This window comes from Pteropus vampyrus, unplaced genomic scaffold, assembly GCF_000151845.1.
Source record: "Pteropus vampyrus isolate Shadow unplaced genomic scaffold, Pvam_2.0 Scaffold2, whole genome shotgun sequence".
Taxonomy (NCBI): domain Eukaryota; kingdom Metazoa; phylum Chordata; class Mammalia; order Chiroptera; family Pteropodidae; genus Pteropus; species Pteropus vampyrus.
The window spans coordinates 11,379,074-11,439,499 of record NW_011888783.1 but is presented as its reverse complement, the minus strand read 5'-3'; the positions used below and the strand labels follow the sequence as shown (position 1 = coordinate 11,439,499).

The 60,426-nt window shown below is 34.1% G+C and overlaps 1 protein-coding gene and 1 pseudogene across 2 annotated transcripts; one reads left to right on the top strand and one right to left on the bottom strand.

Moving 5' to 3' along the window:
• Positions 1–6,822: 6,822 nt before the first annotated feature.
• Positions 6,823–56,507, bottom strand: CWC22 (CWC22 spliceosome associated protein homolog). 2 transcript variants are annotated; one of them, XM_023529059.1, is made up of 21 exons: positions 56,421–56,507; positions 43,415–43,552; positions 41,685–41,820; positions 39,239–39,306; positions 37,810–37,920; positions 35,356–35,601; positions 32,243–32,371; positions 30,575–30,743; positions 30,131–30,184; positions 28,053–28,188; positions 27,754–27,960; positions 27,597–27,659; positions 23,729–23,830; positions 22,294–22,375; positions 19,351–19,411; positions 15,851–15,928; positions 15,006–15,158; positions 13,256–13,383; positions 11,703–11,804; positions 11,390–11,610; positions 6,823–8,297 (listed from the first exon to the last, which is right to left on the bottom strand). In XM_023529059.1, the coding sequence occupies exons 3-21, from the start codon at positions 41,766–41,768 to the stop codon at positions 7,711–7,713; spliced, it is 2,781 nt and encodes a 926-aa protein (XP_023384827.1). In that variant the 5' UTR covers positions 41,769–41,820; positions 43,415–43,552; positions 56,421–56,507; the 3' UTR covers positions 6,823–7,710. The 2 variants fall into 2 exon arrangements, with proteins under 2 accessions (XP_023384827.1, XP_011354972.1); XM_011356670.2 differs by lacking the exons at positions 41,685–41,820; positions 56,421–56,507 and adding an exon at positions 56,260–56,316.
• Positions 46,355–46,473, top strand: LOC111739397 (annotated as a pseudogene).
• Positions 56,508–60,426: the final 3,919 nt, after the last annotated feature.

Below are 60,426 nucleotides of genomic sequence, written 5' to 3'. Positions count from 1 at the left end.
GAGTCTCTGCATGTATTTGTGTATAATGGAATTTTCAGACTACATTTATATTGTGTAAGGAGATTAAAAATGCTCTCAGTATTCTGTTCAGTATTTCCTATTGTAAATGATTGGGAGAATACATTAGTTATTAAGGTAATGTGCTCAAGTATCTTTGTGGTTTTAAGGAGGTATTACAACTCCCCAAATAGCTGCAGTTAGTCCTTCTCACTGGTAACATGAAACCAAGTTTCGTTCGTAAATTGAATTGTTGCATCTGTGTAATACATTTCAAAGCCTGAGAAGAGTGCTTTAGGAAAAATGAGGTTCTGTTATTTATAAAAATAGAATATTCATAATAAAATTAACCTCATTTAAAATTAACCTCATTTAAAATCACTAGTAATAAAATTAACCTAATTTAAAATCAGTGATTTAGATGTATCCATAAAGTATTAAGAGCCACCTGAAGGACCTTTGTTGTATTTTTTTACGGGCCATCTTAATTGGGTCTATATTTATTTCCATTTACAGTCTAAAGGAAGGGCTGCAAGGAAAATATGTAAGCAAAAGTATAGTAAGGTGGGAATAGCTGTACTTACCACCCAATAGAAATCGCCCTGAATGAATATGGATGCTTTTTGTACAAGTGGTACAAATCCAAATTAAAGTAACTAAGTAGAAAAGGGGATTCGCCATGCTTTGGTTAAGCAAGACAGGGTGCTGTGTAAGGCATAGGATTCATAAGGGTTCCCAATTCATACCAGATACATGTTCCAGGATTTGTTCCTAGAGAGAAGCAAATTTGCAGCAGATTCAATCCCATTTGCCCAATCTTTTAGGTCTTGTAATGCATAAAATCACTCATTAAATGACTAGTTAATTCACTTTCACAACACTTTGACTGTCACTGAAGTGTTTGATCAAAAATTAAGGTGACTGGATATTGAATAATCTAATTCTCTAACACAGGATTGAAAATAATACAGTAGTCTCAGATGGTTGTTTTCAATTTCTAAAAATGTGTTGGATATAATAAACAGCTACAGTAAGAAACTATAACATATATGGGGCAATTATATTAACAGGCTAATATGCTTCCATTTGAAGAAAGTCTACCTCTTAAAATGTCAACCAGACTGTCTTTCCTAGACTGAGATATCAGAAAATTTAGTCAAAAAAAAAAAAAAAGAAAAAAGAAAAAGAAAAAAAGAAAAAAGAAAAACAGTTGGGATACTGCTGTCCACCACTCCATTAAATGCTGGGTTTCCTTACTTAAAACAAATCTTGCTCTCACAAAAACAAGAGCAGTGTAAGTAGACATTGCTTTATAAGAGTGGACACAGTGCTGTTCCCAGATCATTGTGGTCCACTAAAGAGTATTTCCTAAGTGCTAGATCAATTGTAGAGGTATTCATCTGGGGACGATATTGCCTCCAAGGGCATATTTGGCAATGTCCAGAGACATTTTTGATGTTCAGGACTGCAAGATCGGTGATACTGGCATCTAACAGATAAGGCCAGGGATGCTGCTATTCTACGATATGTATGACAAGCCTCTGCAATGAAGAGTCAACTGACCCAAAAATGTCAATACTGCAAGGTGTAAACAGAAAGGCAATATTTAAGACACAATTCCTGCCCCTGATAAATGTATAATGTACTCAGGGGTCTAAGATAAAAAATAAAAATGAGTTCACAGTATAATATGTAAGTGCGAGTACAAGGTCTTTACCATATGCTCCTTGAATGGCATCAAGTGCTATAGAAGGAAAAGCCATTGTTGGTGTCAACATCAGAGCAACCTTCATGTTAGTTGCAAGGTGGAAGTGGATTGAATCTTGAAAGATTTTCATAGGCAAGCAAAAGACATTTCATGTGGAGGGCAAGGGGGAGGCAGAAAGCCAAAGATGAGAAAGAGCAGTTTATAGGGACTTTTCCAGTCTAGCTACAGCAGAGTTTGTGTGGTAAGCAACTTTTTAGAAAAAAATGCTTCACCTGTTATGAGGTACAATGTGGACAATGGAGTCCTGGCTTAGCTGGGTAGACACCTGCATGAGAGCTGTAAAATTAAATCTCTTACCTTAACAGTTGTTGCTGTAAAGATTAGGTACGCTAAAATGCCTGCTACATAGTAGTGCTCAAAGGATGACAGCTCCTAGAACAAACATATTGAACTTTAAAGAAACTAGAGTAATGGGCTGGGAATTTATATTTTTCCTATAGGCAAGAATCATTAGATTTTCATGTGTAAAGCAGTGACAGGATGAAAATAATGCTTCACATTAATCTGAACCTAGGTGGATGGTACACAGGTATTTACTGCACTATTCTTTTGGCTTCTCTGAATAGCTAAGATTTTTCAAAGTGCTATAGGTTTTTATTTTTTAAACTTTATTGTTTTCCCCTTAAAGAATTTAGGCTCAATTAAAAACAAGGCCCATTTGCTCTTTGCTGTCCTCTGAACAGTACCTGGTAGACAGATGATCAATGAATAATTGTCAAAGTCCGGGCACTAAGTATAGGGGCCAGAACAATGGTGGGAACAGTTGGGGTGGGAAGATAGAGACGTATGCCAGAGATTCCCAAAAGCGACATTGATAGAATTTGGTGATTTGTGGGTAGGGGAACAGCTTTGGAAACTCAAAACTGATGGGAGATTGGTAGACTCAATTGTAGTTAAGTTAGAAAAGATGCAGATTTGAGGAAAAATGAATTATATTTTGGATACATTAAGTGTAGAACTGAAACGACAAGTTTTACAGCAATTTAGCTAGAGGAAATTGATGAGGTTACAAAGTAAAGCTTCTCAAGAAAGATGAAGGGTCTTATTCTCCTACTATTATAAAGAGCAGAAACTTTGTAATGTACAAAGCAATGATCTTTGTATAATCGCATCACTTCGACATTAAGTAATAGCTTTTGAGGTTCTAGAGTGGAGCCATTAACTAGTTACTCAAAAGCTTATTTACCTGTAGAGACTTTGTTTGGAGTGTATAATTTTGGACTGCTTTAAAAAAAACCAAACACAAAACGCTATCAACATTTAAAAGTCAGAAAATACATAAAAATTCTGATTCTTTAATTCTCTTGAAAACCGGGCAGATTTGTCAACCTTTGGCCTTTTCTATAGGCACAATTGGATGGAGATGAGAAACTGCTGGCGCCTTTAAATGACTCCAATTCACTACCCAATTCTACTTGTCTCACTTGTGTTATCTACCTGGGCCCTGTAGGTATCTGAGTTTGCAATTTCTGGTCTAGTGGTACTACATTTACTTTAATGACAATAACAATCAAAACAGTAACAGTAATAATAGCACGCTGAGCACTTAGTTCCAGGCCCAGTTCTAAGCAAGCCACAGAGATCATTCACTATTTGAGGGAGTTACTATTATGTACCATCTTATAGATGAGAGAACTGAGACAGAGGTTAAAGGATCGCTCCCAAAGTCAACAGCTAGCAACTGGGATAGAAGAGATAAAAACTCAGTCAGACTTAAGTGTGCAGTTAGCCAGAGTACTCAAATTAAATGGCAATAAATTATTCTATAGGAACCTGAGTCTTTTTCTAAAAGTAAGCACCTCCACTTTAGCCACAAAGACTTGTGTTCTTTTCTGCACACCCCTGTGCAACTATGAGTAGCTAAGTTTCTTCTTTCTTCTTTTACCTATGCAAACCTGGCCTGAGGTGAACTCGAGTTTCACCTCTCCATAAAGCATGGCCTTTGGGTGATAGGGAGGGTAGTGGTAAAGACTAGTCCTCACTTATGTTCTAATTAGAGATATGCAATGTACTCAAAGGTTTTTAAGAGCATTTGAAAAGAAACATGTGGGTGGGTATAAATGGAAATTGTAGAATATATCCAAGGCTGAGGGGACACAAAAGATCAGAACGTGGAGAGCCAGGAAAACCATTAGGAAGCGGTTTAGATAGGGTTTGAAAGTATGTGCATGAAGGTGTGAACCTTAAGTGAATAGAGGTTGCCTAAAGGTCACACTGGGCATCTGGGCTCTCTCCTAAAGTGTCAGTGGGCATTAAAGTTTGCTTAATCGAAGAAACATTTAGTGAAATAAATATGGAACAGAATGAAGAAATTTAGAAGACCAGAAAGAATATTTGACTACATTGAAAAAGGTAAATACTGGGGGGAGGGGGGAAGCATCAGGATTCTAAAGAAACCTTGATGCGTAAAAGCATTAAATTATGAGGCAGACATGAATTAGGAAAAATAATACATCAGTCAAATCAAAATGAAAATGGCATAAACAAAGTTTTAAAGAATCAAAAATTTACTTAATTATCAGAGATAACCCAAATTCCTCCCCCCCCGGCCCCGCCCCTATTTCTGACAAAACATTTGGGAAATGTGAAATAAGAGATACAAGATTTGGTTTCCTTGAGCTAAAAGAATATATACATCTGGGACAGTATATAATAGAAGTGGAGAATTACAGTATCACACTTTGATTCCAGAAACATTTGTTTTCTGTTTATTAGCTATTTTAATACTACTTTTTTTTTTTTTTAATGCTATTACAGATGGGATGAAACAAGTAATCATGAGTCAGTTAATGAGACTGAATTTTCTTCTAAGTCTCTGCTGCATACTGGGAAAAAAACTAATATTTATTGCCCACTTTGTGCTACATACTACTCCAGGTCTTTGCATTATTTCATTTAATCATCACTACAACAGTGTAAAGTAGGCACAATTAATACTTTAAAAATGAATGTAAATGTCAGAGAGGTGAAAAATTTCACACAAGTTCACAAGGGGCTGGTACTCAAATACTTCTCTCAAGCTTCTTTCTATCCTCCAGCTGTGCTTTGGAATGAAGTTGATTTGAATGTAAACTCGATCCTGATGCTTCTCAGCTTTGTGGTCTGAGCCAAATAAACCTCTCTGGACTTCAGTCTCTTCTGTAATATGGGAAGACAATGACACATTTCAAAGGGCTGTTTTGTAAAAATTAAATGTTCATTCATTCATCTATCAGAATGATGGGCCACAGAACAAGGGAAGTAAAGAAATGGGGGGAAAGGAGGGTGGGTAACTAATTAAAACAGTCAACAGACCTAAAGTTTTGATGAAGAGAAGGGTCCTAGAAAGCAGTACTAAGGTAGGTGAACTGGATGGGCAGTTGCCAAAGTGTGACGCTTATGGGAGAGCTTTCAGGGGGTGGTTATAAATTTTGCAGTGAACATAAAGGGGATGACCTTGGAAGTTAAGTAACTAGAGTCGAGATGTAGGAGGGATGGAGAAACCTTGGAGGCATGAAGCTGAGAAATTGAAAAACAGTGAGCAATGTATGTAAAATATCTAGAACTCAGTCAATCTCTAAGAAAAAAAAAAACTTAGAAATAGCAAACATAGGCAATATTTCTTGTCTGTATATCAAAAAAATGAAAGTGAAAAATGTGCCTCACTGGCAGACAGTGCACGTGAACACAACTTTTGATGAAGGCAGAATGTTCCGCACTCTAGTTCCTATTCACTGTGTCCTGATATGAGTCACTTACATTCAATACTTCTGCTTGAAGGTAGTTAGGTGTTGACTGCTTTTGTCGAGTCAATAAAATAGTGAGGAGCAAAAAAGTCCAAATAAGTAGAACAGAAAACATTAACAACAATTTCCAGGCAATATTTACCATAAGTCTATACCTCAGCAATTCCTTCTGCCTTGGTTCCCTCCACAGCAATACATACGGCTCAAGCCCTCACTTCTCTCAATTACCTGGGTAAACATCACCTTATCAGAGTTCTTCTCTGATCTTCCAATGTAAAATTATCCCCTACTGCCAATATCACACATTCTCTCCTTCTACTGCTTTACTTTTCTTCATGGCATTTATCACCACTGGATGTATTATGCACTTATTTTGTTTACTGTCTTTCACCACTCTCCCTCCCAACTATAATGCAAGCCCCATAAGAATTGAGATTGTTTTGTTCATTGTTTCATCTCCAGTTCCTAGAATAGGCCTGGGCGCATAGTAGAAGCTAAATATTATTTACATTTTAAAAAGCCTACTTTAATAACTCTTTAAGGTCTTATGTACTCAATAAAAAGGTTTCCCATTTTTACATTTAGAAAAAAGTTAAGAATTAAGGCAGCGGTCCTCAACTTTTTTTGGCACCTGGGACCGGTACTCCTACGAGAATCTAACGCCTGATGATCTGAGGTGGAGCTGAGATGGTGATGCTAGTGCTGGGGAGTGGCTGTAAGTACAGATGAAGCTTTGCAGGCTCACCAGCCCGCTGCTCACACTTCCTGCTGTGTGGCCCACTTCCTAACAGGCCATGGACCCCAGAGCTGGGGACTCCCGAATTAAGGTTAAAGTGAAGAAAATAAACTAAAATTTCTAGTCCACTGTTTTTTTCCTTTTTACCACCCCTTATGATCAGTGTTCAGTTATAAAAATAAATTAATTTATTTCATTTATTTCCTTAAATACAATTTGTTGAGTTTTATAGTTCTGTGAAATGCACTATGTCCCTGACAGCCCCTTCTAATAACTCATTACCTTCTAACCACCACAGCAGGAGAACATGCTAAAAAGAATTTTTCCAAGATGCCACATTCAATTAATACTTATTTTAGGTAGCAGGGGGATAGGAAAGGACATTTCTTTATTTACATGGACTTTATTGTTACTTATACTCAAGTTTTTAATCAATAAAAATAGAAAGCATTTTGAATTAGAGTATGCCTAAAAGCCAAACATTAAGATGGTGGTCTGATTATTCTTGAATCCAGATATTGGCTAAAATGGATCGTGAACAAGCACAAGTTGCCTATTTACTAAGAAGGGTTAAATGTCTGCCGGCAAATCTAAAATTTCAGAGGCAATATTTTATTTCAAAAGTAATAAATAATATGGTCACAATAATTGGTGAGAGTTACAATGATGGAAACTTAAAATTCTTATAAAAAATTGGATTTCACAGGTAGGCTGTTCACATTTCTCATGATTGTATGTTTCCCAATACCTATTAAGCCAAATTAAAAATTAAATATACATTAATTCACCAATAATGATGTAACTTCAAGGCTGAGAAAAAGCACTAATCACAAAAAAAATTTCAATTAAACGTTGATCTAGCAGTCCAGAGAAATGTTATCAATGAGAGAAGTTCTAATTATAGATAATATAGCTGTGTATCTGTTTAAAGACTAATATGCACCAAACTTCATCAAAACACTTGTGAAAAAAAATTTTACATACCTCTTTTAAGACATAATATGAAACTTGAAATAATTCCTCTACTTTAAAAAAGATGACTCCTAAAAAAAGTTCACAGCATCTCATTTACAAAGCAAAAATGTTAAACTGAAATTGTTCATTTTGGTCTTCAGTTACAAGTAACAAACCAGTAATAATTCATTATAATAATTTTATGAACAATTGGAAACATTACCAGAAAAAAAATTTTGTCAATGAAAAAAATATCACTGATTCAATGAGCATTTGATCATTTTATTAACAAAATATAAGCAAGAATTACACCCCTCTCTGGTGAAACTTTTCTCATCAAATAATTTTATGTGGAGGGCCTTGAGATGTATCAATTATATAAAACATGTTAAAGTGAAAACATTTTTTAAATGTACAAATACAAACCAGTACTTTATACAAGAAATTTCTATAAAGTTCGTTAATCAACGTAAAAAATAATTTGTTTTGAATGAATATAAGGCATGTTCAGTTTCTGTGATTTTGCAGAATTATTTTTTTTGCTTTGTTGGAGACTTTTCTCTTCGCCGGTCTTGAATTCTCTTTGATTCTCTGGATTGTTCAGAGTATCTGCTAGATTTTTCCCATCGTCTCTCGGCACCATTCTGATACCTATCTTCATCACTTCTAGAGCCTGAATGTTTTCTATTCTTTTCTCTTGACTTTGACCTATCTTTTCTTCTAAAATTTTCACTGTCCTTATTTCGTTGTCTGTGCTCATTTTCAGAAAAAGAATTTCTTCTCTCTCCTCTCTTCTTTTTGGGATCGCTATACTTATTTTCCAAATCTAGATGCATTTCTTGGTCTCTGTCATTTGTGACTCTACTGTAACTATTTCGTTCAGAAGGAACACCTCTGTCTGAAGTGTATTTTGTCATGGGATCTCTCCAATTTGGATCTCTTGAATTTTTATCTCTGTGTTTTTCTAACCTTCTTTCTCTTTCAGTCCTTGTTTCTTGGTGTCTTTGCTCTGGTCTTCTTTCTTCTTGTTTCCTATCATTTGTTTGCTGTTTCCTGATCAATTTATCTACTTCTTTACTTCTGGTGTTCCCTTGTCCCTTTTTCCTTATATCTTTAGCTGCAAAAATGAAATATAATTAATTAACTTTAACTTAATTTCTTAATTTAACAATCACATTTACAGATACATTGTACATTTACTAATTCAGATAAACTGGATGAAAACCTAAATTGACTGAATGAAAAGTCTGATGACAGAAGATTTCACAATATGTCATTTTTAAGATTATAAAATATATCAACATTAGTTACCAAAGTACTGTTTTGAGCCTTAAGACTTAAAACGGTGAACAGGAACTTTAAATTACTATAGCGAATGTAAAATTTTTTACGAAGTGCCTAAAATGGTGCATTTCCACTGACAAATTTTACTCAAAAACAGAAATTCCAGTCCATGTGCATTATGTCATACAAAATATTGTGTCAGATCTGGTACATAATCAAAATATAACAATCACACACACCAGCAACATCACTTCCTAAAGGTGAGAGGGGAGTTGGGATGACTGGGTTTGCTTAACAGCATGGAGATATATATATATATATAAATAAACATATATAAACATATATATATGTATTTCAAAAAAAATTAGGGAAGCAATTAACTGAACAAGTAGGAGAAGTATGTTAAGATACATAATAATAGGCTTTATGAGAGCCACTAAGGCTTGATTTCTGAGAAAACTCTTCTAAAAAGGCCGTAAACAATTTAATTTTACTGATATAATTACAAATATGTTAAATAATTACCATGAAATAACATACCATTTTAAGCTACAAGACAAATTTAATCACTTTATTTGTTAGTTTAGGTATGTACGTATATCAAAGGTGCCTAGATGACCAACATTTCTGTTGAATTCCTACATGTACTGAAAGAAGGAAATAGGGTAGAAAACTACCTACCCTCATCCTATCTCCACCCAAATCTCACTGTACCAACCTGTACTTCTTCTGCTAAATGCCTACCCTTGGCCCAGTCAGTTGGTTTGCCACTAAGGACTTATTTCTCTGGTTCCTATCAAGCTCAGCCGAGCTGCAGCTACCTAAGCAGAAACCATCTGGCTCTGTGCTAAATCAATGTCTCTCTGACCCTACTCTACACCATTCTCAGTGCTTTGTTGACACTAAAACACAAGCCATGTAATAATATGCAGTCTCCTTACTCTCTGGTGTCTGCTTTACAATTTTCTAATTTGGGGGCAACTCATACTGCTTTTATGCTATTTAATATTTTATGAATAAAACTGAAAGCTATCTACTGAAATTGTATAATGAAGCAAATTAATTTTGAATCAGGAAGCTTTCTTATTGCTGCAATTCATGCTGTGTTATCATCTGTTCTCAAAACGGATATCATGAAATAGCAAATTCTTTAGAATTAAAAGAGGTGAATGTTAAATGAACAAAAGTTTGTATATTTCAATTCAAGAAGATTTCCTGTGAGCAAACTGAATCTTGCTTTAATAATATAAAACACTGAGAGTCCAAAATTCTGGCTGGCATAAGCCAAGGAATAAGAGTGAAAAGACCAGGCTTCCAACCTAAGGGTGTAGAGAAAAGTGCTCCTTCTATAATATGCATTAAAAAGGAAGACATGACATGCATTTTACACAATTAGACTTACACAATTAGACTATATTTTATTTAAAAAAAGAGAGAGAGAAAGAAAAAAGAAAAAAAAAAGACTAGAAGGGCCAAGATTCAAGAGAAGGCAGAACCACAGAGAGGTAAGCAGACACTGCAGCCACCCCCTCCCTGCGAGCATCTGCTGACTCGGGGCTGCCACTGAGGGATAGAGACCAGCAGAGCTCAGGCAGTCTTACAAGGCTAGAGAGACAGAATGGGATTAGTTTTTTGTAATAAGTATATGTATATATATATCTTTGACAAGAGATACATATCCAGAATACATTAAAAAACCCCTAGAAATAAATAGGACAAGTTAATTTTAAAAATGGGCAAAACTTGAATAGCTACTTAAGAAAATTTCAAATGGCCAATAATCTATAAAATGGTGTTCAACTTTATTAGTGATCAAGAAAATGCAAATTAAAACTGCAATGCAATACCTTTACACATTGACCAGAATGGCTAAAATGAAAAAAATGATCAATTAGAGTGCTAGTGAAGATAGGAGCCACGGGAACTCTCATGCATGGCTGAAAGGGGCGTAAACTAAAATAACCACTTGGAAAACTGTTTGGCAGTATCTACTAAAGCTAAATATACACACAACCTACAACCTAGTGATTCCACTTCTAGGTACATACTCAATAGAAATATATATATGTACATACATACATACAGACAGACATATATGTGTATAGTCACCAAAAGATATGTACAAGATATTCATAGGAACACTAATTATACATCTAAATTGCCACTGAATAAAAAGGATGTCAAATATACTGTGGTATACTCATGTAGCGGAAAACTATACAGCAAGAAGAATGAATGACTATTAACTAAAGGCAATAATATGAATGGATCTAACAAAATAATTTTGAAAGATAAGCTAGATATAAAAGAGTTCATAATATATAATTATAAAATTAAAAATAGGTAAAACTAACTTATGGAATGACAAATCACAAAGTGGCTGCCATGAGGCAGTGGATGGGAGGAGTGGCAGTATCTGGGAGAGGAAACAAGGACATCTGGGGTAGTGGTAATTCTTGTTCTGCGTGCTAGCTACATGGATGTGTTGTTCTCTTTATGAAAATTTATACAGCTGTATACTTCTGAGGTATGCACTGAATGTGTGATACATGTCAATAACTAACATAAAGTATCACTATTAAAAGTAAAAACTAAAATTTCTTTAAAATATCAACATCAAGAAAGCTCCTGTAAACTAGGTTATAGATATTATGAATGGTATTTCAGGTATCATTGAAATAAATATTTGCCAATGAAATATCTTCATTTCTATGAAGTTTTCCAAAAGTTAATCTTAGCATTGTAAATGTTTTAATTCACTTCAGACTGCAACAGTAATAGGTGATCATGTATATTAACTGTCGCTTTTAAACAATTACACTCTAAAATAAATAAAAAATCAAATTATTATTTCCCTCATTGTAAACATCGCCAGCAATATACTTGTTAGAAAAGAGCATGATCGATTATAAAGAGTTTCGATACCTGAGGCAGAGCTCTGACTGCTGGTAGATGAAGAATCACTCTCTTCGCTGGAAGATTCCGAACTGCTGCCACTGCTGTCCGAATCAGAGGCAGAGGAGTCAGACTCTGAAGAGGAGGACACGGAAGAGGAAGAAGAGGGGGAGGATTTATTTGGTTCAACATCTGGTTTCTGTGCCACAATGACCTTTGGTGTATTTTTGAGATGCTCACGTAATTCATCCCTAAATCAAAAATATAATGTTAGATTTTGCTTTGAAGGCAACTGTGAGATAATTTTGTAAGTTGAAAATAAAAGTCTGACAATAATCCTTACGTTAAACCTCCAAGACCTATAGAAGTAAAAAAGTTGATGGCAAACCGAGTGTTTCTGGGATTATCTCGGGGTAACAACCCTTCGAAGAATGGCTGTAGGGTTCTAAAAAAGAAAAAAAATGAATGAAAGAGAATGAATGGCTTAAAGATAAAAAAAGCAAAGTTCTTATAAAATTATTTTTCAGATTTTCTATGTATTAAGTCAATAAAATACAACCAAGTAAATGATTTATATAATTTATTAGGTTAGGCTACCTGCTATCTAAATGAAATGGGTAGGGTCATCATAATTTATTAAACTTGATTTCTATAATTATACAACAGAAGTTAAAAAAAAAGTTTTATATACATCTCATACACACTCAAAGGATGTATATGTAAACAATATATATGAACATATTTATCTATGTACATATGCATATATATGGTATATGAATATATATACAGGAAAGTAAAAAATACTCCAGAGGAGGGAGGAAAAGCAGTTAACAAAAATGAGAAATCATGAACAAAGACTGCATAAAATTATTTCTAGGGAGGGGAAAGAACAAAAAGCATTCACTATATAATGTGGTTTTGGACATGTGGTTTTTAGTGTCATGAAAAATTGTTCCATAGAAAAAGGTAACAAATAAGAAGAATGATTGAGTTTGCAGGATAAAATGAAATAGAGGTAAGGAGGCATAAATGAGCCAGTCCTGCTTAACAAGCTGGACAGTGTTGGTGTGGCTGAAGTGCTACTTACTGGAGAGAGCTCATTAAAGTTGAAAGAAACCCATTAAGTATATAAAGCCATGGGAAGTGGATGGAATAGAACAGACAGGGCATGTAGAACCTAAGACAGACTTTTGGTGATCACTGGAGAGAGGCAAGCTGAGGAAAAGACAGAGACTGAGAAGAGTAAGGCAGAGTGAGAAGAAAGTGAGAAGCCACAGTGAGCAATCGGTCAACTGCATAAGTGAGGCCAAGAAGTCAAAGAGCATGAGGACTGAGAAAGACTACTTGATTTGGCAGGCAGTCACCAAGACATTTGAAAGGATGATTTCAGTAGTGTGAATGGAATAGAAGCCAATGTGAGTGGCAACGGGAGATGTGAATAAATAGGAAATAAGAAAGCTGGAATAGAGATTACACAACAGTCCTAGAACAAGATCCTAGCTCAGTGTAATAATTTGAACAATTACATTACATATATCTGTATATATTCAAAACCGTCCATTGATAATAAAAAGCTAATTATCGTTCTAAGGTTCAAAATTAAGGTAAAAATGAAGATAAAACTGGAGAAGTCCAATGAGCATGCAAAAGTAATTTTCTGTGTTTTAACTAAATTAAAAGAGGCATCAATTCTGTGTTTTCTCTACTAAACTAAAAACCATCATCAAAAACTGCATGTTTTCCTGGGCCACGGAACATGGGATTCATTGTAGTAACTAACAAAGAAAGTCCTAGGGGCTTAACTCTTGTTTTTACAACTAAGGGTGGGCATGTCATTATAGTGAAAGAAAACATCTGAGGACAGTAAGAATAAAGAGTGCTTAATGATAAACTTACTCATCCTTTAATCTTGCATTAAGTTTAGGAAGACCCATGTATTCACATAGTTCTTGGAAAAATATTTTAACAAAAATTCTACTGGAGGACGTAGTGGTTTCTTCACTCAGCTTTATACATTCAAGAACCTGAAAATAAAATGAAAAAAGACAATTTAATTTTCTTCAAAAGATAAGACAAACTGACCATTATTTATAATTCTAAGTTGAAATTATGACTTAGTTTCATCTTCAATCAGAATTATCTATGAATATTTTCCCTGTTCTGATATGTATTATTTCTTGGCAAAATTTAAGACTAGTTCTCTCTGTGCTGATTTTCAAAATGTTAAGATGCTACAGAAATAAGAGTGCATTCTCTTTCTTGAGTAATGTGCTTTTTATAGCAGAAATAGAGTCTGTCTTGAGTATATAATGCTAAAGTAAAGATTACTAGTTCCTAAACTTCACTCATCAAAATGTGGGTGTATGCGGGTTTGGGGCAAAATGCCACTTAGAACATTAGGCTATAGTTCTGTATAGCACATATAATATACAATAAGGGTAGAGACAGAAAGAATATAGCTTGTTCTGAATACTAAGATTGAGGCTTTAAAAGTGAAACTCATGGAGACATGTTTTAGGGCAAATAAAAATAAAAGTAACCTCCAGTTGTTGAGTTAAATGTTCGAGGAGCCCATTTGCTTCAATTGTTTAAAACTTTAATTTCGTTTTCTCAGAGAGAGGAAAACAGAAGTAAAAAAATATGATCTGGCTCCTAGGTTAGCTTACAAAATGCCTATTATTGTGGCTGGACATACTTAGTACTTAAAATATTACAAAAATCTAGCCAATGTTATAGGCTCAATGATGTTGCTTCATTCTATCATTAAGTTATGGTATTCTACAATGTGATCCTCTTCTTTCTTTCCTCCTAAATGCAATTTCTTTCTTTCTTTTTAAATATCCCTTCAGCAACTTTACTCCTCTTATAACCTATCACTTTTTATTTTGTATTACTGCTATGAGCATATCTTACCTCTTCTCAAACAGTAAGCTTCTGGAAAGCAGGGACCGTATATAATTCACCTTGGATCCCCTGTATCTCTCTCAGTGACTGAGTATATAGTTGGTGGCTAAATAAATGATTGTTGAATGAACAGTAGTTTTACAATAAATGCCAGCTTAATGAATGCATTTCCAATTCCAATCCAGTGCACATCTCCTCATCGAGAATATCTTTCCTTGTTCTAAGTATGACTACAAGAATTCCTCCCCATCACTTACCCGAATTCTGCTAAAAAGAACACATCCTGCTAGGACAATCATTTCTCTCATGTCCTAACTAGAGGAAGCACTGACAGTTAGTCTCTCAGAAAACAAACAGTAACTCAGAGATGCATGAGCACCAAACAATTGGTGTATATTAATGAGTGTGCACAGGTGTTTGTAAACAAAAGAGAAAAATCTATATTATTTTTCCTGAAAATACTCATAGCCATCAGTATTAAAAAGTACTTTGATGTTTGGACTTTTAGTATTATCCAGAATGGTATTTTTTAAACTCACATGTTATTTACCTAGCTTTTGATCCCATGTTACATGAATATAACCTCAAAAATAGTCATTATAGTAAAAGTCATTATAGTAAAAACATTTCATTTTAAAGTACATTTCCTACATAGGAAAAGTATGGTCACATTACCTTAATACAAATTTGAGAATAACAGGAGATTAGAAAGGAAGTATAAACACTGACCCCATCTACTTACACTCCATGGAAGTGAATCAGTGTACAGAAGGTGAGCAAACATCTTAGCAACATTTCTCAATTTGTTTGTTTCCAAGCGATGGATGGTATCATATTGTTCTTTGAATATACTTTCAAAGGATTCCATGTATTCTTTCTTTAGCATGCAAAATCGCTAATAAATTAAAAAGATGAATGCCAATACCATTAAAAATTGAATATCAATACCATGATGAGCATATTAAATCCTTCTAAATTTACTGAATCAAAAATTAATAAATATTTTGCATATCATATCAATCTTTTTGTGATATATTATGGGATGCTCAAAAAATAAGTTAATATATATTATCCTTAGCTACCTGGGATTTATATGCTACAATAAAATTATACCGATCATAATTATACAAATTATACAAAATTATATAAATCACAGACACATACATTTGAATACTATACAAATACACTTCTCTGTGGGTCGAATTTGGATTTTAAAAATTATTTTAGCTCATGCTCTATTTGTGCTGCCTGAACATACGCCTGACTTCAGAAGCTGCATTCAGATTTTGAAAAGATAGCATTTAACTGTTCTCTTTGGGAAATTTTAACAAAGCATGTATAATTTCAGAAAGTTCTGGAAAAGTGATATGCAATAGTAAGGGGCTACAAAAATGAAGTGGGAAAGGCAGAAGGAGCAGAGAGTGAGAAACCACTCTGGGGAGAGGAAGAACAATTTTCTTTTAGCAAAGATATGTTATTATATTAGACCAGACCACAAAGCAGAGACATTAATTCGCAATATTTATGTTAAGAATTCCCTTTGTGATTCCATTAAAATCCAACAAGAAAAATGAGGCTGGAACTCACCCCAGCTAATAAGCCAAAAAATTTTTCATATGTCCTTTGTTGGGCACAGCAGTCAAGTATCATGTTGCAGAGTTCTTTCTATTTGAAAAAAAAATAACAGTAATGGTTCAAAATACAATGACTCCATGCTGTATGATATTTATCAATACGCTAGAGACAGCTTGAATTTTTAAATAAGGTTTTAAAAACACAAAACTTCCACAATTTTGTAAACTTTAGTTATTAATACAAAATTAAAAACTCAATTTATGCGAAGCCTAATTTTTAAAAGCCTTTGGTCTGGCTGACAGTTTCCATATATTGCTTATGCTAATTAGACTGATTATAAAATTCTAAATTCATATAAGTATGAACCACTTTAAGAAAACCTAGCATATGAAACAGATACATCAAGAAGAGACTGAATATACTGTATTCTAAAATAAATCTATACAGAATTCTTTTAAACACAAATCAATACATCTAACAATTCACTTATACACCTTCCAAAGATTTAAACTCAATTAATATATTTAGTTAGTATGAAAAGGCAGAACATGATGAATCTTTACAGAAGCATATAGGCACAGCTTTCAATGTTAACTTAAATGACCCTCTGATTGATAACACACACACACACACACACACACACACACACACACACACACACACACAAAAGAACAAGGAAAAAAACCCTCTGTGAATGAGTTTTCTAGCCTCACGTTATGCATATAGATATGCCTATAGCTGGATCTATACAAATAAATAAAATCCTTCCACAACTGCTAGAATATATTGTCCAATCAGCTATTTATGTGTCTTGAAAACTCCTAAGTGAAAATTCTGTTAAACTAATAAATGCAAGAATAAAACCAGGATCAGGAAATATCATCACCATAAATGATTTATAATTAAAAAATATTATTTGTTAATTCTTAAAATAATCCTAATAAAATATGTGTTGATCGCAGTAGCAATTTCATAGATGAAGGAACTCAGGCAACATGGACAAATCAATGGAGACAAAATGAAAAAGACATAAATTCATTCTTTAACCACTGCTGCAGACTTGACTAAGTATCTTTTTTCTATAAAATACTTATCGAAAAGTTTAAAAATTTTTTCCAAATATAGTAACTATTTGATTTCTACAAATAAAAAGCCTATAAAATTACCATATATACTCGCAGTTCATTTTTACTTTTATTTAATTTACCCTTATATTTTCAATTAAGGATTTTGACATTTTTATCATATTTAATAACACAAGCTGTAACCTAAGTAAATATTGTAAATACTTTTAAAAATTAGGTCAATGTGTATTTACTGAATATCTGTATGTGCAAAGGAGAGGAAGGGGACACTGGAGAAGCACAGAACAGACACTCTAAAACTATGCTGTCCAGAATGGTAGCCTGTAGTGACATGTAGCTATTTAAACTGAAATTATTTAATATTATATAGTTAAAACTTTAGTTCCTCAGTCACAGTGGCCATATTTTAAGTACTTAAAAGCCATATGTGACTAGTGACTACTGTACTGGACAGAGCAGAATATGAATATTTCCATCACTGCAGAAAGTTCTATTGAACAGCACTGTTCTAGAAGCTGATAAAACAATCTACTCAAAGGATTTACTTCACAATGCAGGATTATTTTTAGATGTCCTTATACTGCTAGATTATTATTTTTTTAAGACTAGTCACAAGTTACCTCAATTAAATGTTTATAAATGTATAAGTTCTGAAAAGAAGCACTTTGTCGAGATTTAATATAGTATCAAAACTTAAAATGAGGCTTTTCTGATTTCTATCTATATTAATTTGATATATTAAAATGTATTTTCAGCTTCTCTACCAATGCTGTATTGTACAATAACGTAAGAGGTAATCAGGTTGCGAACAGTATAACATGCTAATATGCTGATAGCATTGCTAATAAAGTCAGCAATACCTACAGAACAAATTACTTTCTTCCCTAGACTAAATGCAATTACAAGAGTTATTCCCCATGGCTTATAATAATTAAATATTTTAACATTTTAATTAAATATTATAGCAGTTTTAGGACAGTCTTTTGAGTGCATGAAAATAGATGCACTAAACACTTTTGAAATGTTATTGAACAACTATCCTCTGGATTAATATTAATAAAAATTACAATGACTTAATTATATTCCTTAAATAATGTGACAAGATCATACAGCAGCAATTTCAGTTTCAATTATAATTTTAAAGGATAGTTCACTAATTTATTTCCTTCCAATGACATCGAGTGTACCTAGAGCACAAACAGGTACACTATTATTAATATACTAGTAAACAGACTTTAAGAGGAAGAAAATAATTTCTAAGTTTGAAAATAATTTCATAGTATGGAATTTCTTCTCAAAATTCCATACTATGGCATTTCAAGCATAAATCTACATTCTAAAACAAAGGTTGGCAAACATTTTCTGTAAAAGGCCAGAGAGTAAATATTTTAGGATTTAGAAGCCATATGGTTGTCTCTGTTACAACTAGTCAATTCTGCAGCTGGAGGGCAAAAAAGCAACCGTACACACCAATGGGCATGACTGTATTTCAATGAAACTTTATTTACGAAAAAGGGTAGTGGGCCTAGGCCACAATCCCTGTAACAGGTCATGTTTAAAGCTGTAAGACAAAGGACTTACACCTAATATTAACAGTTCAGATAGTCAAGATCTTTTAGAAGAATTAGAAATGAGAAAGCCTATATTAGACAGTGGCATCTGTGCTGGGTTAGCACATATAAGGCAGGGTGTGAAAAAAGAAGCCTGAAAAGCCTTGGCTCGGGTTCCAAAGATCTAAAATCTTGATGGGCAGTGAGCAACACACACGAGAACACAACTAGAAAAAAATAATCTATTCAATCTAGTCTTTATTATCCATGGCATAGAACCATAGAGTTCTATGATATTTTGCATAGTGAAGTATACTGAGTTTTAAGATTATGAGTCCGATAAGCTAGGAGGGGGCTAGTATGTATTTTATGGAATGCTAAATCCCTGACACTTTGCAGAGTGCCTAACTTATAGCATACACTGACTATACTTTGTTGAATTAGTTAATGAATGAAAAAAAGATACAGGTTCTTCTACATCTAATTAAAGCAATGTAATAACATAAATGATGATGTTTATAATTTTTACCACAAAAGAATACTTTAGTACATAAAGTAGATAGACCAGGTAATTCACTGAAGAACAAATTTCCTACTGTATTTAAGCCATAATTTGATTTATAGGCAACCACTAAGAAATTTATGTAAAGTGTGGTGATTCAGAGAGACTTCCTTCTTTCTTACATCCCATTCGAGCACTTGATTTAATTCATGGAAATGAGAAGCATATATGAAACACACCAGAACTCCTAAATTTTGAGTTATTTTAAATTTTAGAAAATCCACATTTAAATAATAAATATTATAGTTATTGTTTTAATTCATGAAAATTTTTATAACCAATATATTTCCTAGTAGAAAAAAAGTATTAACTTACTGTTTGGCTTTCAGGAAACTCCATTTTCAGCAATTTGTGAGCGCATTCTTCAAAATCTAAACTGTAAAGATAAAATGGTCACAATAGATTAAAAAACTTGCAGCATAGTTAAACTGTAGTATTCTTTTATATACAAGAATCTTACTTTAATAGTTGTTTTAAATATTTATTATAATTTCATATTATTATACTGTGTATATAAAAAAGACATAGCTCTTAACTCTACAAAGAATGAAGTACTTATACATATTATTATATGGATGAACCTTAAATTATGCTAAGTGAAAAGGTCAGACACAAAAGAGCACACACAATACGCCATTTATATAAAATGTTCAGAAGAGGCAAATCCAGAGACACAGAAAGTAGACTTAATTTTTATACAGTTAGTTATTTCTACTTCTCTCTGATCCAAGTCAGGAAGAGGTAAAAGATGCTCCAAGAGCCCAGCATGACATCTAGTGCTTAATCACCATTTATTACAAGTTATCTTGATTCATATCCAAACACAAGGCTTCAACATTAAAAAAAAAAAAACTAAGTATAAAAATAGCAATTAACCAAACTGACTTACAAGGAAAAAGTTTTGCTTTTTTACAATATTTATATAAATTGCATTTAAAATATCTTCAATGTTTCACCTAAGAGAATTATCAAACAATGTGAACTTGACTCAGGAATAATGCTAATATATCTGTACTTTCTGTAGAATGTGCTAACCTTCATTCTTTTGTTAACAGTAGTATAAAATAATCATCCACTGAAATATAAAGATTACAAATTTAGTTTAATAAGTTCATCTGTATTCCTCAGCTTCTGTTAATTACTGGATTTCATAAGCGCAACAGGGTAATAACTCAGGATGATACAATCTAATAAAATTAAAAAATTATAATAAAATTTTAAAAATTTATTTCGGGAAAAAACTTTATACCAGGTAGTATTAAGCAATATCTAGCATTAAAATATTAAACTATAGTTGATAAACTTCAATAATACAGCAATACCAAAATGTATTTAAAAAGATCTGACATTTTATTTTCTAAAGCATTATTTCTAAAATCTGCCTATTTATCCAGTTAAGATAACACCTCTGGCATGGTACTATATAGGTTATGTAGTTTTTTCCCCACTTAACATTATATCAGATCACTTGTCTACATCAATAACAATGTTCCATTAACCTAATTTTCCATAGTGGCATAAATTGGACATTTTGATTATTTGTGTTGAACAATAAAATTGTCTCCTGTTTTTTCTTTTTGCATTGAAATATTCTGTATATAATTCTCTGCCAATATGTGTGTTTTTTTTTTTAAAGAAATATAATAATGAAAAAAGCAGGTCAAATGGAATGGGCACTGAGCCCTTAAATTCATGTTACCAAAATGCTTGCCATAGTCTATTAATAAGTGTATCTCAGTGAAATAATCATTAGTACTGAGTACTGTTGCTTTAATAAAATTAACCACTTCAGCTATTTTAATGACTGATAGCACTTATTTGTCTAGAGTGATATGTCTGATAACTAATACATTTTTTGTTTTATAATCCATTACATGAACCTCCCAACCATATCCTTTAAATACATTTCTATCAAAGTCTTTGTGTTTCTTTCCTAAAATATATATGAGCTTTTAAAGTATACTAACCTTTGTCATATATAAATTTTTTACTAGGCATTTAGAGGCTCAGAACTCTACAAATACCAACACATAAGGCAGAAGCTACTGCTACTACAATTGGTGCCATTATATAATAATGGCTTGTCACTTGTCTCTTAATGCTTTAATTTTTCAAGTCTTTTGTGTGATTCAGAGATCATTAAGGTTAGGTCAATTTTTTAAAAAGTTGCTTTTAAGCAATTATTAAAAGAGCTCCATGGTAAGTCTTCAAAGTTAATGTTTACAGCAATATTAAAACAATGAATCTGCTGTTTATTAACTCATTACTGTTGAATTTCTTAAAAAGGAAAAATGAAAGGTCAAACTAGGAATAGTTATCCTAACAAAAATTTTTCATCTTCAAGTTTTCATGAAAAAAATCGAATAGTTTTTTCTCTCATGTGAAAGGCAAAGCAATAGGATAAACTAAAAAATTTCTGACCAATATCTGCTGTTTAACATTTCTTTTGGAAGATGAACCTAAGCCAAAAAGTTTTCAGACAGACTGAAAACAAGATGACTCCTCTACTGATGAATCATTATTGCTATTACATCATACTAAATGGAAATATACAAAAACTAGTAACAAAGCAAAAAAAGCCAAACAAGGAAACATTCCTCCTCCAGTATAAAATGTAAACACCGTGCCCACTAAATCGGTAAGTTGATTTACATATAAAATAATAGAATCACTAAGCATTTAACATTTTTATTTATTTTTCTTCAAAACTCGACTCACAGCCTTCAAAGGGAATAGGTTTTGTTTTCATGAGATGATAGTTCTTGCTTAATATTATCTCAAAGGGTTCTAAAAACTTTCCTAAGCCTAATTTCTATTTCTATCTGCACAACAAATTAATGTCTGAAAGTTAACATAACTGTACTTCACTACTTAGAACCAGAATTAAAAAACAAATTAGAAAAAATATATACTAAATTTCTATTACAAATTAAAAACTGTACTAGCTCTGTAATATAGAGCTGTTTTCAAGATTTCATTAATGATATCTAACTATAAGAAATATAGCTAAAAAAAGAAAAAAGAACCATTTAATTATGTTAACACAGACCTTTCAAATTTAAGTAAAGACAATTTGCTATTAAAGCAAAGAACCAGCAATAGGAATCTATCAGCTTGGGTTTGGAATAGAGATAGAGAGGCAGGTAGTTTGAGAATTCCTGAAATGGTATCAATTTTCCTGTCATCAGATTCTACAAATACCTATCTCCTTGCCCATTTGCTATCAAAAATAAGAATCAACTGAACAAATAATCTTACCTTGACTGAATAGCAAGATAAATTGTACGACGAAATGAGACTAGATTAATTTCGGTCTTGTCATGAATAGTCACTTTTTGTCCTGAAATTAAACATAACAAAATTAGGAAATTATAAAAATAAATGTGAAGAACTGAAAATTTCTATATAATAATTTTCTAAATACACTTAGAATCTATGACTTTAATAATAACGATATTCTTTTCTACAGTGTAAATTAGTATTTGTAGAATTCTAAGTAACTATTTCAAATCTTTTGCCATATCTAAGAGTATTTAATAAGTTAGTATATATAATATAGCTCAAAGAAGTCCTGAACCAAGCCAGATTTTGTGTCACTTGCTCATTTAGATACTATAAAATGCTGCACTCATGCTGTTGTTTGATAAACCATTATTTCTAGAGTTCCAAACAGTATCTTGATAATTTGGAAGAACTATAACTTATAGGTAGAAAAACAGTTTCAGAGAACACTGGATTATCATGACAGGTTAATGGGTCCAATATAAATATGTGTATTTGTCAAAATTGTCTCATATCTAATACATGAAACTTTTCCTTACAAATATTTAATCAGTTTTTTGAACAGTATTTTCACATAAAACAAAGAAATTCTAAAGTAAAATGTAGCACATAGTTAGAAGACGTTTTAAAGGAAGACATTGGAAAAAAATTAAGCTTATTTTTATAAAATATATTATAAAGAGCAATTATACTCTAAGACAGAACTAAAATACATTATGCCCTAAAAGGGAAAGATATACCTTTAATAATTTCAAATATATAAGACAGAACTAAAATACATTCTGCCCTAAAAGGGAAAAATATACTTTTAATAATTCTGAATATGTAATACAAGTAAGTAGCAACCACTGTATACATGTTCTGATGTTTGAACTGAAACTCAACCAAAGCACTTAGCTAATTTTTCTGTAAAATATAATGTAATCAAAGTTGAGGAGGAAGAACATCATGCCTGCTCCTGTACAAATATAGCTTTTGGCCTCCCTACTCTATTTCGCCAAAATGAACAGCAAATATCTAGTCATTCTCATCTGTCACATTAATGCCAGGGTTACATAAATTACACATACTCAACATGAATGTACCTTTTTCACAGTTTATAATCAAAGGCATAAAATGTCAAATTAAAATTATGCTGATGTCAAAAATGAATTTCCTTGTTTAATACTTTTAGAGCAAAGATTTTCAACCTTGGCAATACTGACATTTTGGGCTGGATAATACTTTGTTGTCGGGGACAGTTTGGTGACTTGTAAGATGTTAACAGCATTCCTACCCTTCACCCACTAGATCCCAGTAGCAATCCGCCCAATGCCCACAGACTGAGAACCACTGTTTTAAAGAATTACACTGGAATTAATTTAATTTCAGAGTATTTACAGTATTATTTTAAAATAAGCCATACTTTTACCTTCTTCATCTTCTTCTCCCTCTTCCTCTTCTTCCTCCTCCTCTTCACTACTTCCAGCGTCTTGGTCTGTGTTTGAGTCACTATCTCCTTCATCAAGAATTTCTAAAAGAACAAAGTAAGTTTAGGAAAATATTAACAATCAAGTGATACACACACAACTCATTCTGAGAAGATAATTCTCAGTTCACTGAAATCCATAATGGTGTAACAGTCTGTCAACCAACAAGATCACACAGGCCTTGTGTTATTGCCTAGGTGGTCAGGGAGCATTATAATTAACTAGATTAGAGAGAGCCATATGTATCATTCTTCTGCCAGACAGAAAGTGACCATGAAACAAGGAATGAAATGGAGAAAGTAGATGAAAATTTTCCAAAAGAGCAAAAGCAGTGGAAAAATAAACTTGGAATACAAACTAGCATATTAGAGTCAAAATATTCTTAGTTCATCATCAAAAAGAAAGCAGTCTATTACAAAAAGCCAAGGCTAGATATAGAAAACAAGAATTTAGGAGGCTAAGAATTAAGAACATTTTATGAAAGACAAAGAAAAGAGAAGAAATAATTACGTAATTTAGCATTCACTTAAACAAATACCAAAAAAATTTTTAAATACCAATACCAATGAAATTTTTATTAAAACATACATCTATTCAATAGAACATTATAACCAATCCAAAGACTTGCTATATTTAAAACAGAAGCCAAAATTTAAAAGCCTTTAAGAAAATTAGTTAAATGAGCACTTCATTGGATTATTACTTCTTAAAATGCAACTCCCATTCAGAGACTAAATAAGGATAGTCATCATGTTAATATAATCAAATAATAAAACCTGAAATTATATTTTGTCCAATGGTATGTGCTCCATTAACCTGGCCAACACTTCACTTTTTCATTTCTATTATAACCAAAGAGTTTTACTAAAAAGTTTTGGGGCCAATTCACTTTCAGGAAATTCTAATTTCTTTATCTATACAAAGCAGTACAAATCGGGAGCCACATACAATATTTAATGTTAGCAGAGAACTTCATGTTATGAAGAATAAATCATTTTAGAAAAACAGAGTTGTCATTCAGCCCTTATCTGACATACAAACCTCCTCAAGAATATTTCTAACACATGTGACTTCACGAAATAATCTGAAGTGTCTAGTTTATTATTACATAACATGGTTTAGACAGACTTTTAAAAGAGGAAACTATTTAGTATTCAGTACTTGGAAGACAGGCATTCCTGCTGTTTTCCCAAATGCCATAAGACCTAAAACACAAGAACACCTGAGTCACTCTAAGGTGCTAATTACTAAAGCTGTGCCCACTTCCTGCTGTGGCCATTTTTTTAATGCCAGGTCTAGAAGAATATTTAATGGAAGAATGAAGGTCAAATGAATTGTCTAGTCGTTTACATCATCCTGTCCTCATCTGTCTACAATCTACTTATTAAAATCACTTAGGCAGTGACAATTGGGTTTTATTGAATGGATAAAGCAGTAGTTTCTTTTCTTTTCTTTTTTTTTCCAGTAGAAAAGACAAGTTTTATTAAAAGGGAAAGTACACTTCCGGAAGTGGAAGTGGGCCTGAGCAAGAGAATCGTGGCTCAAAAGGCCTAAAGCAGTGGTTTCAAAGTATGGTCTGTGAGTTCCTGGGGGGATCGCTGACACTTGTCAGGTGATCTGTAAGGTTTAAACTATTTTCATAATAATACTAAGACGTGACCTGCCTTTTCACTGTGCTGACATCTGCAATGATGGTCCAAAAGAATGGAAGTTAAAACTGCTGCAACCTGAGCACAAATCAAAGCATCAAACTGCAGTAGCAGTCATGTTCTTCACTGCCACATGCTTGTGGTAGGGGGAAAAAGCCATTTTCACTTAAGAATGTCCTTAAAGGAGCAGAAAATTATTAATTTTAGTAAATCTCAACCCTTGAGATCTGAGTAATAAAACATGAAGTTCATATACAGGACTTCTGTTAAAGACAGATAAACAATGATGATGGTTATGTCAAGGAAAAACACTGCAATCATTTGAGTTCCAAGATGAATCAGCTATTTTTTTTCATTTTTATTTGAAAAAATGGTTGACAACCTACAGTTATTAGATATTTGGCACAAATCTACTCAAATATATATAAAGTAAGACTGTTGCATAACTAACTTTATTTGCCACCATGATAAAATTAGAGTTTTCAAGAGAAAATTAGAATTTTGGAAAACTTGTATCCATCCTTGTATGATAGCTTCCTAATACTTAGTCTTTTCTGACAAGAAGGTGGTAATGTTAATAAATGTGATTTCTTGATATTATGTTAATGTGTTAATTTAATTTCTTTATTACTCCAATCAAAACAATCTATTGTGACAGATTGAAATCAGAAACAATGAGAATCCAACTGTTTCCTATTAAGCCAGTCATTAAACTGTACAAAATATATAAAACATGTCATTCTTCTAAATTTGTTTTATAGTTACTCATAAAAATATCTAACATGCTAACATGTACAAGGTTTGTTATTGTTATTTTAATATAATATATTCTCAGTTTTAATTTCTAATAAAGTAAATGTTAATAGATATAACCCATAAAGACAAAAACTCTTTGGAGTCCTCAATAATATTCAATAGTATAAAGGGAGCTCAAGACCAAAGAGTTTAAGAAGGGCTGTGATAAAGAAAAGTGCTATTTTCCTGGCAGTGGCCAACTGACCATGACCCTAAAGAAATAAAATTGCCAAGTTAAAAAAAAATCATACGAAGTATAATAAAAGTTCCATAAAATCATTTAACATGTTTTAGCAGACTAGGAGAAGTTCATGAGAAAAGATGAAAAAGGGTCTAAGGGGTTCTCCATGATTAGAAACTAATTTAGTTTCTGGCCGCCGTTGTACTGAAATGCCCCTAGGAAATCAGGATGTAAGAGGAGACACTAATTTATTGTACCAGATTTTTAGGATAACATATAGAAATAGATTCTTACACCTTTACTTTCCACTTCAACTTTCTACTTCCAAGTATGATGAAAGCACAGAGTACAGGCAGTGACAGAGTTCTAAGTCTCTGCTTTCTTCTTAGGAGTTTTTAGAGCAGTTAAGTTCTCCAGTAAAATCACAATGCAAGGAAATAAATCCATAGTTATTACATAATTATAACATGTATATATATACTTATTATATAAATATATCAGCAGCTCTGAATATTAGCTTTAGAAAAAAAATACAAATGTGAAAAAAACAGTATCGATGTCTAAACACTTGCTCGCAGTGAAAAAAAGCACTTTATTTATCCTTACATTAACAAGGAACATTTACTCTTACATCAAACAAACAAGTAACTTGTTCCAGGTCACTTAGCTATTAATGGTAAAGACAAAATACAAACCAAAGTCTGTCTAAAGTATATTAATGGTGTACAAATAAAAATCAATTTATTAAGCACTGATATCATATCTAGCACTGTGACTGATGTTATCAGAAAGCTATCAATCTGCACACAAGAAATAATAAAGTATAACGCTTTATAATAAAGTACAGCACTTAATTGAATATTAAACTGGATGGCATTTAAAGCAGTAATTCTTAGGCAGTAGTGAAGTTAAATAAAGGCTGCTAATAATACGTGAATATTTCTTAAGAGGGATAAGACTTAAAGGCTGCATAATTTACACACAGGGAAAAAGAAGAGAGACAATTATGTAAATAATTTAGAATGAAGTAATAGCATGGATAAGCACGAGACCGCAAAATAATGCATGAGGAAACAGTGAGAACAGCTTCAAGAACAGAGATTTCTACCTTTCTATCAGTATTATATAACTACAAAAATTGCTCCTTTTTATCCAAAATAAATTATTTTATAAAATTCTACATACCCTTCTTAATAGCTTTGTACTTCTCTTCATTTTCCATAAAATTAGGATCCATCTTGAAAACATCTTAAAAAAAAAAAACAAATTAAAAGTTAAGTGTTTATTTTCTACATTTACATGTGTTGGTGCCCCGTTCCCCAAACCCCACCTCTTGACTTACTAAGAACATCTTCTGGATTATAGTCATCCTCTAGAGGGAGCATATGTGTGAACTGATCATCTTCTTCCACTAAGTCGAGCCCTTCTAGGATAACAGGGTGGTCCTTGAATCCATCCTTCCGTACAGCGAACATCACTTCAATCATATACTGAACTCTTTTGTCAATTTCAGACTCATGGAGAATATTTCGAAGGCGTTCAAATATAGCTAAACAGAAAAAAAAAAAGACAATAAAATAAGCAATAAATATTCTAATCCTTAAACAAAAACTCAATATGAAACCTAGGATATATATTTACCATTTATTCCTCTTGGTGACACTTGTGTTAATTTGAGGCCACATTCCTTGAGGAAACCAATAGCTACTTCAACGCTATCATCTGTTGGTCTTTCCAGGAGCAAAGTGAGCATCTCTAAGCATAAAACTTCGTGTGCCTTGAACAGAATAGACATATGGAATAGAGAAAATATTTTTACATATATTAATCTATCATTGGTAATTTTAAGTCAATATATCTAGTTTTTGTAGTGACAATATTATACATGTGATGAGCAGTTTTATTATCATGTATATAGAAATACATACATAGGATATGATTATTCTTTCACTTTCATTATGTACCTATAAAATATTTCCAAATAATTGTTCCAAAATCTAAATTACACTGAATACAACTATTTGACTTATTTCCAGAAGAAATATTCTTCATATATGTTATATATAGGAAATATACATTATCTATAGGAAATACAACTAAACTTAAAATAAAAGTTAAAAATCATGTACTAATTTTTAACCTGAGATATTTTCATAATTACTATATAAAGAATAGTGATTCTCCACAACCACAAATCTTCATATTCATTTTCCAATTCATTCTATAAACAACTGTTAGATAGCAAATAGCTCTTAAGATACATGAATAATAATTTCATCAGCAACTATATTAGTTTCTGGTACGCAATGACAGTTTTGAATATATCCTCTATTTTTTTTTTTTTTTACTCAAACTACACTGGCCATGTTCAAAAATACTTACAATGCCAGGTAAAGTGGGAATAAAATTCTATCGAGAAGTTTTACTGTGAAAAGAAAAAGAACTAGAAAGCATGGTCAAAACACCATACATATGCTGTTCTAAAGTCACACTTATTTGAGATATAGAGAAAAAAAGTCTAAATCTCAACTCAGGAAATTATCTTCTTTACACTGACCATACCAAAAATACACACTATGTTTTTCTTTTTTCTTTTTTTTTGGGGGTCGGGGGGTGGGGTGGGATTGTCAAACAGTCTTGTCAGTAACAAAAAAATAATGCCCTGTACCACAGTTGGAAAGAGCTAAAATATTTACCACTTTAACTGTTTTTGTGGTAATGCCTAAAGTATCTCCCATATAAGTAAAATATACATTCAAAAACTGAAATATATTATCTGTGCTGTTACTGACATGCAAAATAAATTTCTATAATTTTAAGCAGCAAGTTATTGTAATAATATGACTACGTTAAAATCTAAAAAGTTTCTAAGAGTAAACACTGGAAAGAATTTCATGTACGAAAGAATTAAAATATTATTTAATGTTAGAGAATTAGGATTAAGCGTGACTTTGAAATTTTCCTTATATAATTAAATATGATAATATATATCTGAAGGATACCTTTGAGCATGAACAAGTACAATTTTACTATTTTCAAGTTTAACCAGAAGCTGAATCAAAACTCTCAGTGAATGAATACAAAACACAAAAACTGAAAAAGATAAAATTATTTGCATTTAAAACTGATTAAAATTATTTAATCTATAATATATGTTATAAACTGATGCTATGAATATATGACAAAAATACCATGTAGTTGCAGAGAACAGGATTTTTTTGTTTTGTTTTTTAATTCTCCCCTCCACTTCCACTCATGACCTATAGGCGGGGTATCTCCTCCCACGTGCTCGTGACGCACACCCGGTGCCTGGCACACCCGGGATATGGATTGTGGCTCCGCTGAGGCACGAACCCAGGACCTTCTGCGTGTAAAGCAGACATGCTAACCACTACACTATGGAGCCACCCCAGAGAACAGGTTTGTTTGTTTTTCTTTTTTTTTTACCAGACATTAGGTTGTCATGAACACCAGGTACAGGGAAAAAGCATGGAGGAGATACCAACTTTATTGCTTTACAAAAACAAATTACTTTCTCAGAAGAAATAATCTGTAATTAAGTGACCATGTACAGAATTAATATCAATTTGATATTATTTAAGATGCTTTTCCCAACGACTATAAAATCAAAACAAAAATAGAGATGTATGGACTGAAGTGCATCAAGCCTGTGGTCTAATGTCATGGAAAGGCATCAAGTTTTGAAGATAATTACTTACCACATTTTGGTTAATAAGATGTGCCACAAATTTTGAAGCAGTGAGACAAAGTTGCTGAAAAGTGAAGGAAGAGACAAAGTTAATCTATAAACTAAAACAAATTTTTATTTACCAGTGAAATCTACAGATTACTAACACATTCTATTTAAAATATGTAACACACAAGGATAATTTTTATGTTATAAGAAAGTTAAAAGATAAAAACTAATACATGTAAAAGGGTGCCAATTCTGGCTAAACAGTTATAATTCTACAGTTATAGCTATCATTTTTGTGGCTCATCATTCGTGGGCAGGAATATTTACTAGAACAAAAGAGTTATCAAATATACAGTTAAAAAAATAATGTTTATGTAGAAATCACTACTGCTCACTATTATTGATATTGGTTTATTATTCTGTCCTTGTGTGCATGCCAGTCTACTTATAAGCTCATAACATATACCTTATCATTTCTTCGATAGCCTTTTCGAAAATTAAGAATTAATCTCTTGAGGATTAATTCTCCGATTTGTGGAAATTTTGAGTTGATAATTGCCACTAATGCTGCATACACATGGGTGAAGATTGGAGATGCACTTTGTGCTTGCAAAACAGATCTGGACAGCAGGCCTCTGTTGAAAAAGGAAAAAAAAAGGAGTTGACAATAATCACCAATTTATTAGAAGAAAAAAACCTCATTTAAAACTGAATAATATTACTTCTCCACAAATATTCATAAAAGCTAAACCAGGACTAAATTTATACCACTTTATCTAGGAGAAGAGTTTGTCTTTACTAATAAATAAAAATTGCTTCTGAAAAAACATTCAATTTGTGATTTTGTATAACAGATTTTACTACAATTTTTTCTTCAAATTTTTTCTCTGAATATAATTCCTCTTTTCCTATTTCTGTTTGTTATATCTAGTAATAAAATTTTAAACTTCTTAGGAATAATTTTAAACTTCTTAGGAAAATAGTGAAGGAAAAAAGGGTCTGCTTCAAAAGGACTACATTTAGACAATGTAAAATTTCCAGTACTGGTCTATTATTTTACATAAAATTTAATATGTGATTAAAAACGAATTTGGGTGGTTTCTACCTTTTAGCCTATTTTCAGTAAAATAAAAAGATGTGGAATACTCCTATTAAAAATAAAGACACAATTAAAGCACTGCAAAAATAATTCTAAAACAAAGACAGAAAAATAAAAGATTGTACTTCTCATTTTGAAATGGCATGTTTCTGCATGCTTTTGATAAGGGGAGAGATGCAAACTCGGCTAATTTAATAGTTATTTTCAGCAGTGTAATGACACATATTGGATTGCCAAAAGGCAGGAAAACAATGTCTTAACAGTTATCAGGTTTGGGTATGACAACTGAATCATTAAAACAGAAAATGAGATAAGAACACAGCTAATAAATTTTAAGATCTTAAATAACCTATATAACATTTCTTAGTCTGCTTCTTTCTGAGTAAAACAGAAGAGCTCTACCTATTTTTGAGAACATTGGCTGCCTCTTGGTCAACTTTCTATATCTTCACAACATGCTACACATTACCTTATATCCCCAATGTTTTTTGAGATGAGGAGTCAAGATCATGTGAGATGACATGGGAAAATAGCCTTCAGATTTTAAAATAAAAAATAGAATGAATATAGAATATTTCTATTTCCTGATCCTTTTAAATATCTCCGACTACTAAACACCACACAGAAAATGCTAGGTCATTCTCTTCTGCTTTTCTAAAGTTTCTTGCTGATCTTTCTCACTTCTTTCACATTCTCAATTTGCTTTCATTAGAAATTAAAATGCTTTGAGGCAGCACATATATATAATATTCATTATTCCTTATGAGTTTAAATTATTTACAATATTCAGTAAATGAATGAATGTGCAAAAATCATTAGATGAATCAAACCTCAAAAAGCAAAAATTCTACACAACTTCTAACAGTGAAGTACAAGTTATTTGTTAATAGCTTACATTTTTATAAGAACTGCATTTTAAATATTCTCAACTACCTTTGAAATAAAGTAGCATAATAAATCGATAATTACTGTTCATGTAGATACTATGTTCCTTTGAAAAACTAAAATACTACAAATAAAATAGCTGATACTTACCTGCCTCTAACTATATTTTCTTGAAGAAGTTCTTGAATAATAATGCCTATATTAGAAATGTTGACTTTGTTGATAAGACCATTGATTGATTTCTTTAGGGCTTCCCAGCTCATCCTCTGGTATGCTAAGCTAAAAAGAATAGATTTTAATAAAGAATAAAACTTAGTCAACAATCACAATAAAGTTATCCTGGGAACATAAAAACTTAGATACTTTATTATTAACATTATTTTCACAAAATGACCCCAAAAGGGTGTATATACTGACTACATAAACACATGGATTATATACTAAACTATGTTTGATTTTATGTAAATATGATGCTTATGTACAGTCTGCTTTTCTTTAACAACATAAGATTACTAAGAATATGTAAGGATAATCTTTCGCTCTTTCATCCATGTATGTTGCAATTAACATCTATTAGAGTCAATAGATGCTTATTTTACATTATAACACTTCATTTACTTACACGTATCTTCAAAAACATATTTTAAAATAAAAGCTATTATTTATTTTAAATTACAATATGAAATACCCACATGTAAGCCATAAAAAGGGAATTATTATGTCACTTCTAGTAAAAGCATGATAGACAAAATTAAATGTTTTAAACTAAAGAAATGGTAATAATGACAGGAAAAGGGAAAGTCATATGAAATCATGAGACTGTTCTAAGTATTTTAAAGAACACCTGTACATTTAGGCAGTAATCCCACAGCTATACTAGGTGAATGCTAGATGACTATACTGTTTTTTAATTTAGATCTAGGGTAAATTCTTTAGCCTAATTGGGTTTCTTCAGGTTGAATGTGATATTATCTAAGTCCTTTTAAAGGTCTAAAATTCTATGGTTTTTATAATTATTTTTTCTGTGGAATGATTTCAGTTTCAGGAAGTCTTAAATTATTTTTTCTTACATACACCTCTCTTGGGATAATATATACAAATGCATAGGATTACAAAGGATAATAATCATACTGAAATATAGTTTTCAAAACATGAAAAGAACAAAAGTTTAATATAGTATACTCTGTGATTCTTAACCCATTAAATAACAAGAAGTGGTGGAAGGCCTATTAACTACTTTCTAGGTATCGTGGCCATAAAAAATTATGAATATTTGCAATAAATAGTCCTTTAATACTATGGTCTGTTGCCAACATTCCCAACAGAAAGAAATGCCAAATTTTAGTTAGAGATTAGTAAGAATAAAGATGCATTTTTTTCCCCCATTCATGTTCATGGATTGCCTGAATTCTATCCATGGACTTCTGGAGCGATATACTAAGGGGTGGTGAGTACAGTCTGCCCAAGTAGGGAGGAGTATTTTATCACTGACAGTGTCTTCAGCAAACATAGAGGATAAAAAGCAGACTGAACTGTAGTTAATTTTATTATTGCTATAGATGATGTACCCCCTTACTGCCTGCATCTGAGGTAGAACACTCCACGCCCCCGAACCCAACGCCCTGGTGTGCTGCTATTTCAAGAGAAATAAGATTTATGGCTTAATAACTAGCCTGATCAATAAGATGTTACTAATAAAAAAATCACAGCTTCTCCTATTAAGTTTTGATCAAAAGGCTATATAAAGTACTACTGTACTTCCTAATTAGGAAGCCTACAATTCACCTGATTAAGTATCTACTGAAAGCGATGACTATCGACTTCTTTTAGAGACTTGCATTTCTCTGTCCCCTTTACAATCTATAATAGACTTCAAAGTCATAAATAAAATTATCTTCTAGGAATCTGCTTAAAATTTCGTATACTGCTGACTGCCTACTTTATAAGGAAATAAAACTTGGATTAATAACAATGTTTCTGGCCTTTTACAATTAGGATTACTTTGGATTAAACTGGAGAAATTAAATACTTCTCATTAATGCTGCCTTCTGCAAGAGCTAAATGCCTACATGATTATGTAGCTCCCACTAACCACACAAGCCATCTCCAAATCCCTTGTCAACATAACACTCTAAACATCACTACCAAGTGCTGGAATACGATACATAAAAAGAAACTTAATTATTAGTTTAATTTTAATGTCATCTAATGTCCCTTTCTAGCTCATAAATATTTTATTTTAGATCTTTACACTTTATTTTATATAAATGACATTCTGCTTCAAATCTACTTTTGAAACAAATTTACATTTCATTTACATAAGGTTCTCAAGTATCTTCGAGTTGCTATTGAAATATCCATGAAAGATGTAGGAACACTCGTGACTCATGCAGAATCTGTTTTTCTTAATATAGCAACCTTCTATCCCAATCTTTTTACTAACTACCTGATAACTGAGTGACCATTTCAGTGGTGAACCATACTTTTCATAGATACTGTCTCATTCTAGTAGAGAAAGGGGTCCCAATTATTTTGAAAAGGAAAGAAAAGGTATTTTGGGTATGAATTTTGATTGCCTTAGTGTAGCAAAAAAATTATAGTTTAAGCTGTTACTGTCTAAGAAAAGGAAAGAAAAGAAAAAATTGTCATGTAAGTTTCACAGATTAGTACAGGGGTTTGCAAACTATACCCATGAGCCAAATGCAGCCCACAGCCTGCCGTGGTAAATAAACTTTATTGGAATACAGCTACTTATCTGTTTACATATTACTATCTATGACTGTATTCACATTATAATATTGGAATCAAGTACCTGCAACAGAGACAGAATAATGTACAAAGCATAAAATACTTACTGTCTGGCCTTTCATAGAAAAAGTATGCCACCTCCTGGTTTGGTACAACCAGAAAGATTCTTTTAGGTCTAAAATATCAACAGTACTCTTGATTATTCATGAAAAATAGACACTACTAATAGGCAGGCATCATGCAACTATGAAAGGAATAGTATAAAAAGTGATCTTTCCTCAAACTTTTAAATTCAAAAATGCAAAGAAATAAAGAAGTTATGAGCTAATGTCAAGGCAAATAGTATGCAAAGCTTCAATGGAGCTTATAGAGTAAAGGAGGAGAGAAGTCTAATTTGAGGTCTCTATCACTGTGGACTAATGTAAATTCTCAACAGCTAAGGTTAATTAGACCATAGTTGATTATTTTTTCAATGAGGACATCATTGCCTTATATACTTAGTAATATCAACATACCTGTTTTTATCTGTAATCTGTTCTTGCATCATCCTAAGCTTTGCAGGAGGAATATATGCTCCACCAGTGCGCGTAAGGAGAGGATCCAGCTCATCTTTCTTCTTTTTTGCAGTAGGTTCATCCTGAGCAGAGGAACTCTGGGTTACAGATGGTTCTGGGCTTCTTCTCCCAGGAGATGGGGATTTCCGGGACCTTTTCCTATCCACATCTCTTTCTCTTTCTCTGCGTTTTTCTCGGTCCCTACTCCTGCAATATTAAATTTTTGAAAATGAAGAAAAGATAATATAAAATACATTCTTAAATGTATTTTTGCATACCAAATAAGTGAGCCCATAAGTGGGCCCCATAAATATAGACAAGAAAAAGTGGTTTGGAGTGGTGAGAAAGTACTTCACAGAAAAAATGCAACTTAAACTAGTATCTTCAAAACTTGACAGAATTTATATTGTGGGCAAGAAGGGACGAAGGGAGAGGGAAGGGAGAATGGCACTTTGCAACTAGTAGAAGACAGAGTAATTACTAAAAAACTGAGCAAGGGTGTTCAGGCTAGAATAGAACAGCTGAGAAACAATAAAGAATCATTTGTAACTGGTTGGAAGGGATGAATTCAAGTGAAACTGAAATCTTAAAAAACAAGCAACAAATATTTTAAGTTTTTTATACTGGAGGTGATGGGGAATCAATAGTTTCTGAGTGGGACAGTGACATGCAAATAGTGTTTAAGAAGACAAACTGGCCTGTGATGTACATGACAAATTGTATAAAGGAGAAATCAGAGTTTATCTCCATTAATGACAATTTAGGAGTAAGGTTATTGAAAAAAGAAAAAGTAATATTTGAAATTTTTCCTTGATAGAACTGTTATTTTTATTAGAAATCTCAAAATATTAGAAGCTTGTTTGAGATAATTAAAAAAAAAAAATCAACCATTTTCAAGCCAAAATTACTCTTCCCTACTAATGCAGGTGAGTATCTTTTCTTAAGCTAACATTTTAAAAATAATCAGGATATTGTTTTCTGACACTATCAAGAACAGGAAAAGGTGAATCCTTGCTTTTTGCTACCTTTCCCCACAGAAGAGTTTGTCCACTTAGCTGTTTTTTACATATACTGCCTTCGAAACTCATCATTCTCCTTATGCTTTGTGCAATGAATTGTTTGAATACAGCAAATGAAAAGTTTCATATTATCATTATATCAATGCAGGTGCTGTACTACCAAGAAATCACTGGAGAGATTTTAGCTGAACCTAGAGGGAACATTTGAGATGGTCTGTCCTAATATACAGTAATACAACCCACACAGAGAAGAGCAGTCAGTTTTAAAAATGAAGTATAAAGAGATCTGACTGACTGCTCATAAGGATAGACTAAATGTACTAAGAGTAAACAGAGCGGGGAAAAAGTGGTTTCAAATAGAAACCCCACTTAGTCGCAAAGGCAGGTGCTCTGAAGTCGAGGCACTGATTAACTGAGTTGCTTCTTATTATGAATATAAGATGTTCCAAGAGAGTAGCTATAGCAGCGATTTACTGACATTGCTTATGATTCTTCTAAGAAACACCAAGTGATTGCTAGTTGGCTGATAAAATCATGTCCTGACAATTATAGTATTTGCTCTTTTAGAATGAAGAAGTAATAGAGTCTTCTTTGAGTAAAAATAGAAATATTTCTCTTCAAATGCTTTTGGACTGTCAGCCTTTATAGTCTACATAATACATAGCCTGCTTCCTTCACAGTGTGACAGAGGTGGTCAAATGAGACTTTATGTACATACACTGGCCCAAAGACAGGTTTACAATGAAATACAGGCAGGGATAACAAAAAAAAAAAAAAAAAAAACCATGGGCCTTGGAGTCAGAATTAACTTCAAATCCCAGTTTCATCATCTACCAGATATGTAACTGCAATGTCATGTAAGTTACTTAATCATTTCACACACATTTCCTCATTTGTAAATTGTGTTTGTAAGAATTTTGATAGTGTTTGAGAAAGTATGCAAAATGCCTAGCTCACGAATTATGGTGGTAGTAGTTGTTCTTATTAAAGTGTTATTAAGGTGACAGTGGATGAGTCTGGCCTGTGGAGGTTAATTTAATCTGACATTTTAAGACTAGGTGTATATTAGAAAGTAAGAAGTGAGAAGGAAATTTTGGCTGCAGATATCAAATAATGTGTTTATTAGGTCCAAACTGCAGAGGGATTTGATCAAAATTCTAGTGGGGGTATAGTCTTGGTAGTCATGGAGTGGATAATATGAGAGACATCAAAAAGGATATAGAACTTCGTGAACAATAAAACATGGCAGACAAGTTTTTGAAACTGAATGACTAATAAGCCTAAGACTTAAGATCATCCATTTAATACTAGCTGCTATTACTATTGATTTTATTATAAAGCATAAAGACAATTTAAACAAATATAACTTTTCTATAGTTAAATTTCCAATACTAACCGTGATTCCATACTACCATCATAAGAACGTCCTCTTCTTGAACGCTCATAGTCTGATCTGCTGTAATCAAAGTAATCTCTCTCCCGAGGAGATCTTTCTTGTTCTGCATATCTAACACAAAGAAAACCAGTTATGAGTTGAAAATGACTATGTTATAAATATTTAGGGAAGTCATATAATGGTAATGTAAAGCAATTCTATGACTGAACAATGTCTTATCAAACTATTTTCAAATAACAGCTCATTTTGTTGACACCCATTCAGTTGTGATCATAAAAGCTTTTAGTTTGTGTACAAAAAAACTCATGGAATTTACTTAACCAAACTTGTTAAACTTGATTCACACTGCTTTTAAGTAAAAGATATGTATCTAGATATCGTATATAGTCAGCATGAAAAGAATATTCTGCAAATGACTCCTTTTGCTTAGTCTGTATATACGCATTTTACCAAAGCACAGAACAAATGAGACCAATGTCATGTTAGCCTCCTAAAGACCAGTTTAATTCCACTCCAAAAGACTATATTCATCAGCTGTTATTCTTAAAACTGCAATTTTGGATAGCAGTGAGAATGAAATGAAATTATTAGCAAAAAAGAATGGACAGTATAAGATCTACTATTTGAATCTTAAAGGTCAGTAAAATTAGAGAATCTTAAGAGAAGTTAAATATATACTTACATAATAAATATGCATAGTAACAGAATCCATATTTTATATACACATTTACATTCAATTTATACACACAGAGATGTGTGTCTCTGTGTGTAGGTATATATATATTTAATATACAGAATAGGTGACTGATGAAAGGTAGTAAGTAGCTGCAAACCATGGCAATTGACTTGATGTCCATAAAGCAAAGGTTTTTAGAGATAAGTGAAACAGGATGTACACAGGGAATGAGCAAGAGGTTAGACAAATGAAAGTTTAGAAGATGCTTTTCCTTTCATAAGTTATTTTTAGTGGTCATCGTTTACACTAAGTGAAATAACAAGTCCTACTATGAATAAATAGCAAATATAATATTTCTGGATCTTTAATCTTAACATGATTATGATTATATGAAAAAATTTTGAAAACTTATAAAGGGCTATGTAAATGTAAAGGAGAATAGTAACAGTAAAAACAGCACTTTAAAATAATACGATTTCAACTCAGTTTTCCATTTTATAAACTTTCATTCTATTTAGTACTGGAGATATTAAAATTATTCATTCTCACCTAAAAAATTACTTAAAATCTAGATTTACTAGAAACTTCTAGAACAGTCACTCAAAGATGATTTATTCTCAAGCTCACTGAAGTAACATTGCTTGTAAAACAATCAAAAAGGAGTTCATCCTAAAATTAGGAACCTAAGAGCTACATAATTTCTTAAACTTATAAAATATTTCAACTGCATTCGAAACACGTGAAACTGTTTACCTGTCTTCTGGAGAGGAAGTCCTCTGATATGAATTGTAGTTTTCCCTTCTGTCATGACCAGAAGAATGCTTTCAAAGGGGGAAAAAAAGGGGGAGGAGGTATTTAAAAATTTATGTTAAAAAAACACACAGACAATAAAATATATATCTCAGAAAACTGGAAGTGCTTTAGAAATTACTTCAAAACATTTTTTAAAATCGGTTTTTACTATGGATCACATACTTTGTTTTAACCAAAAAAATTCAAAGTAGAAAAAATAATTCACAAATTTTCAATGCCACTTAAGTTGATATTTTACTACTATGTAGTAAGTTATACATTTATAGACTACCATTTTTATGAAGACCTTCTCCTGGTGAAAAATAAGACCAAAGCTTTCTCTTGGTAAAAAACTTGACTAAGGGCCAGAGGTTTTCTAGCAAGAGCTCACTTTTGTGTTTATGCCCAAGTCTTAATACTTTACTTATCTCCTTACCTCTTTTGGCTTGTAATAACCATAACTCTAGTCTAGGTTACTAAATCTGAATAGCTAGAAGAAACTGACTCTAATGTATTTATGAAAATTCATTTTTGTTTTCAGCAATAGTGTCTAATATGCACGACGCTATGATAGGCTCTAAGGATTTGAAAAACATGACTTGTAAGATATAGCTAGCTCCTAGGCCAAAACTTTTGAAAAATAACAGACATACAAATAAGTCATTCCAATATAAAATGAGATTGAAGAGACACATGAGACACAGATATAAATCATTAAATTTGAAACATATCCTAATTAAAAAATCCAAATACATTTAAGATGCCAAAATATTTATCTTTATAAATAAGTGATTTTTTCATATCATTGGTCAACATTTATAATGATAAGCTTTTTTTAAAAAAAGAATTAAAATAATTTTAATTAACCTAAGTATAAGAAAAAAACAGTAAGTTTTTCAAAGTACCTTAATCTTGAAATCTAAGAAAAAGTAAATCAAATGAGTAACTCATTCTGCATATTTACATGCTTGTCTCCTTAATGAGGAAGAGAGATTTAAAAATAGAAAATTATATTGCATAGAAATGTAAACAAGCTCTAACTTCCTTATTTTGTGACTATCTAATTAATAAATTTGAATCTAACATTATCCCAAGTAAACTGCCATAAAGTCTCATTAGCTATTTAATTTTTAAAATAGTATACACAAACTAGACTAATCTATGTAGGAGAATAAGCATGTGATCAAATTTACAATTTATACTAGCCATGGCTTGGCTGTTATTTTACACTCAATATGACCACCTTAAAATCCTGTTTCTAAGGTATATAGCAAAGTTTTAAAATTTCCCTTAGCAACACAATGAAGTAGATTTGTTCAATATGTATGACACAGGTTTCCACAAAACCTGACATCAAGATCCTAGGCCAAATATGGAGCATAAGATTAATTCAAGTCATGGTAACATCAAACATAGTATTTACTGATAATTATTATAAGACAGAGCCCTACTCTGGAGGATACAAAAGATAGGAAAATCCCTCAAGAACTTATGGTCTTTTGTGGGAGAGAAATGGTTATAAAGATTTCTACAATTAAACATAGATGATATGTTATTGAGAGAGAGGAGGAGGAGGAGGAGGAGGAGGAGGAGGAGAGAGACAGAAAGAGACAGTAAAACTGCAGTGTCTACTTCTTTTACAAGGCACTGCAATTATTTTGATTACATTAGGGAGACGGCCTCAATTCTGTGCTAATGATTTTTAACACTTCTCCGCAACATCTGTTGTGAGCAAGAGGGAGAAGCCAAAAATATTGAAGTTGTGAATCAGGATTTCGTAAACATGATCAAGTTAACTAATGACTGGCACACACAGGAAGTACTAAAAGGGGATCTTGAGTAGGGCACAATCACTATGGTATAGAGTATTGAGGGATGACAGTGGGGAAAGGGAACCTAAATTGGGCTTTAGTAGCTGAACAGGATTTCACAAAGTGAAAAATCATCGTGAGGTGTGATCCAAATAATAATAACCAGAATTTTCCTATTTCCTTTATCATAGACTTTAGATTAAGTCAAAGCAGTGGTTAAAAATAACATATTGTCAAAAATGTCTTTAAAAGTTCTCTAAATTGTTCATTAAGCAAAACAAATATGGTGCACTGTACAGTCACCTGCAGTCTCTACAACATAAAGAGAGCAGCAGCACAAGGAGGTGAGTGGAGCAGGGAGCCTGAGTCCAGTGGCTCTGAGCATTCATAAGGCTCAGGAAGCAAGTCTTGAAGAGAAAGGGAAAGGGGGGTTGGGGCACTGAAGGAGACAGAGAGCTTACTGAAGCTGTAGTAAGGCTCCTTGGAAAACAAGGGATCTTCAGCTAAAGCCTCCTCAACCTAACAGTACTCCTGAGCATCAAGGGGATAACTGAGCTTCACCTGAGGTAAGACGAGGCCCGACCCAGTTAGTGTACCTGCTTGTGGCTAACAGGATGGAGAGGGAAGCAGACTAAACTGACAACTGGCTGGAAGGCCAAGCCTTTAACTGTGAAGGACATGCTGACTGAAGACACCCACTCCTAGGCTGGGGGAATATCACAAAGGACCCATCTGGAACACAAGAGAGAAAGGTGGAAAAGCTCAGTTTAAAATGTGCAGGAAGAGGATCCTGAGAAAGAAAACTAAACACTTCTCCCGTTGTATAAAAGCTTAAGTCTAAACCTGAGTGCTCATCTAACATGGCTTAGTCAAGAGCCAGTTTCACATAAGCTCTTATTTTTTTATGCCTCCAGCTCTTAACGCAGTCTGCAGTCTGCCACCTACTAGGCTCACAATTAACTAACTGTTTAAATGCCATTGGACCAATGATTACAAGTCCCAAAGAGGCAGATTTCAGAACAATAAGTGAACGTATCTATTGACAAATGGGGGTAGCTTTGGCAGGTGAGCCCCCTGCTAAAGAAGATATGTGAACACAGTCTCGATATCTACCTAAGCAGGGAGGCTGCAATATGTCTTTCGCATAATCAATAGACTTTATAAATGATGGCAGCAGAGCCTGCCTCAGTTTGTAAGTCTATCAATTCAGTTTATTAAGTACTTACCATACACTAGGCCTTATAGCTGGTGCCTGCTGTTAAGGAGCTCAGCCTACTCGTTCTTTTTAAAGGAGGGTTAGGGGAACAAAGCTGGTAGAGGAGAGGAAGGGAAAGGTACCCATGTTTATAATTAAATAAAAATATATCTTCTCTTTTAATGACTCTGAGACCTAGGTAGTGATGCATGTACCGTACCTGCTTTGAGATGCATGCAGTTGCAAAGAAAAGGAAGTAGAATGGTCTTCTCTCTCACTATGTCCACTCATTACAGACAGTTTTGAAAGCAGATGGAGTTACTGGTCCCTGTTACTGCTCTGACCTCATCTCTTACTACTCTACTTTTTTTATAATTTGTTCCAGCCACACTAGACCTTTTGCTGCATTTGTTGTTTCTTCTGCCTGGCACTTGCTTTCCCCAGGTACCTGTATGGCTAACTGCCTTATATCCCTCAAGTCTCTGTTCAAATGGCTACCTTTTCAATGGGCGCTCGCTATTAAAAATTGCAACCCCCAATGCTACTGATCAACCTTACCCTATTCCTTTTCTCCACAGCACAAGTCTGGCACTTAACACTCTAACATACTATGTAATTTATTTATGGATTAAGTTTATGATTTATTTGTCTCCCCCTCAACTAGAATGCAAACTCCACGAGAGCAAAGATTTCTGTTTTGCTAATCGTTTCACCCAAAGTACTTAGAAAGTTACTGAGATGCAGCAAGAATTCAGTAAATATTTGTTGAATAAATGAATGTATAATGTCTAAAGAACAGCACAGAATAAAGAGTTCATTTATATACATGAAATATGCAACAAAAGGCTTCACTTGTAGACAGACATGCAGGAACTGTGACCAGTTAAGGAGATAGCTTTCGTTTCATGATCAATAAGGAAAGCCTGCGTTTTAAGAATGATGGAATTTCCTGTCCTGTTATTTATTTTTCTTTAGCATGTGCTCACTTATGTACACTTTTTTGATGCATGTGTGTGCGTACATGTACACACACATCTTGTATGTTCTCCCAACTGCTCTTTTACGTATTACTACTCCCATCTGACCAAGTATCTACATTTGAATTGTGTTCTTTAAGTTTCAAAAACTTACTTTTATGTGTGCCACACTACTTTTCATTTTCTGTTGCCAGTTGATCCTATAAATCAGATTCCTTAAGCTGGTCCAAAGAACAAGTACCAAATGGTATGGATTCTTTGAGAATTTACGTTTTTTGTCTGCGAAAGTCACCTATAAAATATACCAAAGAAAGCTTTGTTAACTTTAACCTCCTTAGTTTTCTAAGTCAGTAGGCACAGATATAATCAATAATTTAAAAAATTTTTAAAATCCTTAAATGGTTCCACATAACAATATGTAAATAGTACATATTATTAGAAAAGACTCTGAATGAGAGAAAATAATAAAAAGGGCATATTAAGTATAATATTTTATTCTAATGACCGAGAGGAACAAAAGTTAATTTAATAATTGATGTCAGATAACCTTATTCAACTTGTTCTCAGTGAAGGAGATCTATACATACATCATAAAACAGTACTGGGACATTATAAAAAAAACCAAGCAAATAGAAGAAACAATTTTAAGAGGAACTCTGTATAAACTGAGTATAAAATATCCAACATTTCTATATAAACTAAGAATAAAATATCCAATATTATTATAATAACGAACATTCAGGAAAAAATATACTCTGCATGGAAACATAAGATGCTATGCTAAAATAATCAAGTCTTAATGTGATCTTTCAAAGGTACAAAGCTTTAGATATATGCGTATATGAGAACTAAGTATTTTGGCTCAGAATAAATCTAGTCGTCAACATTAAATGCCAAAATAAAATGTCTTTCAGTATCCACCTGTTAAATAAATTTTAGGAATTTCTGAAAAATGTTGAATTGATAGTTATGTTTACATAGAACTGTCATTCAAGTATTTTATTGGAATTGCACGTTTAAGTGGTTTATGGTTTATGAGAATTGAATATCTAAATGGCTTATGGTATAGAGTATGGTAAGAAAAATTTTAAAAAATGAAATAGAAGAAATTGAATCAAAAGAGGTAGAGAATATAAAGAAAGAACTGTGCTCGGTACCAAAATAATTGAATATAACCAGAAAAAGTGTTTAATTTGAATGCCAAAAAGGATGCTACAGATTATCTGGCACAATTTCTCTTTTAAAGATAAGAATACTAAAGATCAGAAAGGTCATTTCAATGTACCAAGCTATAATACCAATTAGTCCAATTAGTAGTGGACCATAGCTAGACATCTAGCTTGTGGACCCCCAAGTAAGCATTCTTTTCACTAGACCATGTACACAAATAATCTTGACACTATGAAGTGGTGGAGAGCTGCTATAATTTAATGCAGATGGGGATATACACAAATCACTAAGGAAAGTTTTTAATACAATGGCTAGTATGCTATCAAGGTTAGTAAATATAATATACATGAGATTCTTTACAAACTTATCAATGTAAAAAATATAATTTCAATCTAAAGCACACTACCTCTTATGTATTTATAGCTGCAATTAGACTAACATGGCTCTAGGGGACTCCCAGAGGGGAGAGAGCTAGAGAAAGTGAGCAACACAGGCTAGGTATAAACTCTTCCAAATCTCTAACTACCTCTGCACCAACATATGTACAAAACAGAGCCCTGCTAAGGATCAAAGAACTGAACTGAGATGTGAACAGCTGTCTAAGACAAAGAATTTGCAATGTAAGTCTAATCAAGTTAATTGCCTAAAAAGTCACCATTCCTTAGAAGAACATAACAATCCGAAGTACTCACACAATATTAGCAATGTCCAGAACACAATTAAAAAAAAAAATAACTCAACTTATCAGAAAACTGTGGCCCAATCTTAAGAAAATAGACAATCAAAGTACACAAAAACAGAGATGATCCAGATGTTGGAATTAGCATACAAGGTTTTTAAGGCATATTTAAAAGTGCAAAGAAAACCCTGCTTACAAGGAATAAAAACAGGATAGTTCAGGGGAAAAAAAAGCAAAAACAAACCAACCAACCAAACAACAAAAAGTGATATAAGAGAACCAACCTGAAATTCTAGAAGTGAAAAATGTATGAAGTGAAAAATCCACTGAATAGACTTAACAGCAAAATGGAGATAAAGGAAAGTCAGTGAACTTGAGGTAAGATCAATAGAAATTATCCACTCTAAACAATAGAGAGACAAAAAAATTTTAATGAACAGTATCAGGGACATGTAGAACAATATCAAAAGACCTAATATATGTGCGATTAAAGTTTAAGAAGGACAGAGAGAGCAAATGGGATAGAAAAAATATTTCAGGAAATAACAAAATAACAGTTTCCCAAGTTTGGCGAAAGGCACAAATTTGCAGATTCATAAAGCTCAGAGAATCCTAGGCAAGATAAATATAAAGAAAACCACGCTGAAGCACAGTCATATATAGTAGTCGATAATCAAACTGCTAAAAACCAACGATAAGGAGAAAATCCTGAGAGTAGCAGGAGAAAAAAAGGAACATTAAATACAGCGAAAGAATTCAAACTACTGCTGACTTCTCATCAGAAATTAAGGTAACCAGAAAACAGTAGAATAATCTTTAAAAAACTGAAAGATAAAAAACTGTTAACCTAGAATTCCAGCAAAAATAACCTTAAAATGAAGACAGAATAAAGACATTTGCTGATTAAACAAACAAGCAAAATCAACTAAGAGAAACTAAGAGACTGTATCACCAGTTGACTTGCATTACAAGAAATGCTAAAGGAAGTTCCTCAAGCGGAAGAGAAATAATACCAGATGGAAATTCGAATTTTTCAGAAAGAAATGAAGAACACTGGAAATGGTAACTTTCTCAAGAAATAGACTTTTTCTTTTATCTAAAATACATACCTCTAAAAAAATAAAATGCATAGGTCTGTTTAAAGCAAAAATTACAATATTTTGAGGAGTTACAGTGTATCTGTTCTAAAACCAGGATCATCTACTGTTCCAGCAACTCTCTAGTTTACAAATTCTGCCCAATCCTGTTTATGGCCAAGCTACCCTGAACAAACCCGATCCTGTCTGATCTCGGAAGCAAAGCAGGTTTGGGCCTGGTTAGTACTTGGATGGGAGACCACCTAGGAAAATCAGGTGCTATAGGGGTAAAAAATTTCAAAAAAAAAAAAACCAAAACAAAAACAAACAAAAAAAGCCCCCCCCCCCCCCCCAAAAACCAAATTCTGCCTAATCCCTACCAAGATCTGATGACTACCTCTAGTCTCACAAACTCTTTTAAGTACCTTTCCTTAACCTTTTTTTTGAGGCTCCCTTGCTGCAGCAAATAAATGTAACTTTGTCTACTAATTAGGTATCTTACTGGTGAGTTTTTATTTCTGGGCTTTAACATACAAGATGAATGAATCAGTTTCTCCAAAAATTCAATAGCATGAGAGACAAAAAAGAAAAGAGCCGGGCAGCTATAGAATAAGAGACTTAAAAGACAGCAAATATAATGTGTAGGTTCCGAATTGAATGATTTGCCCTACTCTAAAATGGGATGTTTTTACATAGTAAGAATCCACATTAACTTGAATTTAGCACTAACTTAATTAACTAATATCCTCTATCAAGCCTACCTTCTAAGAAAGAGGGAGGCTGAAGATCGTATCACTGCAGATGGGACAAAATTATGGAAGAGAACACTTTCTAATTCAGTAAGACTGTAAACTTGCTGACTATTATATTCACATTATGGTTTTCTGTGCAGAAGAATGAGAATAGGGTGGGATTTGGTCTCTCAGAACTACTTATATCCTTATAGATACATATTTTCTACTCAAGAGAACTTATCTTAATATGTACTTAAAAATAAGACTCATTTTAAAATCACCTATTCTGTGCTCCAGTTAATAATGGAGATTTCTAAGCTCTAATGCCAATAATACACAAACTTTTAAAAATTATTTTCCTCAACTGTATTATATGTATTCCAGAGACAAAAGTCATTTTAAAATAATGTGGAAAGAAGTGTCCCAGTGGGTACTGACATGCAACAGTGAAGGCAAGCTATTAGCTTTTCAAAACCAGACAATGGGAGGACTGTCAATGTATACAGAAGATGTGCGACAAACTAATATACCATCTACAGGAATAGATTCTATAGCACATTCCAATGATATTCCTGAGCTATCCAGAGATTAATTACATTTCCTGTTTTAGAAGTCAGAAATGTGTAACTTAAGATAACAGTAACAATAATGAATAATGATAAATTACTGCAGCCACGAAAACATACTAGGCACTTCATTAATATAATCCTTTCAATCCCCGTATGTATCCTGATGTGGTGATTTTTTTTTCACGTTATTTTTCAATGGGAGAACTGAGGTATAGAGATTTGAATCAATGTGTCCAAGTAAATTAGAGCTAGTAAATAACATAGCTAAAATTCAAAAAGGTTTATCTAATACCAATACCATCTGATATTGCATCCCAATGAAAATGTCAACATTAATAAACGGATGCCAAACTGGTAAATTACAAAATGTAAATAGCAGTCTCTACTACCCAGAAAATTTTCCTATCCTAAACTGATCCGTTCTTCTAAAGTTCAAGATAGCAAAGGTTTTGATGTTAACATATGAGGCAATACTTCTTTTTAAACATGCATAATAAAAATATTAAGGATTCCTTTATTTAGTCAGCATACATAGAATTCACTGTGATCAGGCACCACATAAGCAAATTACTCAACTCTAATGTTCCAAGATTTAGCATTTTCCTTTGCTTATCCCTCTTGGATCTTCTGGTTTCTCTTTTCAACCTACCAACATGTTAAAAAGAAAAGCAATTTTCTACGTATTTTATTTCCAGTTACCTGACTTATTTAAATTGAATGAGTTTCATTTCTGATCAGTGTCATCCTTCCCCTTTCTACCCTTCAACCATCATTACCAAATAACTTTCTGGCAATCAAGTACATACAATCTGTTACATTTCCATGTCCCAAAATGTAAGTGTGAAATTGACAATAATGTAGACTGCTACTGTAGTTCTAACCGCCCCCCCGCCCCGCCAAAAAAAGGCACAAAGTACTATCATCACCCAGATTTCTACAGAATATGCCTATAGGGAAATTCTGAGAGTTCATATGTGTATGCTTGATACTTAGATTAACTGGAAATTCTTGCAATGAGAACAATTTATTTAGAGTTTATAGCTCTCACTGTATTTCTTAGCATAATTAGGATGATTTTATGATGAATTATTAAATTTCTCTCTCCTGTCACAAGGAAGCAACTCGGCAGAACCACACCTGCTCTCCTGAGCAAGGAGATTTTACAATAAAGAAATGTAGTTTAAAAATGAAGATTTTTCTATCAGTTTTGGCCAGCTTCAGAAAGTAAAATATTTAATAACATTTGTAAGGACCTTAAACTGTCATCTGGAAACTATGCAACTATAAATTCTGCAATTACTTCAAAAATTCAGAAAAGGAGAAAATATTAAACTAATGGCCAAGGAACTCATCAAAATACACTATCATAAAATTGTTAAAAGGGAATCAACAAAGTGGATTCTCTTTAGATTGCTCTTCTGCATTCTACACAGTAACAGCAGGCTTGGCAAACTTCAAACATTATAAGCTTAAAAAAAACAAACACCCAAACCTTAGTTGTCCAATGGGGAAAGTGGTAGTATTAAACAATATTCAAAATAAAAACTAGTATAAGTCTGTTCTAAATGCAGAAAAATGTAATGGGTGGTAGAGGTGGGGGAGAGATCTTCAAGAAAATGCCCAAATAGGACCTAAGTCCCCACCCCTTCCAAATAGTGATTCTCCTTCATAGAGAACAGATAAGAGTAGCAGACTGGCCACAGTTCTGGAGCATTAATGACCAAGAGTGCTATGGCTTCTTCCTATCTTTACTGAAGGAAATCCCCTTAGGGTAGAAAAATCACTTTAACTTTTTTTTTGCTTTTTTTTTTGATATATACATATCAGTTAGAAATTTGCCCCGTGATATTCCACATAAAGAAAAATGATATAATTTGATTTCAACATAGTTCACAATTTCAAGGACATAAAAAGGCCAACATACTCCTGTCCCTTTCAGGAAAAGTCACCAAGTATAAGGTGACAACTCTTATCTTCAATTCTGAAATTTGAAAATACAAATATTTTTTTAAGCTCGTGGTAAACTCATTTGGCAGCAAAACTTGCCATGCACCAACTTGAGATTTCACGTGACTCTTCATGTGATACATTGCAGAAATACTAAGGTGTTTAACTAGAAGAGGTTGCCCAGAACCCCAAAAGGGGGGTTTAATGTTTCTGCAATGTATTTCTTCCCCCAAATCTGAAAAATTCCAAATGTCAAAACAGTTCTGACTCCAAGAATTACAAATAAAGAATTGCAGACTTGTACCCCCTGTCATTTGCTTCCTGGTCATTGTATACTAGTATGGTTTCATTCATAACCATTTGAATGACTGAAGACTCCTATGTTCAAGTACAGTGTTGGAAGCTGTGCAGATAGCACTGACTGTAAGTGATAAAGATTGTAAGTGATGAGGTATAAACGCAATATAAAAGCCTTTGATTTCTGACTCTGTGTAGGGGAGACAGCACCAATTTGGAGACATCTTAAGACAATTTCAAATGAGTTAAAAAATGATAAAATCTAAAAATTTTTATATTTTTAATGAACTCAGTGATACCAATAACCTAGTGATAGCAATGCTAAAAATTACTCATTATAAACTGAAGAGCTATTATTCTTCATTCATTTCCTACACTATGTAGCCAGTCCATATTGGTCTGCAATTAAGTAACCTCAGAAATTAAAGCTATTGATATGATCATTTGGATGTGCTACTTCAATTTTAAAAATTCTTTTGTTGGTACATAGGAAGATCCTCTAATATGCTCCTTTTCACCAGAATATAGGTTCTATGAGGACAGGAATTTGTCAATTTTTGTTTGTTTCAAAGTATCAGCTATTTTTCGATTTATAGTACTGATTTCCAATTGAGTTGGTTTTAAAGGAAAATTCTACATGTTGAACTTCTTTACTGATTCATTTAAATGTAAATTATAACACTTATGGGGCAAATTCTCTTTTTCCTCTTTCCTTCTAGTTCCTCTCTTTAAGAAGCCAACTTTTTTTTTGGATAGATGAATCTACACTTGATTCCTCCAATTCTTAACCTCCCATTAACTTCTCTTACCTCCCAAAATTTGGTTTTCCATTCCCACTACTCCAAAGTACTTATCTAGGTTACAGAATGACCTCTTTGTTGCTAATTCCAGGGGCCATCTCATTTATCTAACACTGCTCTAGCATTTGGTACTGCAAACCCCCTTCTTAAAGTTCTTGCTTCTCAACTTACAGGGACACCAAGTTCATCTGTTTTTTTTTCTGTCTCTTTTCCTTTGTCCACCTAACATTGACTATCCTGTAGAGTTTAATCTTTGCTCATGGATTTTTGTCTGTTTTGTTCATTGCCACATTCTCAACACAGAAAGCTCTTAATACATACTTGTTAACTGAACAATAGTCCTTATCTTTTCTCCATGTTCCCTCTGGAAGACTATCTGTACCCCACACCTTCAACTAACATTTTTAAGAATGACTTCTATTCCAGCCCAATCTACTCTACAGAGGTCCAAATCCTTATGTCTAAATGCCTACAGGAAACCTCCCTGTGGATGTCCCAAAGGCCCTCTGAACCAGGGAAGTCCAAATTGGAACTTACCATTTCTTCCTCTCCTCAAACCAGCTCTTCCCCTAAGGTATTACCTGTAAAGCCAGCCAAATGAAAATTTCCTTCTCATTCCCAGTCGGTCTCCAAATTGTATTAACCTTCCCAGTTAATAGGAGACAGAATCAAATCTGCTCCTTATCCAATTCTCCATGACATTGTATATGGGAGAAGGTAGGGGGAAAGATCCATTGGGAAAGATCCATTAGGAAAGATCCCATGAGATAACTTTCATTTTAGAAGGCAAATTGTTTTTGACTTCTCTAGTAAGATTTCTCAGAAGGTCTACTTTATCTCTAGACTATAAAAACTTTCACAACTTGCCTCTAAAAATATAAATTATATATGTATATACTGTTAACTAGTAGGGCTCCACTGCATTCCACCCATGCAGCGCAAAAGATCCTTTAAATATCTGTAAAACTGCCCACAGAGAAACCCAGGCCTTAAATTAAAAGCACATTCCACTATAATATTATAATACATATAATATAATACTATATGCAATATTATTCCATACTTTCCAAATTTCCTAAGTTTTTAAAATAGAAATTTTGTCTCAATGTCCACTATATCAACAATCTGTCTTCATATATTATCCTATAATAGAAAAGAGTTCTTCAGTAGCAGTCCCTCTAGTTACCGAATAAAAGCAAATTCTAAAGAACGTTTCTACTACTAAACCCTTAATCGCCTGTATTTATATCCTGCTAAGCCCACCCTGTCTTGTCTTAGTTTCCCTCCTACACCCCTTGGTTCATGGCTCATCTGCTTGGCAACAGGATTTACCTTTCTTCATGAACTCTGGCATCTCGTTCATTGAACAAATATCATTATGGGGTTTTTTTAGTCTAGTGACAAAACCCATTAATACCCATTTTTATGATACCAAAGAAGAGACAAAACTTTAAATTTCAAACCTATACCATAACCCTCACCACTTTACTTAATATATGCCTTATAGTAAAGAAATAGCTCTAGTGCTTCTAATTACCCACTGAATGCTTCCTTATTCATTTTGTGATAACGTTTGTATTTGTGCAAAAGAGTCTCTTTGGTAAAGTAATAAAAAATGAAAAATTTTGTGCAGGACAAACAGGAAAATGGAACTAAAAAAAAATGATGAGGCTGGAGCCATAATTGATCCTCATATTAAGAAGTGCTTCACAAGAGTATTTACAAAGAAAATGAAGAAGTATAATAAGGTTAACAGAAAGAGCAGTATGGTCATGGTCTTTTTCTACTTTTTTACTTTACCTCCTATTCTTTGGAAATGATAAAGGATAGAGGATTACAGGCAATGTCTATGTACAGTGGGGTGATGTATACCTTAAGCTGCAAACAAGACACTGTAGTCTGAGAGATCTAAGTTCCTATATCCAGGCAGAGATGAAAAGTCTAAGTGTTTTAGCAATGTTACAAACACAATACTACTGGAAAAGAGGAAGTGCAACTAAGCGGGTCTGGGGCAAACAGAAAAAAGTGGGTCTGGAGGCTGAATCTTGAAGGACAGTAGGAAAGGAGAAAAAGGTCATTCCCCACATGAAAAGCAGGGAAAGGGCATTAAAGCAATGAGATCAGCATGTGTAAAAACTCAGAGACATAAAAGAATTTAGGGAATTCCAAGTTGTTTGAGTAGAGTACAGGGTGCATATAGAAGACTGAGTTGAAATAAGAGGGAACATGAGACTCATGAAGCTAAAGCATGAAAGATCTTGTATGAGAACACTGAATACTTAAGTTCTTGATCATGGCTACATATCCAGAACCTAGGACAGTGCCTGCCACTTACTAGGTTCCCAGTCTAAAACTAAATTTAAAAGAGGGTGTGCAGACTTTTAATGATTATTCCTATTTCTCCCTACACAGAACTCCCTATAATGGTATTCTGACTTCTTTACCAAGTAATACCACAGCAGCCTTGTCTCACCTATTAACCTCTACTTCTAGGAACCCCTGAGCTATCTATCATCAACTGCATCAAGATAGCACTATCAGGTGCCATCCTGTCTTCATCCATGTTAACTCGATGAGTAGCTTGAAAAAACCTCCCTATTGAGATGAAAAAAAAAAAAAAAATAGCCAGTTCCTTTGACGACATTGCAAGAGGAAACTGGACCCTCGAGGTGGTTACTTCGACTTATAAAAACAAGTCTAATTATTGAGTGTGCTGTATGCCTTCATTCATACCACTTTGTTCTCCCTCTCAGAGTATTTGTTCCTCAGCTTGCTCAGTTAAGTATATGGGCTGGATATGTACTGCCAATGCTCACAGTACAGCTTTGAAAGTGGACTTTCTAATTAATTAGTCATTTAGTAAACCACATTCTAAGTTTTAAAGAAAACTTGGAAGTGGTGGCCTCCACAGAAATTTATGAAGTAGCCCCTAGTCACATAGTACAACATTCCATTAGAAGTTCCTGTCATCCATTGTCCTGATAAAAAAGATAATTCAGGGAAGGATTCTCAAGATAACTTTTCAGGTGGAAGTGAACTCTGTCTAGCCTGATCGATTCGTGAGTTAGGCATAAAGTCAAGTTAAATGTGAATCTCCACCGGGTCTCCCCTTCTCATTAGCTAACCTATTCTATAACCTCAGGATTCCATATGTCCTCAGGCCAAGGCAGCCCATACCATCTTTTTGGTTATCTGTTCGCTGGGAAAGACTTATTAGGTTGGCTACAAATAGCAAAAGCTTGCTTTAATCCATTGCTTCCTCTCCTGATTTTATTTTTGAAGAGAATGCTTTGAAAGTTTGCACTTTATTGTAGGCATTGAAATGTCTCTTCCAATGTCCACTTGTGACATGCATATACTAAGATATTTAGGCTATAAGTTTAATAAGCCTGGAAGTTTGCTGAAATTAATATGCCAAAGTCCTTTTGTTCCATCATCTTCCCATGCTAGGATTCTCAGACTCAAATAGAAAAGGAGAGAAATACAACAAGGAAGCCCTCAAAATCTTCAGTGAGATCAGCTATATTACCAATAACTAATTCTTAAACTAGCTCTAGGTTAGCCATGACTTACAGCTAGTTAAGGATACATTAAGTAGTACAAAATTCAGTCTAAATACATGTGGGCAATAAACAGAAAATAATGTTCAAATTAAGGCATAGGCATTATAAATACACAATGTGTCATCATGTACTCTCTTAGGTGGTCTCAGATACAATGAGCACTGTAGATCACTTGGAAATAAACAATCACCACAGAGTTGAGTTAACCTCTAACAATCCAGCAGCAGGGAAAACTGATAGAGCTAAGAAGGTTTAGGAAAGATGGTTAAGTAACTAGTCTTCGTGTCAGAATTCCAGAAGCAATTGGAGCTAAACTATCTAAAGTGCAGAAGGACGTGATGGCATAGTAACAGGGAAATATTGACTGGCCATAGATCAAATACTTTGAAGCAAGGAAGGCAACAAATCTGATTTGGGTGATGGAGTTTAGGGTGAACCATAACAGATCCATAGGGTATGGACTAGAACAGTGGCTCTCAAACTAACTGGCATGAGAATGATGTGGATGGTTTGACGGTCCCCTATTCCCCAGTTTCTGATTCAACAGGACTGGGATAAAGCCCAACAATTTACATTGCTAATAAGTTCCATGGACATGCTGTGGATTCAAGAAACCCCATTTTCAGAATCACTGGGCCAGAGTACTAGATCAAGGTTCTTGGATTCTTAAGTCCCAGAGCCCCAGCCAAATGAGGTGGGAAAGGCTCCATAAAAGTGGCATGTGGCATGGGCACAATAAAGGTGGAAGGGCAACATTTAGAATCAAAGAAAAAGAACTAAGGCACATAGAGAATGAATCAACTATACTGTAGTAGTAACAATAATAGCTAACAGTGTATGCCAGCACAGTGCTTTATATGCATTATTTTTCTTCATTTTCAAAACAATCCAGAGACAGGTACTATGATTATCCACATTTTTCAGATGAGGATGCTGAGACTTAAGACATTAGGAAATCTGCCCCAAGTGATTGACCTAATAATGTGCGGAAGACTGAAATCTTTGGCTTACTGTTCCATCCCCCAGGATCAACACAAGTAGGTCTCCTCCTCCTACAGATGCTGTCTGTATCAACACTTTTTTTGATCAAAATCACACTTTTAATACCAATTCTAAATCTGTTTTTCCACAGTAGGATATTAATTTAGGTTAACTCCGGAGTTCACAGACAATCCTATAAAACAAATCTAAATACAGTTGAGGAGGTAAACTGAAGCCTACGTTTGTTTGTTTATCTCTTTTCAGTCTGTAGACACCTAAAAATGCAAAAGAAACTCTTACCGCAGTTTTCAATCACTTAATTTTGCAACAGGAATAGCCTTACTCCATTTTTTCCCCTCTCCATTAATCTCAAAGAACTGTAAGGATGAGGTGAAAATAGGTAAAGCGCTATTGCAATAAGACTCAGTGAAATTATTATATTACCAGTACATGCAAGCGTACTGTAGGATCCTGAGCTCAATAGAGGGGTGGAGACTGGAGACCTAAGTTTGGGAGTTATCACCTTATTAGAGATAGATCACTTTGTGGAAGGATAAAGAATGAGAGGAAGAGCAACATATACTGAAGATCAGAGTGCCCAAGAGTAAACATTATTTATGGGAAATGTGTGAAAAAGAAACGACTAATGAAATTTTAAAGAAGCAGTCACAGAGAAATTACGCCGGAAAGAGGTACAGGAGTAGATCTTCTATTTGTCAACTAACTACAGTTCATTAATCGCACTCCCATGGCCTGGGGGTCCAGGCACTAAATGGGCTTTGGGAAGCCCAAACGACTCGAGAGGGTCTACGTGATCCTGGGCCGAGCACACTGCACAAGAAAGGAGAACCACCAACGGTTCTGGATTTCAGCAACAAAGACACTGTGTAGACAGTATGAGGAACCTCACTAGGAAGCTAGGTCGGTCCGCGCAGGCGGGCATGGAGTTCCCAGCCGCCCCTTCCCCATCCGCTCAGACTCCTCCGCCCGACCGGCACTCACACTCCAACCTCGCGGGCCGGCGCGCGGCGGGAAGAGAGTCGCGCCCACCCTGGCGCCGATTACGGCCGAACCGGCGAGCCCGCACCCGCTCCTGGGTCCCCTTCACTTCCCACCGGGTCCGACAACCCACCACCCTCACTGGTTCGCTGCCGGCGGCGAGTCTACGGAGTTGGGTAATTACCTGGAGCTCCACCGCGCCGCCATTACACCGGAAGCACGTCACTTCCCTTTCCCGCCCCTGGCAATAGGAAGGAGTTACGTGAAATACATAAAAACCTGGTGCAACATTGGCTTTGATATGTTATCCTGTTAACTTATTTTAAAAAAAACATATTGTAATACCAAATTCAGAGAAGTCGATCCGGCCACGCTTTCTCCTTCCTAAAACGGCAACAAAAGAACTTGATAAAAACTACGAAGTCCAGCATCCACCGCCTGTGAAGGTGGAAGTGACGCAAAGCGATTGTAGTTTAGGCTAATAAGGCCGCAGTGTATGTCGGGAATTGTAGTGCTGGATAAGCACAGAGAGTATATTCAGGAAGCTCTCCGAAAACCTGGTAATGTCTATAAGGTGTAGCAAAACTTATTTTAAAACTATTTCTTTGCAGATGCAAAAAGTAGACCATAGTGTTCATTTTACGTGAAAACCTTAAAAAGAGTAGACAGCTTTTTCAGATTTTACGATAATTAGACCAAGAACCGATTACAAGCAAAACTATTACCAAGTATTAAGTGCCTACTAAATTCCAAGATTTCAAGCCTAACTGAATAGGAGAGTATTGGACCATAACCAGAGTGAAACAATGAGAAGCTAATTCTGTAGAGAAGATAATGCTTCTATTTTAGGTTAAGGTACAGACTGGCGAGACATCGAGGAGAAGATTGCCTGGACGACTTGGAAATAGCGGTCTGTACAAAGATCAGAGGTAAAACAAAACAAAACAAAACAAAACAAAAAAAACACCGCGTTTTCTTAAGCTTTACTTTTCAATAGTAGGAAAACCTAAAATTTCGCCTACTTCTTACTTTTATGGGATCCAACTTTCCCTAAAACAACTGTTTCTTCATGTTCCCCAATCTTGTGTAAACCAGGCCTGTTTCTCCAGACACTTCTCTATTACAGTTTTATTATGCTACTAACCCTTAACTAGAAGCAGAAGAATATAATGCCTACGGAAAAAGACACTCGAGACCGACTACTTATGTTTAAGTCATGAATTTATTGATACGCTTATGGACGATTGACCTTGGAGCAAGTTATTTCACACTGTTGCGCCCATTTCCTTATGTGTTAGATAGAAGTAATAGTAGTATCCACCCCCACAGAATAGTTTTAAGAATTGAATTAGTTAATACACTTGATGCTTTTGAGTTAATTTCTGCTATATAGTATTATCTACCCTTTTTTCATATTTAAGATATTCAGCTATAGTGCATTTTGGTCTCCTGAAATATTTAAGTGAATTGATTTCATTTGTACCAATAGAGGATACAGGAGATGAGTCTGGTAAACATTTGTGTGCATATCTGAAAAAAGCCAGTGCCACCTCTACAATTATCAGTAGAAATAGGAAAGTTCGAGTTGAACCTAGGGAGCTTGATGGAGCTGGAAAAGGTGAGGTTTGTCATTTGGGTCCTTCAGAAAGCAAACAGTGAGAGTTAAGAATGTAAAAAAGGTATAAGGAATAGGGAGGAAACCGGATGGGACAGGGGTAAGAGTCCCACACTGGGATAAAGTAGGAGGCCCTTGTAATACAGTCTTGCTCAGTCATTGGCTGGAGCCAACCCAAGAAGAGTGTGGCCTCAACTCAAAGCCGGAGTTGGTCTTGAAAGTGTTAACAGCTGAAGGTTGTCACTTTAGGACACTCCTCACAGCTATGCTAAAAGTGTTTTCTTGAAGTATCAGCAGCACGCACATCTGTGTGTCACAGTCCACCCCTTGCACTATGTAGATCCATTCTCTCTACACAATCAGGGAATAGTTCCTCCAGGGTTCCAGTGAGCTTCTCTTCCTGAAGAGAAACGAGAAGAGAAGTTAGTGGACAAACTGCAGTGCCCATCTTTGCAGCTGGTCTTGAGCCACAACTGAACTCATTGCCTCTCTTTTTTACTATCCATTCTAAATTTCTCTCACTCAACTAACACCTCTGCCAGTCTTAATGATTAAACAGGTGGTGTGAAAACCCTAATTCCTGAGAAATTTGAGCCCCTGGTAATAATCTCTTTCTCAGGCAAGTGTTGCTGCACTTGTCCATTTACAGTTACGATTGGCCAAGGAAGTACTAAGAGGTACCCAAGTGGATCACCTGAGTACTAACACATATACTTACTTGCCCACATTGTGTAACGTCAAGCCTACCTCTTCCTGCTGATCAGGGTTAGCTTCTCCTGCTAAGACATTAACTCCTCTTCTTGCCTACTTGTCCCTGAACTTAAGAAGACCAAAGTGCCTATGCAGCAGATGAAGCTTAGTTCGATGGGAGTCTTGCTATGTCTCCTAGCAAGAATGGGAACTAGGACCTTTGGGGGGTAGGACCTCTAATTCACAAAGCTCAGAGTTGCAGGAACGGGAAACACTATGTCCCCTAGTAGGTCATTAAGATTGATGGTAAATTGGGCTATTCCTGTTTTAATCCCTTGTTTCCTGGCCCCAAGGATTGTTACTATTAGGGACTCTGAGCCATCTCAAGATCTGCTGCATCCTAGGGACCAGCACCTCATTCTTGCTGAGTATTATATCTTAGCAGGTGCTTGAACTTCATCTGTAGCAGGCCATTCCAGTGCTCTATTATGCCAGTGGAAACTGTGATACAACCAGTGGAACCTGTGGTCACAGGTACCCTCCTGCAGCCACCTTTGCTGTGAAGTGGTTTCCCTAATTGGATGCTATATTATATTATATGTCTGTGGATTAGGCATTTTGTAAGTCCCCAGATAGTGGTGGTGGATGAAGATTGGTAGGTAAGAAATGCAAATGCATACCCCAAATAAGTAATCCATTTCCATGAGATGGAACTGCTGCCCATTTCAGGAAAGAAAGGTCCCACTGTAGTTAACTTGCCACCAGACGACTCCTTGAGCTCCTCAAGGAATAATGACATATCAGGAGCTCAGTATTGGTGTGTCTTGCCGTCAGGCTGAACTTTCAGATGAGGCAGTAGATAGGTCAGCTGCCATCAGTGGGCTCAGTGCTGATGGACCTCTGCTTAAACTCCATTTTTGTCAGTAATTCAAGCGTTCATTGTGCCATGGCCACTAGCAAAGATAGGCTAACATCAACCAGCTGAGTAATTTTGTCCACTTGGTTGTTTAGTTCTTCTTACATAATGTACACTTTCTGGTGGACATTGATATATGATAAAAAAATCTTCACATTGTTTGCCCACTTTTCATACCAATATGTAGTATATCCACATACCTATAACTCCCCTTAGACCTTCTTGTCTGCAATCTTTTAAATCTCTTTTCAGACCTCTGACCAGCCAGCCAGGCTATTTAATAGGCCTGTTAGCCTATTTATGTTCTAACATCAGGCTACTTTTCCTTCTACACAAAGTAGATGACCAAATGCACCACCTGAAGCTCTGCCCATTAGGAAGATTGTCATTCTCCTCTGTTTTCAAGGATGCTTCTGAGTAAGGCTATATGTATCTGTTGTCTGGTTTCAACTTTCATCCACATACGTAGCCAACTCATCTGCAAACTAAGCTTGGCCATTTTTAATTCCTTCAGTTTGTTGTCAAGACAGCACTCCTACCCTACATGGCCATCAGTGTGAGCTGAGAGAGGGGTATTGGTGCAACTGTAGTGGTGACATCAAGGCCTGTGCTGCCTGCTCATATAGATTGTGCCCTCTGATCTTTGTGCTTCATCCCAAATGTAATACTTTCATCTTATGATGAATTGCACCTAGGTCCTCCAGAACTTATGACATGATGGGTTCAACAAGACACATTTCATTTTGTGTCACTAGTGTTTCATGATCAAGCATTCTTTCTTTACCAGTAGCATGCCAACAGCTAATTTTTAAAGGACATGCAGTTTTGCCCAGAACCCCAGGGACCATAATCGGGATTTTCTTAAGATTTCCATAATCTCCGTACTGCATCTTTTTCTGAAACTAACAACTCTAACATCATAGAATCTGCCAGATTCTATAGCCCAGATGTCAAGGCGCTTACATCACTGTTCAGACCTGCTGCCGTGCTCTTTCCTTTGCCAGGTTGTAAAAGTAGCAACTTTTTATGTCACCCGGTGTATGGGCCAGGAAAATGTTCCGAGGTGTAGAGCATGTTGCTTACAGAACCCAAAGCAGCCTCCTAAGCACTGTGCTTTCTCCTTTCTTATA

Bases quoted from the DNA above. Each gene is read 5' to 3' on its own strand.
- CWC22 (XM_023529059.1), bottom strand. From the start codon at position 41,768: ATGTCCTTCACAGTTAAAGGCTTGGCCTTCCAGCCAGTTGTCAGTTTA. The intron at 27,961-28,052 runs GTAAATATATAT...TTTTCTGTTTAG, and splicing joins GTCACCAAGAGGAATAAATG to CTATATTTGAACGCCTTCGA. The intron at 22,376-23,728 runs GTAAAAGTATGG...GTTTAATTTCAG, and splicing joins GGGAGAAGAAGATGAAGAAG to GACAAAAAGTGACTATTCAT.